Here is a 69915-nt window from a genome sequence, read left to right as displayed (position 1 = left end):
GAATCCTCATTCCATATAGGCAAGTACCCCTCCATTCTCAGCCTTTTCTTTCACTTCCCTAAGCCCCACCTGAGCCCTGAGAGTACCTCCATCCTCTCCTCCTCCACTTCCATGGGATGTTCCAAAGCCCCTGTGATCTGTGAACCCTTGGTCTTCCACCATGGGCCACTCTCCTTTTTCTCTCTGGTCGTCTTTACACCATCTTTTCTCTGATATCTTCAACTTACCCACTAATGACCATTGCATTTCCCAACTTGCTCAGGGATTTTAGCTCCTGGCACAGGGTCTTTCCTAACATCTTTTCAACATCCTGGAATTGTATTCTCCTTTTCTTCCTTGTTTTAGGTGGCTGCTGGGAGCCACTGAGGTTTCTGATCAGAGCAGCAGGTTATCAGTGTGACACTTACAATGATCCTGGCAATGCATGTTGGGTTGATTGGGTGTGAGGGGATGGAGTGAATGGAGAGGCATTCCCATGAAAGGATATCCATGTGGTCTGAAGAACAAGAAAAGCTCCATTCTTGACTCATGTCTCTGATGTTCCAACCCATATGGATCATTCGATATAAGGATCCTCTCCCCAAGGAAAGCCAGAGCAGAGCCCTGAGCAGACCAGGAGATAGCCCACAGTGCAGGACAGTGTGACCAGGGTGAGGAAGAGCCTCCCCTGCCCACCGAACCGCAAAGAAAGCACAGGGCTCGACGTCACACAGCATCGGTGACAGACCTGGTCATAGAACCCAGGGCTTTAGGTCCATCTCCAGATCTCTTCTCATCTGATGATGCTGTCATGGGCAGGGATGAGGGGAGAGCACCCCCAGATTAACTTTAGGATTGAAAATAAAATTCCAAGGTCACTTTCCAGGGCCCTCAATGTCAGCCAGTGGCCATCCCTCCTCTGAAGCCGGAGCTCATCAGTTCTACCTGCCTGACAGTCCCATGACTGACATGCACGAGCCCACCTGCCTATTTTGTCCTAGGAGGGCAATGATGCCGTGAGAGGCTCTAGGGACCCTGAGGTCCTCAGTGGCCACAGGCACGGATAGCACAGTCAGGGGGAGGCTCCTCTTGTGTTCCAGATGTCTTCTTCAGCTTTCCTCCAACCAGTGCCTGTCAGAGGGGTCAGTCTTTATACCTGAGCTGCCCATCCTCCATGCTCCCACATCATGAACATGGTGTGTGCACTCTTGGTACTCTTGGCTACTGCACTTTCCTAGGGGGGGCCCGGTCTGGGCACCTGGACAGAGGGTGTCACCATGTTCTTTAGGCCCAGTTTGCCCCATTAGATGTGCTACTGGCCTGTGCTGGCTTCTTAATGATTTCTTTGATTCTTCCCTTGATGACATGTTTTCATGTTTTCCTACCTTTCAAGACATGTTATCCCACCACCACCTTCCTCCCACCTACAACAAGACCTTCTTCCTTGCAGCATCCAAACCTCCATTATCATTGAAAATACCACAGCCTCCAGTGTTCTTTCTTCCTTAGCTGGATTATAGGCTATATGGGGACAGGGACAGAGCATCAGTGAGTTGGCTATTCTCGTGAATCTCTACAGCACCCATCACTCAGGAGGGGGACCATGTATAGCTCAGGAATGTGAGTGGGTGGGAGTCACTGTGCCTTTTGTGGACACCACTGACCAAAAAAAGCCAACCAAGTCTAACCAGCAGACTTTGAGTATTCAAACTGAGCTGATGGATGCTGGCAGAGGGTGCTACCCTGGGAAGGCCAAAACGAACAATGTGTTGTGACATTATTACAGTAAGAGAACCAACTCGCCTAGCAAAGCAAACCATGACTCCTGTCCCCACCTTCTCCCCTGTGAGCCAAGAAGCCCTCTGGATGGAACAGGCTGGACAAGGGCTGAGTCCCTCAAGGAGTTTTATCTCCTTGAGAATCTTCCCCTCTTTACCTTATGTGACTGCGCTGCTCTCCAGGATAGCATGCAACACAGCCTTGAACGGCAGGCTCTTGGAGGGCAAGCCCTGCTTCCTTTTCTCTCTCTAGCCTCTGCTTTAGTGTTAAATTTAATAGAACAAGGTTTAGGATGTCGCTCTCTAAGCAGACGGATTGTTGCAAGGAGCTTGCAGTGCTGGGATGCCAAACTTTGTGATAGCGTCAATAAATAGCGTGGCACTATTCGAGGAAAGATTGTGGGTTCGAGGAAAGATATGCAGAGTGGGTACACAATGTGACCTCATTTGATCCCTGAAACCACCCTGAGAGGCGGAGTCTGTTACTGGAAACTGAAGAAATAGAAGTTATACAATGGACTCAAGGACACATAGCCCCAGGCAGATAGCCCAGATATGAATCCACCTGCTGAGCCCTAAAGTCCCAGCTCTTAGAGGCCTTCATCATCTTGTGGTCCCTGAGTCAGGGCAGTCCTGAAGGACCCGGTGTATGGCTTCCATTTCTGACGCCCACTGAGATAAATTATATATACATATAAAATGTTATAATATTATATATAATATATAATCTATATTTGTATATATTTAATATATTTATATATATAATTTATATTTATGTATATTTAATGAAGATAAGCCAAAGTGGTCACCAAAACTGAGATATAATTTAACAAAGGAACACTTTTAATACCTACGTCCCATGCTGAAGTGCACAAAATGATCTCGGGTTTACGAATACTATTCATTCTTAGTGCCGGCAGGCGGTGTGAGCTGTAATGAGAGAGGGCAGTTGAAGCTTGAGGTCCTTCAGGCCAGTGACGAGACCAAGGGGCGCTGTGCGAGGGTCTGAAAGCAGGAAGCACCCCCCACCCCGCCCCGCGGAGGGAAATCAGGAGGCTGCTTGTTTTCCGGACCACGTCCAAGGCCCACGGCAGCTCGGAGCCTGGGTTCGGTGGTCCGGAGTTCGGAGCAGACCAGAAGACACCTCGTGAAAGGAGGTCCCGGAGGCAGTGGGAGAGGGTGTCGAACCCCACAGGATCCTCACTCAAATGTCCCCCATTTCTGTGACCAGGACGGTGGTGTGCAGCGACCCCGACATGACCCTGCCCCCCGCGTCGCTCCCTCCCGACACCTCCAGACTGCGCCTGGAGCGGACGGCCATTCGCAGAGTGCCTGGGGAGGTCTTCAAGCCGCTGGGCCGCCTTGAGCAGCTGTGGCTGCCCTACAACGCCCTCAGCGAGCTCAACGCCCTGATGCTGCGGGGCCTGCGCCGCCTGCGGGAGCTGCGCCTGCCCGGGAACCGCCTGGCCGCCTTCCCCTGGGCGGCGCTCAAGGACGCCCCCCAGCTGCGGCTGCTGGACCTGCAAGCCAACCGGCTCGCCGCCGTGCCGCCCGAGGCCGCGCGCTTCCTGGGGAACCTCACCTTCCTCGACCTCTCCAACAACCAGCTGTTGAGGCTCCCGCAGGAGCTGCTGGCCACCTGGGCTCACCCGCAGACCGGGCCGGTCCTTCCCGGGCACCGCACCAGGCTGGTGCTAGGTAAGAGGCGGCATTCTTCTCTTGGAGCCACCTTGTGCGTGGGGCTTGGGTGGGGGGCGGGTGGGAGGGAGGTGGTGTCTTAGCCAAATTATTAAGCCTCTTTGAGTCTCTGTTCCTTACCTGAAAAACAGAAATCACGCCTGCCTTGTGGGTTCGAGGAAAGATTGGGTAAGAGGCACACACTGGCCTTTCCACTGGCCGCTTTGGAGCTCAAGCTGCTATCAGTGGAAAGCCCAGCGTTGCCTCTTCCTAGCTGTGTGTCCCTGGGGAAATTGCTTAGCTTCTCTGTGCCCTGGTTCCCCTCTGTAAAGAGAGAATGATAATAATATCTCTCTCAAAAGGTTGTGTTGCAAGTAAAAAGACAGTCCTTAGCATATGGTAGGTACATGTGGCAGGCACAGTAATGTCCCACCCAGCTCTCTGTCAAAGTAGGACTGGCTGCCCCCACTTTTCCAGGGGCTGTCAACAGCAGCCTTCAGCTGTCAGCGCTGTCCGGGACAGCCTTCACAGCAGAATAGCCTTGACGAAGGCCATGCACCCTTTCTGGACACAGCCTCCATCCCAAGACCTGTCAGGTGGGAGTCTTAGGGCCCAGCCACTTGGCATAACTAAGATGGGCTATTTGAGCTCCGGAACCCCCAGGGGTTCGCCAGACCCCCATTCATCTCAGCTCCATGTCTCCCTCCTGCTCTCTTCCTTCCTCTCCTCCTTAATGACCATGCTGTGTGCTAATCTTCATCTCGGGGTCTGCTTCCCGGAAACCCAACCTCTGACGATCTTCAAGGCTCATGACCACCTCCATCCCCTTGAGAGTCTCCTTGGAGCACTGAGTATGCATAGATGGCAGGAAGGTGGTGCTGGCTCTTTGCTAACTGGTCAGTCCTTACAGGCCATCTAGCATTAGTGTGGCCCTGAAGCTTTCCTAATTTCTTGCCCTCTCATAGAACTTGACCCTTGCCGCATCCCAGGGTAGATAGCACAAGTACAAGGCCCTTTGTTTTATAGAACAAACACAACCTAGGGATTAGTAGTAAGCAGTGGTTTGGGCCTAAGGCTCTTGTCAGATAGACTGGTTCTCTTTCCTCTGTCCTGTGAGGGGATGGGAACCTTGATGGCATTGTGGCAGAGGGTGGGTGGTAGGGAGTGGATGAGTAGTAGGAGAGACACCTTTTAGCAGGATGTGCCTGGGGCAGGCCTTGGCTCTATAGGGTTCAGCATCAGGGGCTAGGGAAAGCTTAGAATGGCTTGGGGCAGCTTCTGCCCTAAGGCCCAGGAGAGTCTCAGGAGGAGGGAATATTTAGAAGCCCTACTGACTAAAAGCAGGGTAGGGAACAGCAAACCCCATTCCAGCTCCACCCACCGGGCAGACTCTCTTACCTGATAAAGAATAGTATAGGAGAGTACTTACATGGAAAAAATTGTTTATTTGAAAATAAAATTTAACTAAGTGCCCTTTAAATGATATATTCATATATATTGTATATGTTTTACAGAAAAAGCTAAAGACTCTTTTGTTCCTTCTTCGAATTCTAATTCCTACTTCCCCTTCTAACATGTAGCCACTGTTATATTTGCATGCTCCCTATCTTTTAGAATGCATTTACATGCATATATATATATATATATATATACATGCACATAGAAATTCTTTGTGTGTTTTACGTAAAATTTCATACTGTACAGACCATATTGTATATATCAACCAGCACTAACTTTTTCACTCAACAGTATGTCTTGGAGATCTAGTTACTACAAATGGATCCATTTCGTTTTTTGTAAACTGCATAATTTTCCATAGTAGACTTACACACAGTTAATTTAGCCATTCTCCCTTTAATGGACCTTTAGATTCTTTCCATTATTTTACTAAAACCTATGATGACACAGAGAACATTCTTGACAATGCCTCCTTGTGCATGCAAATGTTTCTCTAGGATAGGCACTGAAAAGGGGAATCCTAGGTCATGGAGTGCGCACATTAGACATTTTGAGATCAGTCTGATAGTCTCCAAGTGGCTGGGCCATTTCTCCCCCACGCCCACCAGTAATGCGTGAGACCACCCATGCAGATGTTCCCACTCTGAAAGTTTATTGCCCATCAATGTGGGGTCTTGATTCTAGGTGCTGGGATGCAGCAGAAAAGAAGATAGATGAAAATCTCTTCCCTCATGAGGCTAATAATGAAAATGGTTGGAACATTTAACTTTTGCCAGTCTGAGGGGTAAACATTTCCCTGTCATTTAACTTTCCTGTTTGGATTAATTCTTTGGGGACTCTCTTACAACAGGTGAAAGCCAGCTAGCTCACCACCACAGTGGGGCAGGGACAATTCTCGGGGTGCATTTAACCAGTGACACAGGGTAGCAGCTACCAAATGGATGGGGTGAGGAGGGGTGGGGGAAGAAACTGGTATCCTCCCAGCAAGTGTTCAGAAGGACCTCAGAGTCGTGGATGTACAAGCAGATGCAGTCAAATGCTCTGCCCCTGAGCTATACCCCCTGTACAAGCAGATGAATGTAATCCCCCCACCCCCTGATGTTTCTGCTTCCAACCGTATCACATATATGTATGTAAAAAAATCATATGCCATTGATTCTCAGACATACTATCAAATTTTGTAACAATCTTTGGAAAATAAAAAGATACCACATTAAATGCATTCATTTCATATTTTAAAAATGCAAACATATAAAAAGAAACTGTGACTTAAAAGTGAGGACACATAATACCCCTCTATCTGTAGAAGGTTCTTGGGCAGGCTGGGTACAGAGATGTACTTTCATCTTTATAAAGAAGTTCAATTTTAAATTAAAGAATTCTGCGGATATGACATAGGATTTGATTTCCTGGACTCCTCACTCCTCCACTTTTTTTTTTTTTAAAGATTTTATTTATTTATTTGACAGAGAGAGAGATCACAAGTAGACGGAGAGGCAGGCAGAGAGAGAGAGAGAGAGGGAAGCAGGCTTCTTGCTGTCACTCCTCCACTTTTGAGCTGTGCCAAAGGGGTCATGGCTCAGGACAGTCACCTTCATTGCTAGCGTGATGCTGAAAGTGCCATGTAAGCCGGGAGGACAGAGGTCAAGGGTCAGGGGTCATGAAAAAACTTGGGGAAATTTTGAATTTGAGAATTTTGAGAAATGGATTTGGGCACTTGGCAGGTGTTGCTGAAATACTCAGTGCCTGACCAGTAGCCTGAAAGGCTCAGTCCAAGGATGGCAGAAGGAATTGCCAATTTTTTCAGCATGATACATGACTTACCCAAAAGCTTACTATGATTTACCTTTGTTTATGCTTGTAGCAGCTCTGAAAGGGAAGTACTGCTGCCATTAAGATTAAGAACCAGCCTTGGGGCGCCTGGGTGGCTCAGTGGGTTAAAGCCTCTGCCTTCAGCTCAGGTCATGATCTCAGGGTTCTGGGATCGAGCCCCGCATCGGGCTCTCTGCTCAGCGGGGAGCCTGCTTCCCTTCCTCTCTCTCTCTCTGCCTGCCTCTCTGCCTACTTGTGATCTCTGTCAAATAAATAAATAAAATCTTTAAAAAAAAAAAAAGATTAAGAATCAGCCTTAAGGTTCCACAGCTAGAGAGGCAAGGAGCTGGACCTGGAGGCCAGTTCTGCTGACTCTGAGCTCAGGACATGCCTTGTCCTCCCTGAGGGGGAAGAGAAGCTGGGTGTGGGGATCTGAATATCGCAGCCTCACCACTTGCCTCCCTTCTCACCCCTGCAGGGCTGCAGGACAACCCCTGGGCCTGCGACTGCCGCCTCTATGACCTGGCCCTTTTCCTGGAAGGCTGGGCCCCACATCTGGCTTTCATAGAGGCCAGGCTGAAGTGCGCCAGCCCACGCAGCCTGGCTGGAGTGGCCTTCAGCCAGCTGGAACTGAGGAAGTGCCAGAGTCCGGGGCTCCGTCCAGGGGCGGCCAGCGTCAGGTCCCCGCTGGGCAGTGCGGTATTGCTACGTTGTGGGGCCACCGGCGTCCCTGGGCCAGAGATGAGCTGGAGGAGAGCCAACGGGCGCCCACTCAAAGGCACAGGTGTGTGGGCTACAGAGACTGTGCAGGCTCAGTTGGGGGAGGTCAGGGGACAGTGGCTCTCAACCTGTCCTACGTGTTCCAGGAGACATTTGATCCAGGGCCATAGAATCTGGGCCCACCTGGGAGGAACAAGACTCTGCCTAAATGGTGGAAGATACTCTCAGTATATTTAATATTTAGAGTAAGTGTCCAGCTGTAATTGTTAAGCCAGTATCATGAGAAGTAATTAACCACATGAGTTACCATCTCTTGAGCACCTCACGTGTTAAGTCTGCTATGCACACATGTCACTGAATTTTAAAGAACAACCTGATTATCCTTCTTGTTTTGTACGTATGCAGACCCTGAGAGGCTGAGCACTTGGCTTACAGAGCACAGCCTGTGTTCTTTCTGCTGTGTAGACAGAGATGGTTCATCTCTGGCCTGGGGTGGTGGGGTTTGCAGGAGTCATGGCCCACCTATGGGCAGAAAGGCGGTCAAGGAGCAATCATTTTTTAGCGCCTGACCAGAAAACCTTATGTCTCTTTCACTTTCTTCGGCGTCTCCTTCAGTTAGGTTGGCAAGTGTTTCTCTAAGACTGTGAGTTTGAAATCAGTTTACAAGCAAAACTGGATCGAGATCTCCATTATGTAAAACAGAGCTGGAAATGCTGGTGTTGGGGTGGCAAGTGGGTCTGGACAGGGTCGCCAAGCACTTTCAGCTGGGCCTCTGTCTCATGTTCACCTGACCTACCTTACCCCCCGAAGGGCTGCCTCCTGCCCCAAGGAGTCCATTCTATAGGACTCCAGAGCCCTGGAGAATATTGCTTGAATACTGCAGATTTGGGAAGGCAAATCATCTTTAGACTTGGCCTGAGCCAGGTCTCCCCACTCTGAACCCCAGTGATCTTGATCCCCTTGGCTAGTCTAAGGAAAGTTGAACGACTTCCAGTGTCTTCTCGGAATGACAAGGTCTGCTGTGTATACAAGAGTATGCACAGTCCGGGGACTATGAACTTGGCCCTGGCGAGAAGCTGGGGGCTGATGAGCCCATTCATTTCCCCCCTCTTATGCTTCTTTCCCCACAGTGCACCAGGAAGTCTCCAGCGATGGCACAAGCTGGACACTGCTGGGCCTGCCTGCTGTGTCCCTCCTCGACTCTGGAGACTACATCTGCCAGGCCAAGAACTTTCTGGGAGTCTCTGAGACTGTCATCTCCCTATCCATCACGGAGCCTCAGGCTTCCACAGAACGGAGTGGGAGCCTAGGGGCACTGTGGACAAGGACAGGTGAGGGGGCGGGAGCTGCTGCATACAACAAGATGGTGGCCAGGCATGTCCCTGACATCCCTGGACCTGCTGTTCTGGCCACTGGGTCCCCTGTGCCCAACACAAAGGAGGAGCTGACCCTCCAGCACTTCCAGGTGGGGACTCCAGGAGAGCGCTCGAATGAGCAGGCAGGACGCCAGGAGGCCCGAATGGTGAGGTCTCTCAAGGTGGTGGGAGACACTTACCAGAGCGTGACCTTGGTGTGGAAGGCCCCCCAGGCTGGGAACACAACCACCTTCAGTGTCCTGTATGCAGTCTTCGGGCAGCACAACATGTGGCGGGTGGTGGTGCCACCTGGGAAGACCAGCGTCACCATCCGTGGGCTGACGCCCAAGACGAAGTACATAGCGTGTGTCTGTGTGCGGGACCTGATGCCCCAGAAGGAGCAGTGTGTCATCTTCTCCACGGATGGGGTGGTGGATGCCGAGGCCACTCAGCGGCTCATCAACGTGGTGGTGATCAGTGTGGCCGTTGTCATCGCCCTGCCCCTCACCCTGCTCGTGTGCTGCGGAGCTGTGCAGCGGCGCTGCCGCAAGTGCCACACGGGGGGCTCTGCTGAGGCCACGGGGGCCTATGTCAACCTGGAGAGGCTGGGCTACAGCGAGGACGGCTCCGAGCTGTCCCAGCACAGCCTCAGTGAGGCCGACAGGCTCCTCTCCGCCCGGTCCAGCCTGGACTCTCAGGTCCTGGGCTCCAGGGGGGGCAGGCGGATCAATGAGTACTTTTGCTGAAGGGGGGGCACTCCCCTCCAGATGCCCACACACCTGCTCCAGCCCATTCTCCCTCGGCCCCTCCCACCTGCTTACCTGACAACTGGGTCCACACTCATCCACTCTTTCCCTGCTCGGGTACCCACTTCCTCAGACCTTTACCCACAGCGACAACCGGTAACACTTATTAAGCACTTCTGGTATGCCAGGAAATGTTCTAAGTGCTTTATATACATTAACTTAATCCATTCTCATCACAGCCCTTTGCAGCAGGCGCTATCTGTTCCCCCCATTTTCCTGGAGAAGAAACTAGGGGATTAACCAACTTGCCTGTATCAGTCAGGTTTTTTTTTTTTCTGTGTAACAAATAAAAGCAAAACCTCGGTGGTACATGGCAATAAGCGCTTATTTTCACGCAATGACAGGTCTGCGGGTTGACCCAGGTGGTTCTGCCCCATGAGTTCTCTTTGTGGCCCCAGATGGAAAGAAAGTCAGTGGCTGCCTGGGGCAGGCGGCTTTCCTGGAGGGGTGGGATGATATCAGAAACATGAGCAGAAATAGGTGACGTCTCCTGAGTTCTCAACTTTAGAACTGGCATGCTGCCCTTTCCGCCCATATCCTACCTGCCAAAGCAAGTCCCAGGGCCAAAGCCAACTTTCAAAGAGCAGCCAAGGACCGTTCTTGCAGCGATGTGATGGTGGGGCAGGAAATGGCTTGCTGAGCAGTGACCTGATCTGCTGCATTGCACACAAGGCTCACAGCGAGCCAATGACAGCTCCGGAATCTGGACCAGGAATTGGTTCCAGAGCGGACAGTCCTTACCACTCCCCTCACTGGCATCTTGATTACATTTATGCTAACTCACATACTGGGGTCCAGCCTCGGCAGGTCCAGGTGTCCCCGAAGGAGGAGTGGTGCTGGCAAGATGAAAGGGAGAGACACACAGTGAGTTCTGGTCAGTAGTCAGGCATCTCCATCTTTTTTTTTTTTTTTTTTAAGATTTTATTTATTTATTTGACAGAGAGAGATCACAAGCAGATAGAAAGGCAGGCAGAGAGAGAGAGAGGGAAGCAGGCTCCCTGCTGAGCAGAGAGCCCGATGTGGGACTCGATCCCAGGACCCTGAGATCATGACCTGAGCCGAAGGCAGCAGCTTAACCCACTGAGCCACCCAGGCGCCCGGCATTTATTCTGATTATTGAGCTTCTTATATACACAGTTTAATTGGGGTAGGGGGTTACAAGCACTTATCAGATAATTTCCTCTTTGTTCACCTCATGTTATTTTAGTTAAGCCATAATGGTACAGACTGGCACCAGGGATGGGGGACAGGGTCTTGCTTCTTGAGTAATCATGTCCCTCAGAAAGCCGTGGGAGGTAGCACAAATATGTGCTTTTTGGTAACTTATTCTTGGGCCTGCAGGAAAGCAAGATGTAGGTTAATGAAAAACAAGAAGCTATAGGGATGAACTAGATAATAAAGAACTGTAGGAAAACAAGAGATAGGTTCATGGAAAATGAGAAGTTTTCTGTAGAAACTAAGGATATAGGAGGGAAGTAGGAACAAGAAGGTGTTACCTTTGCAGGAGGTAGGGTGTATTTTAATGGCTCAGTTTGTGAAAGCTTTGGACAAACATCAACTTAGGTAGGAAACCGTCTATTGCGGTCCACATTTAAAGTTCTCCATTGTCCTAGGTACAGAATAATTTATCTCCTTGGAGTTGCTCCGGCCCATAAGCCTGAGAGATGTTTCCGGCAGATTAGCAAGGGGTCTTTATTTGAGAGAGATACGGGTATCAGAGGAAAAGGCAAGAGACTAACAGACCTTGCTTAACTGCAGGGCTATCCTGCCCTCTGCAGTCACCTGCGGGGGCGATCCCGCCCCAGCAGGGCTAGGCCAGCATTAGTTCAAACCTTAACCTAGTGGGGCAATGCCCTCGACCAGGCCTCGTGGCCCCCAACACTCACGGACACGCACACACACAGTCTCTTTATGCATTAGCCACAATCATTCAGTACCACCCATGCAGGGATGCATGCTGTGTCCTCACTGTCTACACTTAGGGATTCTAACACTTTTGTCTCTGGGTGCCATTCTTCCTAGATCATCATTTGATTTTCAGTAATTTCTAAAGGTTTAGATGATGCCGAAGAGACTCCTGCTCATTTACTCTCCGGCTGGAGGAATGTGAGTCTGAGGGAGCATTCACGGTGGGTGGCATGGAGCATTCAACATACAGCTCACCTCGGTCCCCATGCAGCAACCTTTGTTATTGGACTAAACTTCCCTGGGTGCCTGAGGGTGTCTCAGGGCCTTCCCAGTTATTCAGGAAGCCATTTCAAAGTGGAATTCCTGTTCAATTTGTTTAAAACTGGGGAACCGCTGAGAGGTTGTCTCTGCACACAAGTGAGGGTGAATGTTCCCAGCAAAAGGGTCGATATTGTGTCTTGTCTGCAGGACTGAGATCTAACACCAGGGTGTTTGGTGCCAAGGCCTTTAGCTAACAACTGAGGAAATTTGGGGATAGCAAGAGGTTCAAGGAAACTATTTTGCTGGTATCAACTAAGAGACTCCGTATTGTGTTGAACCATTCCCAAATATGAAACACTGTGATGTAGTGATTTCTTTCCTTTCTTGAAGATTTTATTTATTTATGAAAAATAGAGAAGAGTGAGGAGGAGAATGAGAGTGAGTGGGGGGGGAGGGAGCGGTGGGGAACAGAGGGAGAGGGACAAGCAGACTCCATGCTGAGTGCAGGGCTTAATCCCAGGACCTTGGGATCATGACCTGAGCTGAAACCAAGAATCAGACACTCAACCAACTGAGCCACCCAGGTGTCCCAGTGCAGTGATTTCTAAAGTTTCTGTACTCCCTCTCATATTTACAAAAGACCTTGCAACATATGACCTTACAACATATTTTCCTATTCTCTTTCATTTGATCTTTACATCAACCCATTATGGAGGCAAAGCTACTTGATTTTACGGATGAAACAACAAGTCCAATTAGTTGAATAATTCATAGAGGGTAGCAATCAGTTTTTCTTGGAGGGTCTAAGCCTTTGATAACTTTCTGCCAGGTTAAGGGTCTTTATTCAGTGGTGATCTCTGCAATGCAATCTACAGCAAGTTCAGTATGGAAATGTTTTTTTTTTTTTCAAGTCACTGAAAACCTTAAGAACCGTAAGACCACCAGTATACATGCACATGGTATTTCCATATATGGATATTTTCTGGCCATCATCTGGAGGATACATCTGAACATAATTTAAGGGCCATAGCCATTGGTGAGAGAAATTATTTACTTGGAAGATGACAAGACCGCTGTCTACATCATGGGTCAATAAACTTATTCTGTAAAGAAAATCAGATAGTAAATAGTGTAGGCTCTGTCACTCCTACTCAGCTCCTCTGATGGAATGTGAAAGCAGCCATAGACAATATGTAAGTTAATGGGCATGGATGTATTCCAATAAAATGTTATTCACAAAAACAGGTGGCAGGCTGGATTTGGCTCCCAGGCTGTAGTTTTCCAAACCCTGATTGAAATTTATCAAGGTATTTCTGCTGTCGAGACCCAAGACTCAATTCTGATTGTTAGATACATGAGATTGAGAGGCTTTCCTCAAATTAGCACAAATGCAACAGATGAAAGCAGCCACCTATTGAAATAGGAAATTTCCTCTAAATGATTGATAGAGCCAATCAAGATTGAGAAATTATTGGCCTAAAGACAAGTAACATCCAATTCGTTTTATTAAATTTTGTTTGATGAATATTCAGGAATTGAAAGCAAGAATTTGTTAGTGTTTATCCAATATTATGTGGATGTGTGTGTGTGTAAGAGAGAGACAGAGACAGAAAATTCAAACTTTTCCATGATTCATTAGACCTACTTGGGTGGGTCTGGGTGGAATGACCCCCAAGATGCTTTCAATTCCCCTTGTTGTTATATCTCTTGAGTTTAGGGACAACACTTAGTTATTTGAGGTAAATGACATAATCCAGCTTTAATTGTCCCAATCTCTTGCCTTAGTTGACAACACAGCTACACATCTGTGCCCACATGCCAAATAAGAAAATCAGAAGATGAGGGAGGTCAAGAGAGAAGGAGCAGTGCAGAAGTGGCCTGCGTAATTCCAGAGATGACATACCAGTGGTTGTTACTCTCAGGCTTTCAGCAAACCAATGGAATGTTAGGTTCAGCTGGATTCACTGGAAGAGGGTAGCCTGGGATGAACATAGAAGAAATTGTGGGGGATGGAGATATCTTTAGTTCCTTATATTTGGAGGTGAGAAAATAATTCACTAGTGGGTTGTGATGCAGTGAATTAAATCAAATTTTCACAAAAAGAAAGCTTGATAAAATCTTGACCAATCTGGTGCAAACCTCTGGAGTGAGATCAGAGAGCCCCCTCACCATTAGACCAAACTCTCTGGGCCCTCGGGACCTCTTCACCCTCAGTTGCTGCATATGGGTTGCTTTGGGAAGGGCATGATCTCATGCAAGCAATCTTTGCAGCTGAGCATGAACCCATTCCTTGAAGGGGGTCTAGGCCACACATCTCTATGTCTAGCACAAGCTTTGCACCCACTGCACTTTCTTTGTTTTGATTTTTACCTTAAGAGGACTTCAGAGATCTAGCCATATTGTAGAGCTAGACAAGAAACTTGAACAAATATATCTGGCTTGGATGGAAAGCCTGGAATGTAATCAGCTTAGTTGGTGACCCATTTTCCTCATCACTGGTTAACTACTAAGAGGATTTTCTTCCTTGAGGCCTTTTGTACAGTATAATGTATATCCTGAGTCTTAGGGGAGCTCATGGAATGTCAATATTTACCAGGAAGTACCTTGTAGTCTCTTGTAGACAGCATATGGGTGGGTCATCCTTTTTTAAAATATTTTTTTATTCATTTAAGAGAGAGAACAAGGAGGGGGAGCAGCAGTTAGAGGAAGAGGGAGAATCAGTCTCACTGCTGAGAAGAGAGCTTGATGTAGGGCTTGATCCTAGGACCATGGAATCAGCTGCTCTTCAAAAGTCTGTTGGTGTAGGAAGGGAATTAACATAATTACTGTATGTTAGATACTTTATTTTACATAACCTCAAAGTTTCCTAGAAACACAGTAAAGCATTTATTAATTTCCTCACTTTGCAGAGGAGAAACTGAGACTCCTGGAGGTTAAGTGACCTTCCAAAGATCTCAAGACAAGGAAGCATCAACTAGAGAGAAGACTCCATGGCGTAGGGTCTAAAAAGCTTTGCCCACCAGTGGATTCCTTGCACCTAGAAAGTGTGTGGAGAGGGCCAATAAATAGTTGTTGAATAATTAAGAAGTGGAAGAGCAAGTGCCCCAAATCACATATATCTCACCTTAAAACATAAGTCTCATGTTTATCATGTGAAATACACAGCATTCAGGGAAAGTTGTGAGATCCAGGATAACACACACATTTCCTTAATCAGAAAATGCAGTCTTGTGGTTTAACCTCTGCACTGTGATGCTTCTCTGACTCTGCTCATCCATGTGGCAGAGACAGCTGTCTTAATGCAGTATACGAATGAATCCATCACATGAGGTTTGGGGAGAAAACCAGGGACGACAGTGGTCCCATCCTTGTCACCCACCATCTGCATTCGCTTCTAGAGAGTGGTTGAAAATTTGAGCTTTCAGGAGCCAATTGTGATAAATGAAGTATTAGATGGATTCTGGCTTGATAACCAGAACCACAGTGCTCAGGAGAGTATTACCTGCTTGTTTCTGAGATCATTTTGTAAGAAACTGAGGGAAGGCAGTATCAGTGCTGAATAGGACAATTGGTTTAGAGTTTGCTTCGCAGACTGAAGAACCAGACAAAGGGTGAATTCTGTGATCTTAGTTAAGGGGCACAGCTTCCTCTTCATGGATTCTTATTGAGCTTGGGATCTGGGCCATAACAGACCTATGAGCATCCAGGGGCTTTGCCACTGCTGTGCTGACCTACATCACCATGGATTACCAATAATAGGATCTGCCACTCGGAAGCTTGGGCTATACTTATTCAAAACTTGCAAGGTGATTTCTTACAGAAGAATATGGCTTCAGTTTCCCATTATTTCCTGCTAGTTCTGGTCTTTCTGGATTCACATGCAGCTCAGCCACCCTGTCTGCCAGGATGTACCTGCTCAGAGGACAGTTTTGGCAGGTGGGCTATGCTGACAAGATGCCAGGAGGTTGTAGGGGGTGGGCTTTCTTTAGAGATGAAGTGGAGTGGGAACAGACCTAGATTTGGCAGGAAATCAGCCAAATCTCTAGTTGGTGCTGAACTTTGGAGAACTGTGCACTTTTACCAAAATGGGTCTCTTTTATTTCAAGTGAATAACACCTACTTTTTTCTTTAAATTCATATACCTAATGCTAGAATAAACCTGATATCACTTGCCTGATGTTCTTCTTTCTTAAAGATATATGTACTTATTTTAGAGAGAGACAGAGAGTGAGAGAATGTGCATGAGTTGGGGGAGGGGAAGAGGGGGAGAGAGAAAGAGAGGTAAAGTAGACTCCCCGCTGAGCTGGGAGCTCAATTCAGGGCTTGATCTCAGGACCCTGAGATCATGACCTGCATGTAACCAAGAGTCAGTCGCTTAACTGACTGAGCCACCCAGGAGACCCCCCCCCCAATATTCACCTTTTGTGGTTTCTTGTACAGGGCTCTGCAGTGCATATCTATCTCTTTAGGAAAGATCCCAAGGAGCCATCCTGAACAGTTAAAGTTGTTGAGAATTGAAAATTCACCCTTATTTGAACTGCCTCGAGGGTCCTTCATCAACATGAGCATATTGGAATACCTTTGGCTTAATTTTAACAACATCTCTGTGATACACCCAGGAGCCCTAGAGCACCTGTCAGAACTGAAAGAGCTGAGACTGGAGGGGAACAAACTCCGTTCAGTACCATGGACAGCATTTCAAGCCACACCTCTCCTGAGGGTCTTGAATCTCAAACACAACAGGATTGATGTGCTCCCTGAGCTAGCCCTTCAGTTCTTGATCAACCTGACCTACCTTGACCTATCCTCCAATAGGCTTACAGTTGTATCTAAGAGTGTCTTCTTGAACTGGCTAGTCTATCAGAAACACCCGCAGCCTGGCTGTGGAGCCAAGGTTCTCTCCAGCATGGTGCTAGCACTGCACAACAACCCCTGGGTATGTGACTGTCGCTTGAGGGGACTTGTCCAGTTTGTAAAGTCCATCAGCATCCCGGTCATCCTGGTGAATTCCTACCTGATGTGCCAAAGCCCTCTCTCCAAGGCAGGGCAACTTTTTCATGAAACTGAGCTCAGTGCTTGCATGAAGCCACAGGTCTCAACCCCCAGTGCCAGTGTCACCATCCAGATGGGACAGAATGTGACCCTGAGATGCCAGGCATGGGCCAGCCCTTCACCAACCATTGCGTGGACTTACCCCCTGAGCATGTGGAGGGAATTCAATGGTAAGCCACAGACACCCTCTCAATGTATCTGGGGGAATAGTGAGGTCTTACAGCAACCGAGGCCTCAGTAGGGATGTTCTATACTGGATCAATCGCAAAGTAAGGGTGCTGGTAAGATTGGGGTGGGCCTGAATTATACCCACCACAACAGAAAGTTTCCAAGACAGTGTTCCACTACTGGCATGATTTCAAATGGTTGCATGCAGATCTCTATGGGATATATATATATATATAGACTTGACATATTGTATAAATATTATAAAATTATATATGAACAAATATGTTCTTTGAGAGTCTTCTAGATGCAAAATACTATGCTGTGTATTTTTAAATCATAGAATTTCTGACTAGGACTGATTCTAGAGATTATCTATTAATTATTTCCTAAAATTTCTGGAGCAGAATCATCTGGGGTACTTGTTAGAAATAAGATTCCCAGGCCCTGCCCTGGAGATTCAGATTCCTTGTGTCTAGGGAAGGGTCTGAGGTTAATGTATATTGACTAGGGTTCCTCTTCCCCACTCCTCCTTTTCCAAGTAATTCTTACCATTGGGCAAGGTTGGGAATTCCTACATACTGGTTGAATTTTATACTTCCCACCACTGTGTTGTTCAGATCTTGTTGGTTTGAAGTTGTAATACTGGGACCCTGGGTAAGGAAATGACCCCCATGGGCCCCAACATAGGGATTCAAGCCTGCCTCTTGTGTCCTGAAACTCTATGCTCTCTTTTCATAACTCAGCTGCGATCACCTTATTGCTACCCTACAGGGTTGGGACACAGCACAAGGCCAAGGATGGCCTCTCTGATGACATCTTAATGCTGTCTAGACAACAACTAGAAATATATGAGTAAAACTTGAGAAATACAGTTAGTTACCCATATATTTGTTAAGCATAGTGACAAACTGCTGGAAGATTAAAAAATACCTAACAAAATGAACTGTTGACTTTTTCCTATCATTTTAATCACATCTTATTGGGTTAAGATTAAATACCAGTGGAGAAATGTAGGATTTATTTTGTAGCATCTTGAAGAACAGTGAGATGCACGCACATGTCTTTTTTAGTGTTCTGTAGTCAGTTTCTTTGGTACCATGTTATATGTATCCTCTCAGTAATAACACAGCTCACACTGAGCACTTACTATCAGACTTACTATCAAACTTACTATCATTTTACCAATGAGGAAATTGAGGCCAAAAGTATCTAAGCAACTGGTCCAAGACCATACACTTTTAAGGGATAGAATCTAGGCATTTGGATCCAGACTCTAAGCCTCTCCATATCTGGGAAGTAAAAAGGCAATTCTTTTAAATATTTTTTTAAGATTTATTTATTTATTTTGGAAATAGAGAGAGCACAAGTGGTGGGGAGAGATAGAGGGAGATGGAGAGAGAGGGAGAAAAGCAGACTCCCTGATGAGCATGGAGCCCAACACAGGACTCGATCTCATGACCCTGAGATCATGGCTTGAGTTGAAACTAAGAGTTGGATGCTTAATTGACAGAGCCACCCAGGTGCCCCCAAAAGACAATTTTTGAAGTGCACAATACCACATCGTTATAAGAGATCTCCCCAAAACCATGCTGTTAGCTCAGCAACACTTCTGGTGGTTTGCTGCTGGGAACAGCTAGTGAGGTTGGAAGTGTGGTCTTTATAGGCGGAAGAACGAGGTTCCTGATCAGTCACTGCCTCTGAACATCTCTCCCTGTGGGCAAGTTGCTTATTCACTCCTATCCTCAGCTTCTTATGTGTGAAACTGGGGTACTTACCTTACAAGGGGGCTGAGAGGCAAATACGCAGCACCAAACATTGCTTAATAAATGGTCACCTCCAGCTTAAAAAGAAATAACTGGCATTGCTGAACTGTCCAGCTTTTTGTCAGAGATGTGTCTATCGAGCTGCTTTGCTCTCTCTTTCCCAGTGTTGACTTCGTCTACTGCAGAAGACACTGCTCTGTCGGAACTGGTCATACCTGCTGCCCATCTGGTAGACAGAGGCAATTACACCTGTGTGGCCTCCAACTTCCTGGGTAGGAGCACTCTTGTCATCTCCCTCCACGTCCAGCCCACCCAGGCCCTGCCTCCTTATTTCCCTTCACAGGACAATGCCTATGTTGACCTGAGGGTCATCAAGCAGACAGTGCATGGGATTTTGCTGGAGTGGTTGGCAGTGGCAGATGCCCCCGAGGAGAAATGGTTCACCCTCTACCTTACATCAGATGAAACGCTCAGGAAGGAAGTGGTGCACCTTGGCCCCGGAATCAACACGTACGCTGTGGAGGACCTCCTTCCTGGCACGAAATATGAGGCATGCCTCAGCCTGGAGGGCCAGCCCGCACGCTGGGGCCGGTGTGTGGTCTTCGTGACGGGCAGAGACCACCACGAGCTGGAGGGCCGGGAGAGCCTGCTGCATGTCGCAGTGGTCCTGTGTGCTGTGCTGCTTGTGGTGCCCGTGGGTGCCTACGTCTGGGCAGCCCAGGCTCCCTGCAGCTGTGGGGAATGGAAGCTGCACTGCTGTCCTCAGCGCAGGAAGGCCCCCAGGTGCCCACGTGCGGCGCCACAGCAGTGGGACTCCTCCTGCAGAGAACCCATAGCAGTCTGTGAGGATGGCCTGGGCCCCAGAGATGCTGAAGGGCATGAGGAGAAAGACAGAGAGGAAGACTGGGGCTGAACAGCTCAGGCTGGGCATGGCAGTCATGGGGGGTGGGCATTGTGGCAGGGAACGTGGGGCATTAGTCCCCAAACCCAACCTCTGTGGCAACTCAGCTTGCCTTGACCCACTTATTCAACACTATTTATTCAGCACTTACTCTGTTCCAGGCACTGAACTTGACACAATGATCAGGAAGACACAATTCTTCATGGAAGGGATGCTGGTCCAATTAATTATCTTACTATGCATGATGGCTAGAAGTCAACACATATTACTCTTTCCATAGATAGAGCCCTGTAACAATTACATAGGACATGCCGCATGTGCTATCCTGTTGGAGAAAGGTAGAATTCCACCCCTTTCTAGAGGTGAACGAGCCGAAGCCCAGCAAGTTACGGTGGCTTGTGTAACATCACCCATCTAACCAGCTGGCTGGGGCACCGCTTGAGAGGGGCTCTCATTCCATTGTTTCCCCTAAATGTCTGCTCTGCCACATTCTTGTGTCTCCTTCAGAAAGTATTCTTCTTCCTCTTACCGCAAACTCCCAATGAGATCACATAAATTTGAGGCTCCAAAAAGCTCCCCTATGGGGCAATGAGAATCTGATGGGTGATGTGACTCTCTGTTTGTGGGTGTCTGTGTCCCCATGAGCAGTCCTTGGGGCTCTGGAGAGCCTGGAGCCATTAGGACGGAGGAACAGGAGACTGGTTGCAACCCAGGGCTCATGCTCCAGGGATTCTTAGAAAGTAGAGTTGAGGGGCACCTGGGTGGCTCAGTGGGTTAGGGCCTCTGCCTTTGGCTCGGGTCATGATCCCAGGGTCCTGGGATCGAGCCCCACATCAGGCTCTCTGCTTAGTGGGGAGCCTGCTTCCCCCTCTCTCTCTGTCTGCCTCTCTGATTACTTGTGATCTCTCTCTGTCAAATAAATAAACAAAATCTAAAAAAAAAAGAAGAAAGAAAGAAAAAGTAGAGTTGAAAGGGCCATACCCAGAAGGAACAGAATCTATATAGAATCAAATGACCCTATAATCATTACAAATGGGAAGGGGGGCTACAGAACCCTGATTGCCATCCAGTCTTATGCGATTCTGAGCTTCAGGCTTATTTTTCCAGCTCCATGTCCCTAGCGTCTCAGCTCTGAGGACAAGAGTTTATTACACGAATGAGGGTATAATCTCCATTCCCTTCCCCTATTAAATGTTTCAAGTTCTCCTATTAAACCCCTGAGAGGTAATTGTCTCCTCCTATCTGGGTGCACATGTAGTGTACCCGTGAACCCCAGAGAACCTCATTGTCCCTCCAGGCATCCCTGCTGGTTGGTGATCTTTCTCAGGATTTAAACCCACATCTGCCTTTCTGCAGCTTCTCATGGGCCACAGGAAAATCCCCTGAAAACTGTTGATTATAAGCTGGTCTCCCTGTGACATTCCAAGAAATATTTTCTCCCTCCTTCCTGCCCTCTTCACCCATTCCTAGTCATCCTTCCAGGCCCATTTCGTGTATCATGGTCTCCTAGGCTTAAAAAAAAAACATAGCTACAGAAACATGATCACACCTAAGAACATATATTTTAAAGTCATATGTAGATATGTATAGTTATATGTATATAAACAACACATACATGCATGGAATGTGGTAGAGAATTTGTTCATGAGTAATTTCCCATGATACTGTTTGAAGAAACATGGTCAGAGCAAAGCAAGAGCTTGCACTTCTAGTGGCCTCTGTGTCTTTCCCTCCATAGAATCAGAGTCTGTCTACGGGTCATGCAGGGTACAGCAATTCTGAAGTGACCTGGGACTACCGGGAAGGCAAGAGTGGATGTTCTGGCTCCACTTCCAGCAAAGAAAGCTTCATGGTGGGTGTGGGGCAGAAGGGACAGGATAGGGGGAAGGGCCATGGAGGACACGTGTAACATAGCAGGGGCAGCATCCAGGTGCTTCTACAGACATGGAAATTCAGGGAGAGGATTCAAGGTCTGGAGAAGATTCCTACTTATTTCAAGACCCTTGGATTGCCCTTAAAAAAAAATGCCCTTAAAAAAAAAAAAATCTAGGGTAGAGACGCACATTCTCCGGCTCGATTAGGCAATGTGATGACAGCAGGGTTAAGAACATAGGCTCTGGGTTCCTGGGTGGCTCAGTGGGCTAAGCCTCTGCCTTTGGCTCAGGTCATGATCTCAGGGTTCTGGGATTGAGCCCCACATTGGGCTCTCTGCTCAGCAGGGATCCTGCTTCCCCCCTCTCTCTCTGCCTCCCTCTCTGCCTACTGGTGATCTCTCTCTCTGTCAAATAAATAAACAAAATCTCTTAAAAAAAAAAGAAAGAAAGAAAGAAAGAAAGAAAGAAAGAAAGAAAAAGAAAGAAAGAAATGAAGGAAGAAAGAAAAGAAGGAAGAAAGAAAGGAAGGAAGGAAAGAAAAAGAACATAGGCTCTGGGACCCAGGAACCCAGGAACTCCATTTCCTGGGCTTAAGTTCTAGCTTTGCTTCCTACTGACTTTGTGACTCTGGGCAAATTACTCTGTTGTTCTGTGCCTCAACTTCCTCATTCAAAAAAATGAGGATAATAATACTACCTGCTCGTAGGGTTTTCCTGACGATTAATGAGTTTTCACATGTAAAACTCTCAGAACAATGCCTGGCACATAGTAAGCCCTCAATAAATGTCATCACAATAAACGTTATCACCATTAAGAGTATCTCAATCTGTTGAATGGATAAAGAAGATGTGGTATATATATACAATGGAATACTATGCACCCATCAAAAGAAATGACATCTTGCCATTTGCAACGACGTGGATGGAACTAGAGGGTATTATGCTTAGTAAAATAAGTCAATTGGAGAAGGACAACTGTCATATGATCTCCCTGATACAAGGAAGTGGAGATGCAATGTGGGGGGTTTGGGGGGTAGGAAAAGAATTAAATGAAACAAGATGGGATCGGGAGGGAGACAAACCATAAGAAACTCTTAATGTCACAAAACAAACTGAGGGTTGCTGGGGGGAGGGGGGAAGGGAGAGGGTGGTGGGGTTATGGACATTGGGGAGGGTATGTGCTATGGTGAGTGCTGTGAAGTGTGTAAACCTGGTGATTCACAGACCTGTACCCCTGGGGCTAATAATACATTATAAGTTTATAAAAAAATAAAAAAAATTAAAAAAAAAAGAGTATCTCAATCTGTGTTTTCCTTGACTGTGAGTCAATATATAGATTAGGCCATTTGGAACATCAGATCTTACTAAGACTACGTGTTTGTGTATGTATAGATATATGTGTGATAATGTGGTAACTATGCCAATACCCTTACATTCTGTTTAATTAATGTTTAAAAGCTGCTGTAATTTCAGGGGTGCCTGGGTGGCTCAGTCACTTGATTTTGGCTCAGGTCGTGATCTCAGAGTCATGAGACCCAAACCCGCATCGGGCTCTGTGTTCAACAGGAAATCTGCTTGTCTCCTTCTCCCTCTGCTCTGCCCTTTCCCCTACCCCACATAAATAAATAAATCTTATTTTTAAGAAAAGATGCTATAGTTTCAGATTCAGTTGTCATGCTCTTGGGAATCTTATCTCTTAAGACCTTAGACCAAATGATTTTAAGGTGAGCTCCTTTGGTTCAGGAGACATTTGTAAGCAGTGCTACTTGCTTTTGGAATGAAGCCTTTGCTGGCCCCATGCATCTGCTACTGTCAACCTGAGGGAATGATTTTGTCCTTTTTCTTTTTTCTTCCTTTCTTCTGGCTTGTTGGAGCCTGTAGACTTAACACCTGGAAGAGGGTCTGGCACAGTACGCTCAGAACATGTGTTATTAAAAAAATGACTGAGTATGTTATTTATTAATAAATAAATGACTGAACCTCATTCAGTTAAAAACATGCATTTGCACAATTTCCTAATGTCACATCCCAACATCACCAGTCTGCTGCAAAATAAAGTCGCTTACTTTATGGATCAATTTATGGTGGGTTTACACCACCACCACTTCATCCTGCAAACTACACCAAACCTCACGACACCACCCCCTACCCCACCCACATTATTTCTGTGACTCTTCTAAGGGACCCTCCCTGTGTCCACATGGACTGTGGCAGCCTCAGTCCTCACATGGCATCCTCCCCATTCTCCCTGTCCTTCCCCCTGTGGCCAGGGCCCTCGAGGACCGTCAGAGGGCATCACTGCCTGCCAACAGATGACCACACCCATGCTAGATGGGCTGAGCCTGGCTTCTCTCGAAGCCACCAGTCCTCAGAGTAGCAGTGTTGCAGAAGACCTCAGAGAAGCAGGAGGCTCCAGCTCTGCCCAGGTTTTGCCACGTTTTGCTTGTTGGCCTCTGAGGGCAGCTGCTCCATACCGAGTCCCACAGGTTTTCTTAGGGAAAGTCTCCTCAGTTCTTAACTCCTGCAGGATGCAGGCTTCAGGGCTGCACAGGGCCAGAGCTGTGGCCTCTGCCCTGCTCTCCTCCACCTCCCTCCGAGGCCCCTCTCCTCTCCTCATACAGAGGAGAGGCTCCCAGGCCTCTCAGTGGGTGGCAACATCCTGGAGGTCAGCACAAGCAGAAGTCCTCGCCTCCAGGATATGGCGCTCCAGCCTGCAGACATCCTCAAATGTCCTCTCATCCACCTAAGAATAGCAACTGTCTCCTGAGCTTATATCAGCAGATACAGAGCTGCTGCTAGGATCTTTACATAGAATAGCTCTCATCACCTTCATGGCAATGATTTTTTTTTTTTTTTTTTTTTAACACCACGTATTAATGTGGGAAGTGAGGCCCAGGGAGACTTAGTCTCTTGCACAAAGTCACATGAAAGCAGCAGAACCAGGATTCAGACCCAGGGCTGTCAGACTGGAAAGTACCATGTTATTTCATACAATCAGAAAGTCTGACCTCAACCTTTGGGAGAAACACACAATGCCCAGCAGGTTTCTTGGAGACACATCTGGAAACACATCAGTTAATTATCCATCCATTTTTTAGACCCCAGAAATGGAAGAGCACCCCTAAGTTGAAACCCTGTCTCCCAGCTCTTTAGCTAGAGGCTTAAAATTATGCCAGCTTAGAGGCCAGGCCCATCCCAGCATGGTTGGGCAGGCAGCCCCTGGACCCTCACCATTCCTTCATGCAGTAGAACTTGGCCCAGCCTCACTCCCACTGGATGGGAGTCACTTGCAGTATCTCCACATTTGCTGGAACCCTAGGTTTTGCTGTACCTCTTATTCTTTCTCAGTAGGCTCTTGCCAGCAAGTGGATACTTTCCCCATATTTCTCAGTGCAGGAGGTTGCCCCACAGGCCCAGTTTCTCAGATCACCTCTACCCTGGTTCAAGTTCTGGATTTGTCTCAGAGCTCACACCCCTCCCAGGGCCTGGATGCTGGCCTGAGCCTCTATCCCAGAGGCTCTCATGACCACTGTCCCAGAGACTGCACGGCTGCCCAGGCTGTTGTGTCCATGTCAGGTCTCCCAATCCCTGCCTTCAATGGGCTGGGATGGGGGTTAATTAGCTCTAGCTCCAGAGTCTGTTCCCTCCCAAACAACCCTGTTGGGGCTTGTCCTGCTCAGGAGAAAAGCCCAGTCCAGGCCCCTGAGGGGCACGACTGGATAGACAAGCCCTGCAAATATTACCACTAGAGGCATATGCGTGGCCCTTTGGACAAAGGTTTGCAGCCTCCTCTGGAGTCAGATCTGGGGGCTGGGGGATGGATCCACCTGCCGAAGGAGCCAGGAGGCAGGCCGAGCCTGGCTGTCCAGGAGACTGATCCTGTGAGTCAGCTAACACACACGCAAGGAGGGAGCAGGAGGTCATCTTGGCCCTTGCTTAACAGATTTTATTGACCATTTACAAAAGAGGTTGATTGCATGCAAATTGGAAGGATGTCGCATTTCCCGTGCGGGACAAACTTGGTCCAGCGCAGTCCCCTCCTGAAATACACGCTGCAAAATGCCTCTTTGTTCAGTCTGGGATCCCAGCTTGTTAGATTTCACTTCTTAATACACTCTGGGGTGGGAACTGCAGAAACCCCAGCCAGGACCTTACACATCGGCATATCTGAGTAACACCTTGAAACACACACTTAGAGATCGAGAAAAGTGCATGTGCATATAATCGGTTTAAATAAAATCACCGACGATACTCCAGAGCAGTTATTAGTGAGGGGGGTAAGATGCAAAGAACCATTCTACTTCCCTCTCCCTGCACATGGCCAGACTCCTCATAAAGCAGGGTTCCTTGAAGTTGGGCAGAACTTCCTCGCACTAAGCATAGAGGCCTGTGTGTCTTCTCTCCTGCGGTAGGTTGTCACAAACTGACGAGGTGTGCTCAGTCAGGGGAAAACATCGAGAACCCAGGACCCTCCAACCAGGTCTCTGCTACCAACCTGCTGTGTGGCCTCTAGCAATCACTCCTCCCTTGGAAACCCATTTGTCTTCTTGGCAAAACGGAGGCTTGGGCTTCATGTGCTGCTTGGATTTGGTCCTTTCTGACGGTGGCTGGCCAGGGCAGGGCAGCATGGGGGATGTGGTGGGGGAGAATGGAACTGGGGGAGCCTCAGTCAAGGCCAGTGACATCATCCAGCTCTGGCCACCATGGATCAGGGGCTGCACTCAAACCCAGCACAGGCCTTCCTGGCGGTGCTTGGCAGAACAGCTTGAAAGGCTCCTAATACTTTCTGGAAGAGTTTACCCCAGAGAATTCGCCTGCAGAAAAATACTCTGCATTTGTGGTGCTTTGCACTTGGCTAAAGCCCTTGTTATCACATTTTCTTCAATCTTCACCTTGGCCCTGCTCGTGAGGTAGTGAGGACTGATTTACTTCATTTTACAGATGAGGAAGTGAATGTTCAGGGAATTTAAACGGCACTCCCAAGATTACACGATGTGAGAAGGATAAAAACAGATCTCTCTAAAATTCAGCCCTGCCCTGTCTCTTTCAGGACTCGTGATGGAGCAGCGCCTTAGGGAGGGGCTCGAGGCTCTTCTGGGTGTCTCTAGGACCACTGCAGGGCTCCAGCTTGGACATTTCTGGGCCCATCTGGAACAGCCCTGGCTGGGGTCATCTCACACCTCTGTCCTCTGGTCCTGTGTCGGTACAGCAGGGGCCCACAGACTCTGCCCAGACACCAACCCCCATCTTTCCAATAGCTCTGAGGATAAGCCCCATAGTCGGTGTGAGTTTTCAGTGCATCGTGGCCCTGCCCTGATGCACTCACTCTCCTACAGCCTGCAGGGGTCACTGACCACAACCTTAGCCAGGGCTGACTCCTTTTCCTGCTCCTGCTCTTAGCTGGAGGCTTCAGGATCCAGGTCCCCCTTGGCCTTGCTACATGTAGCCAGGGCCCTGGTCCTCAACTGAAGATGCTGAGGGTCCAGGAGGACTTGAGGGACTCTGTGAGGTCAGAGGTTGGTGAGCAGAAGACACCCAGAGCTGGCTCTTTGTGGATTCCCAGCCTCTGTGGAATGGGGAGCATCAGAGCTGTGCCAACAATCTGGGTGATGAGGAAGTATTTGCCAGTTGCATCCCATAAACAGAGAAATCCCTCATCCAAGGCATATCCAGAGCCATGGATATGGGGCTTACATCATGGTCCAAAACAGAGGTGACCCTAAGGTGCGGATGGCAGGGAGCATGGTCCAAGTGTAGCACAACTGGGCTGGGGAAATGAAGGTCCACAGGACACATGCTAGAAGTAAGCCTTATTACCTACATTCTTCTTCTCAAACTTCTGCCTGAGCTCGGAGACCAGAGCTGATTGGACAGGGCTTCCCACCTTGGGTTTTGGTGACCATTGGGGTTGCTGAGGGGTGAGTGAGCCAGAGACTGTAGGCACAGTCCAGGGGGCCACACCCATCTTGGACGCCATTGTGGGTGGTGGAGGGGGAGCTGGGGCTTTGGGGGGCAGTGTGCTTCCTAGGCTGTTGTTGTTGCAGTTCTCATTGGAAGGATCCTCTTTGAGCACAAACTTGGCAGCAGCCTTGGTCCTTTTGAACTTGAGCCATTCGATGCGCATAGCCCGGGGCGCAGGGCTGGGCCGCTTACGGAGCACGCGCCGCACAGGAAGGACCTTGTTGGACTTCTTATTGCGCCAGAAGGTGGCAGTGGAGATGAGGACGGTTACGGCCACGATGATGGCCATGATGCCAGCCAGGACACCCACAGCCTTCATGGGGTTGTCTTTGGTCTGCATCAGGAAGGCGGCCATGGGGCTTCGGGACAGCATCTGGAAGAGAGAGCCATCCCGTTGCCTTCTGTGACTCCTGCCCGGTCCCTGGAGGACAGAGCAGGACTCATGAGCTCCCTGAAGCCTGATGGTTTAAAAAAACATCTTTCTGGGGTCAGGCATCCCTGGAGAATCTGATGAGCACCATGGGCTTTGGTCCAGAAAAAATGCACACAGAGAAAATGTGATGCGTACAGCCCCCCAGAAAAACACACAGCAAGAGAGCATAATGCAAACAACCTTTTTCAGATTAAGAACTCCCACATTAGCTGGACTCTCTTCTTGAGAGATTAGGGGATTGCTTACCTTTGGTTTTGGAGGGCCTCTTCTGTCCAAGTGAATCAGGACCCCTCTTAAGTGATGATTTTCTGCCAGATACTGAGCTGAGAACTATGTACCATGATTTTACTTCTGCCTTTTAACACCCATGCAAAAGAGCCATCACTATTCCCAGTTTATAGGAAAGGAAGAAGAGGCCGGGCAAAGCCCCAAATCACACTGTTAAAAGGTGTTGAAACTAGGATTTCTACTTGATTCCAAAGCCTGTGTATCTGATGGCAGAAGCGGCCTTTGCTAGCATTGAATGTCTTTTGGAGGAAGGCTGGAGATGGTCTTTGTTCCTCTGATGACACCACAGCAAGGCCTGAGCCGGCCCTCTGACCCTCTCCCCGGCGCAGACTTGGTACCCACCTCGGTGTCTGTGATGTCAATCTTGAGTAAGGCTGTGGTGCTGAAGGATGGGGAGCCACGGTCCTTGGCCTGCACCTCTAGGGACCATGTGAAGTCCCCGCCAGGTGTAATGTTGTGCAGGGCATCGAGGGAGCGGATGGAGCTCTTGAGCCGGATCTCCCCCGTGTGCACATCGATGTCGAACACATTGGCTGGCTCGACGTGTGTGATGGAATAGTCCACCAGATTGTTGGGCTCTTCTGCGTCCTGGTCCGTGGCCTGTGTGTGAGTGGGGGGGTAGGGTCGGACAGAGCTGGGCTTCGAGGACAACACTTATGTACCCTGGCTAAACCAATAAATCATATGTGGCTTGCTGGGTTGAAGGGAAATCATCCTAGCCCTACCTGGAGTAGACTGGAGTTGGGAGAAGTACTGAATGAGCCAGGGTCTGTGCCAGGCCCCCTACGTGTATTACCCCATTCCATCCTCAGAACAAGTCTGGGTGGTAGGTATTGTTAAAAAAAAATAAATTTGGATGATAAGTGACTGTCTAAGGATGGATATAGAGAAGGAGGGGAGATGGGATTCAAAGTCAAGTCCCTTGGGGCGCCTGGGTGGCTCAGTGGGTTAGAGCCTCTGCCTTCGGCTCAGGTCATGATCCCGGGATCCTGGGATCGAGCCCCGCATCGGGCTCTCTGCTTGGCAGGGAGTCTGCTTCCTCCTCTCTCTCTGCCTGCCTCTCTGCCTACTTGTGATCTCTGTCTATCAAATAAATAAATAAAATCTTAAAAAAAAAAAGTCAAATCCCTTGAGTTTCAGAGTTCATGCTTCTTCCACGTTAGCAAGACAGTGTTGCTCAGCACTGCTCTGAAAACAGGCAGACCAACTGCGTGAACAAAAGCAACCCAAACACCTAAGCTACCCAAGCCTCAATTGCTTCTTTTGTAAAGTGGCAATAATAGTTTCTCTCTTAGAGGTTATTTCCGGGTTGAGTTGGGGGTGGGATGTATAATGAACCTTAAAATCCTCTGCTCATATTGGGAAGCCACTAGTTTTATTTTAAAATAAATTCTTCTGCTATGGTGCCTCTTGGAGCAGCTAGAACAGGCTTTTAGGGAAGCTTCGTTGCCTTCAAAGCTCACCTCAATTTTCACCGGGGTCCCCAGCACCATTGTCTTCTCCTGGACACTCTTTCCAAACTGCGGGTAGTGATCATTGACATCCAGGAGAGTGACAAAGACCTCGGCCAGGCTGTATTTGCCCTCCATGTCCTCTGCCTTCACATAGAAGTTGTACCTGGCTGTGGCCTCAGCATCCAGGCTGGCCCAGGGCTGGGTGTAGATGATCCCAGTGGACGGGTGGATCAGGAAGCTGCCAGGCATAGGGAGCTCAGGCTTGGGTGTGCACAAGCACAGGTGCATGCATACAGGCACAAGTGTGCGTGCACACACACACACACATACGCACACCTGCAGGAGTGACCTACCTCTAATGCGTTATGCAGCTTCTCCAAAGTAGCTCACCTGGTCCTTTCCCCAACCCTGCAGGCTGATGGAGGCAGGCCCACCCATTTACTCACCCACCTCTTAACCTTGAACTTACCCAGACTCAGACTCACAGCCCTTCCCTTTCCACCCAGAGCCTACCCCTCCCTAGCTCCAGGCCACGACAGTGACCCTTCTTCTCTTAGATCCCTGAACCTCTGCTTCAGGGTCTCTACTGCTTTCCTTTCCCCCACTGGGCTTGTATTCATTTCTCCAACCCGGTCTAGGTCCCTCCTGCTTTCCACCCAGATCCCCTCTGCCCCCTGCCTCCCAAATCCCTTGCCCAAGGCTCTTTCCAGAATTCTGGATCTACTTACGGGTCTGCCCCGGACCCATAGATGGAGTATTTGACTTCGCCCCACGGACCTGTGTCTGGATCTACAGCCTGGAAGAGAGAAAGCTCTTAGTGGTCCGTGTCCTTTGTTGGGGCATGTTGGCAGTTCATGTGTCTGAGGGCTGCTTTCCCTGGCAACACAAGGGGATTTGGGGTTGACCCAACTGGGCAGAAACTGATCTGAAGGCCTGCTCCAGAGCCCTAGCTTTCTACCCAGGAAGGCTCAACTGTTGGAAGAACCAAAAGGTTTAGATCTAGAAGGCATATATCCCTCCTTTGTAAAAGAGAAAGGAAAAGGAGATGGGTCCTATGCCCTGGCTTCGGGGGTTTTGCCTATGTCCTCTTTAGAGTCCTGAGAGGTATTGTTATCCCCATTGTACAGAAGAAGAAACTGAGCCTCGGAGAGGTCAGGTAGCTTGTCCAAGGACACAGTTAATGCGTTTGGGCTTTGTGGTTCAAACTGGAGCCCAGGTCTCTCTGATTTCATCAAGCCTCCTTCAGTAGGGGCTCCTAACCACAGCTCCAGTCCCTGGGCTAGTCCTCAACCCACTGTGACAGCCACCACGTTGGAGCCTCCTGGAGAATTCTCAGGGATTCTGGCAATGTAGTAGTGGGAGGTGAACTTGGGGACATTGTCATTGGTGTCCAGGAGCTGGATCACAACATCTGCTGTGGAGCTGAACTTCTCTGGAGTGTTCACTTCAATGGCCAGTAGCTGAGGAAGGAAAGAAAATAAGGACTTATCTGGGCAGTGGCCACCGGGCAGAAAGCCTTCCCACGTCTTGTCCCAGCAGGGTCAGGCGCACACTTGCCCTGTACCGCTGCAGTCTCCACCACCAGCCTGTGACGCCTGCCGCCACCTGCAGGAGGCACCTCTAAGGCCCACTGTCTTGAAAGGCCTGCATATAGTTGTACTTGGGCCAATTTCTTTTGTCCCATTGATTTGCTTACTCCTTTTCAGTTTCAATTTCAAAAATTATTTTGTTATATAATATAATTTAATATTTGTTAGGGAAGTTCTTCCCTCATATTCTTTCTTTCTGTTTTCCTGACTATTCTTATAAGTTTATTTCTCCAGATAAAAATCAGTGTAATGTCAATCCCCCTGCCCGTCCCCAAAGGAAATTCCACATAAGACTTAATTGAAATGATATTGGATTCTTTATTCACTTGATGAGACTTTGCATTTTTTTTTTTAAAGATTTTATTTATTTATCCGACAGAGAGATCACAAGCAGGCAGAGAGGCAGGCAGAGAGAGGGAGGAAGCAGGCTCCCCGCCGAGCAGAGAGCCCGATGCGGGGCTCGATCCCAGGACCCTGAGATCATGACCTGAGCCAAAGGCAGCGGCTTAAACCACTGAGCCACCCAGGTGCCCCAGAGACTTTGCATTTTTTTTAAAACAAAGTACGCCTTTATACTTCTTGCTTTCTTTATATCCCTTTGTTAAATTCCTGTGCTTTTGTGTTATTTAGATGCTGTATATTTCTTATTATCCTAATAACTAGGAATTTTATCTTTTAGTTGTTATTATAAAAGAGGATCTTTTATTCCATTATTCTCTTTGCTATTTTTCTTATGTAGGAATACTCAAATTTTGTGTATTAAGTTTGTAATCAATCATGTTAGCAACTTTGCTGTGTTTGTTTTCCCAGCATTTCTTAGATTTGTCTAAGCAAACAAAAACACCACCTACAAACAATGATAATTTTGTCCTTTCCTTTCTGACATTCATACTTCTTATTTCCTTTCTTTACTCAGGAATAACATTACTCCAGGAATAGTGTTAAATAACAGTGGTGAGAGCAGGCCCCCACAATTTGTTTCTGACTTCATAGGAAGCTTTTAGATTCCCACTTCTAAGCATGACACTTGCTATAGTGGCATATGTAGGTATAATTATAAATAATTGTAACAGTTTAAATAATATTAGTGAAGTATGTTTTTACTTTTTATTACTATATAGTATTTATGTTTATATCTAATATTCATTATTTACATATGTTCATAATTTTAAAAAATCAGATACAAAGAGTATTTTTTTAAACTTCTACTTAGGTTTTTTTTTTTTTAACAGAATCAATGATAGATGTCAAACACCTATGAGAAATACGTTTATCTTGATAATCAAATAGTTTTTCGGTCTCAATCTATTAACATGGCACCTTGAATGCCAGTGCTTTCCTGGGACGATGATAATTTAGGAACAGGGGCTTAGTGAGGCTGTGTGAGCAGTGGGAGCAGGCTCTTTTTACCCTCCCCTTCCTCCCACTCCGCCCCCATTCCTGCTCCCCCAGTCAGCAGGAGGGGCAGAGGAACTGAGAGGAAAAAAGGAGGGCCAGAAGGGGCAGGAGGTGACATGGCCCCCTCAGGAATGAATCCAGGACCTGCTATGAGCTCCTAGGACCCCCCCCCCCCCCATTCAGAGCAGTGCAAAGCATCACCTACCTTAAAGGTTAGCACTTTGAACTTTTCAAAGTCAATGGCGGCTGAGTTCTCCACAATGATGGTGACTTGGGCTTCATTCAGGACTGTCAGTGGGACCACTCGGAAGATGCCCCCAGGTCCCACCAGCCGCAGGTTGAATTTGGCATTGGCTCCCTGGACCACAGAGATTGGAGGGAGGCAACGGGGAAGATGAGTGAGAATAGAAACTCATTAGATGGTCATGCTAAGCGAGGAGCCTTCCTTATGCCCTTAACCCTGGCAGGTGAGTATTATTACTTCTTTCTGTCAGCCAGGCCACGGAGAATCAGAAAGACTTAGCAGGCTATGGAGACTAAGTCAGGTAACAAACGCTCACAGCCCAGCCCTCTGCCGGGCAGAGGAGGTGATGGGAAGTGGTCACAAAAACTCCCCGGAGATCTAATACAGAGGGACTTCTGTTTGGCTGGCTATACTTTTTAACTGATTGTGAATGTCCTTAGGCTAAGCAGAGAGTCTGTGGTTAGCTACTCTCCCCCATCTCTCTCTTGGTTATACCTTCTTGTTTCATTCATTTTGTGACCTGCCAGGCCCTTGGGACATAAGCAGTGAAGGCTGGTGAGCTCTCAGCTCGAGTCCCTTGGAAGACAAAGCGGAGGGCAGGACCACACACCTGGTCTGAGTCGTTGACAGTGATCTTGAGGCCCCGCAGGATCTCCCCCTGAGGGGGGTGCTCGTACATGGACAGCTCAAATTTGTTCTGGGGTCCACTCTCACCATAGAACGTAGGCGGATGGTTGTTGAGGTCCACGATCCTGATGGTGACTGGGACCATGGCCTGGGCGGCTGGGATCCCGGCAGAGCTGACCTCAGTCACCTGGGGTGGGGGCAGGTGGCTATTGCTGTGTAGCAGGAGACTCCAAGATGGCCCCATGGGTCCCCGCCTCCACATGTTCATCCTCTTGTATAATCCCCTCTCTTTAAGTGTGGCCTGCCCTAGCAACTGACTTCGGATAGCACATGGCAATGGTGATGGCATATACTTAGTGATTAGACCATGAATATTGTAACTTCTGTTTTCTAGCAGACAGTCTCTCTTGCTGGCTCTGATGAGACGAGGAGCTATGCTGGAGAGGCACATGTCTCAAGGAGCTAATGGTGATCTCTAGCCCACAGGACACTAGGAACTAAATTCTGCCCATAATCATGTGAGCCTGGAAGCTGATCCTTCCACAGTCAAGAGAACCCAGTCCTGGCTGACAATCTGATGGAAGCTACATGAGAGAGCTCGCATCTGTGGACCCGGCTAACCTGGAATCCTGGCCCACAGAAACTGCGAGATACAAATGTGAGCTGTTTTAAGACCCTAAGTTTGCGGAAACGTTACAACAGCCACAGGCAACGATACGGTGCTAGTACTGATCCCATTTCTCAGATGAGGCACAGAGGGGTGAAGTAGTCACCTGGGGTCACACAGCTAGTGAATGGCAGAGCTAGAACAGGAAGAACTCAGGTGTGTCTGATTCCTTAACCAGCGCTCTCTCCATCTCCTCACACTGGCCCTTCTTTGCATCCAGAGACATATGGGATCAAATCCCAGCTCTGCCACATTCTGTCCTGGTGTCCATTTGGCCAAAGGGAGGCTGTAGGGAGGGGAGGTGCGGCGACACAGCAACAGATAACTAACATGGCGGCAAGCCAGGGCTGAGAATCCACAGGCTCCATGTGAACCACTCCCTGTGACAGATACTATCAAGGACCTCCCTGCCCTTGTTCTTTAAGCATGCTCTGTCTTACCTATCCTGAAACTCTGCTCCTGGGAACCACTCTGTCACACCCTAGCTGCTATCCTGGATCCCTTCTCAGAAGCCTACACCTCCATTTCCTAATTCCTCCTCCACTCTCAGCCCATCCCCAACAGAGATCCTTCACACCAATTTCCATGCTGCATGCAGCACTGTCACCTCCTTTGCCTTCCTGAGTGTCCTCTGCCAATGTGACTCTGCTCTCGGCAGGCTCCTCTCTACCTCTCCGATCGCTCCTGAGTTTCCCTCACCTGCCTCCCCACCCCCCACAATCCTCACTCAGCCTCCAGTGCCCCCACAGCTGCATTCTCAGCCAGTGCTCCTCTGTCCCCACGGCCACTCTCTGGGCAATCCCATTCCCCAAAACCATCCTTCCATAGCTGCCTGTATGCTGACACTGTCTCCCCAGATTCCGAACCTGTATATCCAAGTTGTGTGTCCAACCTGAATGTTCCTGAGACAGAGAAGCTTTCCATGCCTATCCTCCCTAACCGGCCTCCTCTCCTGTGCTCCTGATGGCATGGCACCACTCCAGACGCCCCATCCCTGACCCTTCCCTTACCCCTCATAGCCACATTCTGTGGAGTCGGCCTCCTTCGTATTTTGCAATTTATCTATTTCTGCTATTCCACCTCCCTCCATCCCCAAGGGCCTTCTTAACTAATGGCTTTGCCTCCCTGCCTCTCATCCAGTTTCCTCCAAACTCAAGGTGGGACCATTGTTCTCAAATCTTAGGCTGGAACTGGTGCCAGAGTCACTTGAGAGATTAGAACATGGAGAGTCCTGGGTTTCTTCCAGACACACAAACTTCCTGTTGCCAGGACTAGGTCCTGGAAATCCTTGTTTGCCAAACTCTGAATCTGAACCCCGCCATCCCCCAGCCCCTCCACCCCTGGTCTAAAGCAGACAGATGAGCTTTTTAACAAGACTCTAATCATGCTCAAAACCCTTCAATATCTTTTTACTCCTCTTGGGGAGAACCAGCTACATAATTTGCAGACCCAGTGAAAAATGAAAATATTTTCTAACAAAAATTTTCTTAAAAATTGTTTTAAAATCTTGTTAAAAAATTATTAAGGATTTCAAGACAGCAAGAGCAGATCATTACGCCCAGCATGGGACCCTTCTGACGGTGATCCCTGTGTAATTACATAGACCACACGCCCACAATGCTGGCCCTGTTCCAGGATAAAAACTGTATCTCATATTCAGGGCTTTCACTCCTCTGGCCCCAGCCTGGATCCAACTGTTTCTCTGTCTACATGTTGCCCATGAACTCTAGTTCTAGTCATGGCTCTAGCTCACGACTCCTTACTGCTTCCCTAGTCCGTCATGTGCTCTCACCTCCAGCCTTGCCTCATGTGGCTCTCCTAGCCCACGGTGCCTCCAGCCCACCCTCACCCCCACCAGTGATGTCCCTCACCGATCTCCACCTGCTGCGTCCTCCCCATGTTCAAGACCTTGCTGCTTCAATCCTACCTCCTTGTGAATTCACGTCTCCCCTTGCCAGGGGCTTTGTGTGTCTGCTGCAACATTCACCCAGGCTATGTGATGTAGGCGCTTTTTGGAGCAGCAGCTAGCTCCTTCCCTGGGTGGAAGGTGGGGTGCTGGAGGTGGACTGGGTCTCATCAACTTTGGAATCTCCCAGGGCCGAAGGGTAGGAGGAAGGGCCAAGCAAGAGGGACGGTACCTGTACGTGCAGCTCATACACCTCTCTCCTGAGCTGGGCAGGGCTCTGCATGACTGAGATGACTCCAGACGTCTCATTAATTTCAAAGGCTCCATCACTCCCTGTCAAGGGGGAAAGACGTGCCCTGCAGTTCCACACATGGCCATGGGAGGCGCAGGGGAGCCAGGCCAGGCAGGCTGCCGCGTGCTCCTCAGGTGTTTGTTCCCTCATTGAGGTCTGTATAAAATGTAATTCTATCAGCTGGATCTTGCCAATGAGGAAACTGAGTTTCAGAAGGGCTAAGTCATTTGTCTAAGATTTCACAGCACGTGTAGAGCTGGGACTTAAACTCACTTCTGAGTCTGGCTTTCAGGTTTCATAGAACTGGCTTCTCTTACTGCCGCGTGTATGCATATGTGTGTGCCGCACATGCGTGTGTGTGACGGCAACAGAAAAGGAGAAACAGACACAGAGATAAGGAGACAAGGAGGGAGAGAGAGAGGAGAGAAAGGAAAGGAGGGAAGAAAGAGGCCAGAGGCTGCAAGAGAAGAACAGAGGACGGAGAGGAGAGGAGAGATGGGGATGGTAGGTGCTGGGTAATTGTGGGAAGGCTGCAGAGGTGGAGGGCAGGGACGGGGAGCAATGGGGTGGGGGTGGGGTCTGGGAGGGGGGTGTCTGTGTGCCTGAGGAAAGGAGCCCGAAAGTGATGGGGGCACATTCACGCATACGTGAGCTGTTGGAGGGAGAGTGTGCACCAGGCATATCCCAGGGATAGGGTCAGGGAGGGGAAGGGTCTGAGTGAGAGCACAGAGACATGTGCACATCTGTGATCAGACACCAAGCGTGACTCTCCCACTGAGGGGCCTGGGCCTGTGGGGACTGGCTACTGAGGGCCACAAAACCCACCCACCCGGGGCACCATGACCTGCTCAGTTGCTGCTCAGTTATGCAAAGAAGAGTCTTGGAGACAGAAGACTTAGGTTCAAATCAAATGGGAATGTGGGATGCCCCTTTAGCTTCTCTGAGCCTCAGTTTTCTTGTCCATATATAAGGCTAACGGTAGGAAATGTCCTATCATTGTTGCATTTAATTCTCTTAATTCAACTATATGCTCTAGGCCAGAAATGTAAAAAAATGAGAGGGGTAACTGGGTTGCTTGGTCAGTTAAGCATCTGCCTCTTGGTTTTGGCTCAGGTTGTGATCTCAGGGTCATAGGATCAAGGCCCATGTCAGGCTCTGTGCTGGGAGTAGAGCCTGCTTAGGATTCTCTCTCCCTCTGCCCCTTTCCCTTCTAAAAAAAAAAAAGAAAAAAAAAAAGAATGAGGGGAAAAAAAAAACAGTAATTTTAAAAAGTGTAAGAAATGTGGTCACTCCCTCTTGTTAATCAGCATGTGCCCAGGGTGAAGGGACATGAGTTGGAGCCACCCACATTGTTTTCGATGCCCTCCCCCTATGCTTCTCTCCCTGTTGCTGGACATGGTGACAAACAGGAGCACATGCCCAAGAGACTTGTCACCTCCTGGAGGGATCCAGACCCCCCACCCAATACATCTTGTACTTCTGACTTTACAAATGAGGAAACTGGGACCCAGAGAGATCTGGGCAGGTCACTCTGGTCACCCAGGAAGTAGGAGCTGTAGTCCAGAGACGGGCCTGTCCTCAAAGTTGCCCAGACTTACCATTCAAGAGGTTGTAGACAATTTGGTTGGGTTTGCCTCGATCTCCATCCATGGCAACCACCATCAGTACCTCTGAGCCCTTTAGGGGAACAGAAGCAGCTGCCTGAGGCCAACCGGTATGGCTGGGGCTCTCCTCTCCCCCCATATACTTGCCCCTGTCAGAGGGGAGGTCCTCCTGCCACCCAAGAAAAGGGCCAGGCCTCTGTGGGGCCCCACACCAGTTCTACAGGGAGATCGGAGCACCCACTGGCTCCCAGGGCTGGAAGGACAGCCTGAGCCCTGCTTCTCCTCACCACATAGGTTAGCACATGGCCACCCAGCGACACTCAGGCCCCCCAAGTAGGCCTCTTCCAAACAACCCTCCTTTCCTACACATTCAGCTCTGGCCTCTACTATCCAGCTCTCAGGCCTCACCCTTGCTGCCTCATCCACCTTTTGCCTTTGGAGGTAGATAGAGGGAGAGTCAGAGACAGGTGAGAGAGGGGCTGGCCACAGTAGGGTCCGATGAAAAGTCCACGTACTAGGATGTTTTGCTGGGGCCCCGGTTGGGGTGCTATTCAAAGGGTTTGGTCAGGGATGGCACAACTAACAAGCCTGCTCCACCTCAGCCTGCTGCCCCCTTCTAAGCCCTCTGCTCAGGCCCTTCTCCTCTGCCTGTCCACACTCATGGCTGCCTCTTGACTGTCCCCATGCTGCCTGCTCTCCCTCAGCAATGCTTTCCACCCTTAGCTCCTGGCAGGACAGCTGGCCTCCCTCGGCCCTGCCTTTGGGCCCCACCAGAGGAGCCCTCCATTTCTCCCTCACTCTGTGCTCATCTTTACCACTCAGCTGCCAGCTTCTGGACAAGTGGTACCTTAGCTTGGGCCCAGCATGTGAGTGGTCCTCAGAAAGTGCTTTCATTATCTCCTCAAGTCTACAATCATCAGACCAGCAAAAGGAAAAGTGACAACGCGGTTCGGTTCTAGAGTCTTTGGGAAGTTTGGTTCCAGCCTGGTCTCTGCCTCCAGGGAGCTCTCAGTCTGTCTGTGGTGGGGACATGTAAATACATGGATGTAACCCAAGGTGGGATGGGAAGAGTGTGGGAGCAGAGAAGAGAGCTCCCATCTCAGCCGAAGATGTCAAGGAAAACAGTGCCTGGGGTGACCTGAGAAGGGCAAGGAGCCTCAGGCCCGGGGTCACATTTTAGGCAGAGGCTAAAGGCAGAGCAGGGAGATTGGCTGGGTGCTTGGAGGCTGAGGACTCAGGGGTAGAGGGGAGGCCAGCCCTTAGATGCCAGGGTTGGGGGCAGGACATTCCCTGAGAGGCCTGAAGACAAGCATAGTCACCAAAACATCAGGGGCAAAGACTGCACTGAGGGGTCAGAAGCTGAGGCTGGCCTTGAAACTGGGCCTTTAGGACAACCACTGGTCTGAGCGACCCCAGGCTATAGGGCTTGGAGCTAGGGAGGCATAAAGGAATCTCACCCCCCTTGCCAGCACATGGTGTAGAAAAGGCCCCACCCAAACCAAGGCAATGGTCCACCAGCCAGCCCCTCTTCTCAGCCCTTTTGAGGGGTAGAACATCGGCAGCTGGATTAGAGTAAGTTTGAATGAGGGAAGAAATGCCTGTCACAGTCTTGGCACCCATCAGACGCTCCACACACCAGCACCTGCTTCCTCTCCCTTCCACTCCCACTGGCAAAAGGACATGCACCTGGGCTGAGCCTGGGCCCGTCCAGAGCCAGCCATGTGAGCCAAGCCACAGGGGATCCCGGGGCAGTGCTGTCTGGAGGGGACACTGGGCTGAGAGGCCAGCCACCCACCGGAAGGGTGTCCTCATACACATAGCCGTAGTAGGGTGTGCCCACGAAGACAGGGGGCATGTCCTGCACGTCCTCCACATTGACTGTGACTGTAGTGGTGGTGGAGAATACCACGTTGGCCCCTCGCAGCTTCCCTCCGCCATCCTGCGAGAGAACCAGAGAGTGAAAAGAAGTTGGGCCCTGGATGGCCCCCGGTGGCATCTAGCTTCTGCCACTTCCTGGCCTCAAGACCAGCTTTCCTCTCTGATTCCTGTCTGCTCCTGCGTCACCCGCCTGGAGATCAGTTCCTCCTCGCAGAGGTTACTGAAATGAGCTGATGCATGGAGGTCTTTAGTCAGCGCCTGGTAGGCCCTAGGCACTCAAGTGTTCTTTGGGAAAAAGAGTGAGTTCATTCTCCTGGGAAATTATGTTGGACAAATGGCAGAGGAGGAGGGGTCAAGGCCAAACTCCCCTTCCTGCCAGGAGCCAAGCCTCCAACTCCTGAGAACCTACTAAGAGCATGACAGGGGCCCATATGATGTAGGTGTGTGCCCAGGAAACCCAGCCCTTGAGGAGCTTTGGGCAGCTGCTACGGGCTGCAGAGGGATGGCCTGCAGCCATACGTGACCAGCAAGAGCCTTCCTGTTCCTGGAAGAGACATTGTTGAGCCCAGAGGGACAGCTGGGCGTTCCCCCCCTCAGGGGACAGAGCGCCACCTTGGCAGAGTACCCGCTGACTTGCGGCTCCTGCTTCCTGCCCTTTAGAAATCTGAGGAACTGCTTAGCCTCAGGGGTGGGCAGATAAGAAACCCGAGGTGCAGAGAGGGTCACTGATCACCCAGAGAGGGTGAGGTGAGCAAGCCCAGGCAGAGAGAGGGAAGCGCCTAGAGACCAGGCTGTGGGGGGATGGGAGGGGGCCCGGGTCTCTAAGCCATGGCCACCTGGTCCTCAGGAGGGGAACCTGGCCTGTCACGGGATGTACACCATCTTCCAGAACAGAATATATCCTCTCCAGCCCCCACACTCCAGCCTCCCTGGAGACTATGTCCATGTCCAGGCAGGGTCCACATCAACAGAAGTTCTGAGCAGCCGCACCCCCCCACCCCTGCTGCCATCATAACTTCAGCCCTCCAAAACGCCCCCACTCCCTTGCAGAACCAAACTCTGTTCCAGTCCCCGGGGCCGCTTCCCTTGATAAAGGCTGAAGAAAGGCCAGAGGCTCCCAGTGCCTCCCTCTCTGTTACCTTGGCAACCACGGTGACAAAATGGGCCCGGGCCTTCTCGTAGTCCAGGGTGGCCCCAGCCCGGAGGCGCAGCACGCCGCTGTGGTGGTCCAGGGCGAATTTGGTGGCGTGCACATTCTGTAAGAATGAGGGGCACGCTAGTCCTCGGAGGGGGCCCCAGGCTGGCCCAGGAATGGCTGCTTTGCTTCTGACGGGGTCTTCACTGTCCTCTGTCACAGGAACGCTGGCCTTGCTGGCCCCGAAGGTCCCCCTCCCATCCCTCAACGTGCTCCCGGCAGGGCCCTAGCCTTCTCGCTGCCCAGCTTCCAGCTCAGCTCTGGCCTGGACTTTCCAGCAGGTAGACATGGCAGCAGAGTGCTCTAACCTAGAGAGTGTCAGGGCTCAGAAGCCACAGTGGTGGAGACAAGCTTCAGGATCATGAACCTCAACAAGGAAGGGCCTAGGGGCCAGTCACAGGCAGCCTGGGGGATGGTGGAGGATGGGTGGGGACAGGAGGTGATCCTCAAGCTGGAAAAAGGCTACTGTGTGTCACGAGCTGTTATCGGAGCTGCACGTGTATTTAATCCCCACAAAAACCTGTGAGGATGGGTTTGTGCCTTTTGGGTTCTGCACATGAGGAGGGAGAGCTGGGAGAGCTAGATGAGGGGGTGAAGGCCCCCCCAGGAAGGGGCGGCATCTTTCCGGTACAGGTGGAGCCCAGGAGATTTCTCCAGGAGCCTTGTTGTCAGCCACCAGGCTGTCCCGCCTTGACAGTTGTGAGAGCCAGGGACTAACCCTGGGGGGAGCTGAGGAGCGGCCCCAGGAACAGCAGCTGTGAGAGGTGTGGCTGGTTCCTGCGGAGCCCAGGGAGGAGGACAGGGAGGAGGACGAGGTGCGGGAAGGGGTCTCTGCCTTTGACAGGGTTGGGGGAATGGAAAGGGGTAGGGCGGGGGTGTCATCACTCTGTTCCTCCTGACAGATCCCCTTTTCGCCCTTTTTCCTCTCCTCAGTTCTAGGCCAGGCAGGTTTTTTTTTTTTTTTCCACCCTGTGTGGGTGTAATGTGCCCAGACCTCTCCTGGGGAGGGGGTTGGGGGTAGAGAGCTGAGGGTCCTGGAGATCCAGGGAGAGGGCGGCAGGGAATGCAGACGGAGCCAGGATGGGCCGGTCAGGGGAAGACGGCCTCCACCCACTCTCCTCTCATCTCCCCACCAGCCCAGCCCAGCCCCGGGAAGCTGATGTGATATCTCTGACAATCTTTGGGAAGAGTGGAGGTGCTGACTCAGAGCCTTAGCGATGGAGGTGGTGGCGGCCATCCAGGTGTCCCTTCTAGCCCAGGCCTCTGGTAATGACAGTGTGCCCCTCCTTACCTGCAAGAAGTAGGTGACACTCCCTCCAGAGCCTGTGTCCTTGTCCACCGCATGCACCTTCATGATACTGCTCCCAGTAGGTAAGTCCTGAGGGGTCACAGCCATGGAGGTAGGGGAGGGGTCAGTCCCAGGGCAGTGACAGAATGCTCAGGGGACTGGGGGGAAAGGGAGCCATAGAAAGATGGAGTCAGGGAGTGAAGCGCTGAATAGAGGTGAAGAGGGGAGGATTACCTAGGGAACCCCGCTGGGGAAGAGGCAGCTAAAGTCAGAGTAGGTCAGTGGGTGCAGGGATGAAGGAAGGGGAAAGAAAGGCCCGAACAGGCATCCTCTCAAAATAAGACTCCAGTTAGACAAAGCATTTAAACATGAAGTACGGAAATGGTTAATAGACACATTCCACATTACCAGGGATCGCGTACATACCATTTAGAGCCCAAATGAAGTATCTTCCTCCTACTGAATTAGCAAACATTGTTGGGGAGGGATGGGGAGACACACCTGAGGGGAGAGAGCCAGCGCGTGCCGCTCTGGTAACTCACGCTTTCAACCTCGGCACTTCACATCTTGGACCATTTCTTAAGGAAATGATTCTAATCAGCTATATGGAAGTTTTATGTTGATGTTTAATGTGCAGAATTTGATGTTTCTTATGACAGCAAAAATCTAAAGCATCTTAAACATCCAGATGTAAAGGACTCATCCAGTCAATGATGGACTATGCACTAAGTGGAAACGATTAAGACGACAGTTACCTAAACTTCACAATTACTGAGGAAATGCTTATGTTGTGAAATTAAGTGAAAAATAGCATACAGAAAGCATATGTTTAGTATTGTCACAGTTATGTAAATAAAACAAACAAAATAAATCCAGTAATCCCAAAATGACTAGAGAGAACAACACCAAAATTTGACAATATTGTCTCAGGCTGGAGAAGTTTGTTTTTTTCTACTTTTCTATATATTTCAAGTTTCCACAATAAACATATATTATAACAGAAAATGGGAAATGGACATTCCTGTGGATAAAAACGAATGTGTGAGGGGATGACAACAGAGGTGAGGGGAGGACATGAAGTGGGGTTCTCTGGAGGGTGGAGGGCAGTTAGGATGAAGAGGTATTCATCACTCTGGGGCTGATCCCCTGGGGGCAGGTCACAGGGCAGCCCAGAGGGAAGGCTGGGCTGAGTCTGGGGATGGAGCGCATCGGCTCTGCCTAGAGGCCTCTTGCTCACCTCAGGAACCTGGACAACGTAGGGCTCCTGGATGAAACTGGGGGCCTCATCATTGGCATCGGTCACCAGGATCGTGACTTTTTCTTTCACCTGAGAAGGGGCAAAGGAAACAGGAGTTGGGGCAGTGAGACTTTCTGGGTAATAAAGGGACAGTGGCCTCTAATAGCCCAGGTGTATGTCTCTGCCTGGTGTCTCTCCTTCTTCATCCCCTCCCTCCCTCTCTTCCTTCCTTCCTTCCTTTCTTCTTTTCTTCATTCATGCCACAAATACTACGAAGCAACCACTAGGTGTGAACACTGCCCTCCATCCCAGAGACAGAAGACACAGTCTGATGGTGCGTGTTTTGCAGAATGGGATGGCAGGGCAAGATCCCCGTATATAAGAAAGGTGGTGATCTCACGCAGAGTGCTAACAGGGGCATGCCAGGCACTGTGGGCAGCCCCCTGTGCTATCTGACTCTGGGGGCACAATGGCCCAGGTAAATGCTCCCCTTGGCTTTGTGGGCACATGGTTTAAGAGGCTGTCCCCAGAGGCCCCGAGAAGAGGCATCTAGTCCAGCCAGTGGTGGGGACAGCAGGGAGGCTTCACAGAGGAGTGAGATTTAAGCTCCTCAGCAGGTGAGAGGGAAAGAGGTGGAAAGGTATGCCTGGAAGAAGGAACAGCATATGCAAAGGCAAGAGGAGTGGCATGTATGATGACTTCAGAGAACATAAGCAGATTTGGGGCTAGATGTTCTGGAGGGTGAACGTGAGAGGGAAGGTGGGCGAGGTAGATCGTGCTGGATGGGGAGGCTCTGAGGGCCAGACTGGGGCTTGGACCACATCCTGAGGGCAGTGGGGACCTGCTGTGAGTGCTTCTGCAGCCAAGCTGTGGCCAGGCCTAAAGTTTTATGGTGATGGCTCTGGCTGAACTTCAGAGATGGACTGGGGTCAGGTAGCCTGGAAGCTGGGGAACCCCTGCGATCACCCCGGCACGCACTGATGAGGGCCGGATGGGAGTGCTGTCTGTGGGGGAGGAGGTGAAAGAGCAGCTACGTCTGGGGCCCCAGGCATTCATCTTGGGTGGCTGGGGGGGAGCTGGTTGGAGGAGGCAGATGGGAACACATCCCCACTGGCCTCCCCTGGTGCAGCTCTGTCCTGTGGGCATGTTGGAGGGCCTCAGCTCAGATTTACCAGAGAGCCCCTAGGAGGGAGGAGAAGCTGTGGGCAAGCCTAGGGAGCAGGTGCCGCCAGGAGGCTGGCTCAGGGGCACACTTACCAGATTCACGCCATCGGAAATGCTGATGATGGCTTCAATCTCATCCTCCCTCTGTAAAGTATAAGGCTCCAGTGAGTGTCTGGGAGTCTGATGTACCTGGGGACCCTGAGGCGGGGGAAGACTCTCCCTGCCCCCACTGAGCCCACCAGAGCAGACCTGAGCATGTCAAGGGAGCCCTGGTGCAAGGCAGGGTGACCAAAATCTGCCTCTGGCCATGTTTGAGTTTCGGGTCTTGGCACATCAGGGGTTCTCATAAACCCACAGTAGTACTGAGGCACCGAGAGAGAATGTTCCCCTGCTAGAATGAGGACAGACGCTAACCCAGCATGCTGGACATCCCAGTGAGCTGGACTTTTCCCTTTTTTCTTCTTTCCCCTCTCTTCCTCCCCATCCTCCCCATCTCTCCCACACCTCCTGTGTTCCATGGTCCAGGTCTGCAGTGTCTCAAGCACTCCCTAGCCCATGGTGGGACCCCAGCAAGGAAGGGTTTGAGGTCAGCAGGCCCCCAGGGGTGCTGGGGAGGGGTGCATGATGATACTTCCCTCTCATGGTCCCTACAGCAGCCTCTGAGACCCAACTTTCTTTTCTCGACCCTGGCCTGCAGCAGGGTAAGTCGGCTGTCAGACCAGAGCTGGCAGTAAGCCCACGGTGTAGGTCCAGTTATGGGGTCCACGAGGCCCAACATCCTGGTGTGGGGCTCAAAAAAGAAATGTAGCCCAGGCCCCAGCACCCGTAGGTTCAGAAAGGTGCAGAGGGATAGAGGGGGTGGAGGTTTACCAAACTCAGACCCGCTCTCTAAACCACTCTTTCCCAGGCTGCCTCAGTCAGTAGAACATGCAACTCTTGATCCTGGGGTTATGAGTTCGGGTCCCCTGTTGGGCATAGAGGTTACATATTTAAAAAAAAAAAAAAAAAGTATTCTTTCCAGTCCTGATCTGCTGTCAGTTTTCTGTGGCTTACAGGACCTCTCCAGGGACGACCTCCAGGGAAACTTCCAGCCCACAGAGGTTTGTCTGCACACCTGAGAGTTAGTACGTCTCACACCTCTCCATACCTCTCTGTCCAGCTCTTCAACCAAGGTGATGTTTCCAAAATTGGGATCAACAGAAAAGACACTTCTAGCACTGGGGTCAAAGCTGATGTGGTAGGAGACAGGGTCTCCCTCGGGATCTGTCCCATTTAGAGTATAAACATGAGAACCTGGAAGGAGACACAGAAGGGGAGACTAGAATCTGGGACCCAAATTTCCTAAAAGTGGCATCTATTCGGACGAAGGATTCGGCTGTTTCTAAGGCAGGTATTCAATCCAGTGCTAAAGGTCCTGAGCCGAAGCGAGCCCTGGCTACTGGCTCACCCTCACGGGCTGCTTCCTACCCCCCACCCTTATTCTTTACAACTGTCGGGGAGATGTTAGTGTCAGTCCCTGTATGGACTGTAAGCCATAATACAGATGACAGAGGAGCTTCAGGGCTGCTGTGCCTAACCCCAGGGCTTCTTCCAGTCCCAGGAGCCAAGACTGGGGTTCCCTGGTATGGGGGATGGGAGAAAAGGGAGGAGCCATTAAGATAGGAGGGGTGACCCAGGGTTCAGCGTTATGCCTCCACGTCTGAATTAGTTCTTTGGGGATTTCTAAGTAGGTGCATTTCTTTTTTTTTTTTTTTTTTTAAAGATTCCATTCATTTATTTGACAGACAGAGATCACAAGCAGGCAGAGAGACAGTCAGAGAGAGGAGGAAGCAGGCTCCCTGCTGAGCAGAGAGCCCGATGTGGGGCTCGATCCCAGGACCCTGGGATCATGACCTGAGCTGAAGGCAGAGGCTTTAACCCACTGAGCCACCCAGGTGCCCCAGTAGATGCATTTCTTACACTGCTATCCTTCTGCTCAGTGTTCCCAAACCAGACAGAGGGAGAGGGAAGAAGGGAGAACCTCTTCTTTCCCCCTTCCCCCTTTCTCATGCAGATCCCAGTAAGTTGGACTTTCTTAGGTCTGTTTAAAGCCTAAAGATTCTAAGCTCCGAAACTCCAGGAGGTAAGTATATTTGCTCAAGGTCACAACAGTGAGTAAGGGGCGGTGCTGTGGCCAAGCTTCGGGGTTCTCATCAAGCTGCCAACTTCTGTCTGCTGTCTAGGGTGGCCCTGTCTCGGCCCTGCAGCCGCATCTGGGTCTCCAGGACTGGCCTGGCTTAGGTCTCCATGACAGCCGTGACCTCCTTTCCTGCAACTGCCCTGGGGAACTCAGAGCACAAACAGGGCGCCCCAGAGGGCCCACAGCCTGGCACTGGGTGTCTCCATAGGCTCAGAGGAGTCACGGGTTCAGTCCTTGTGTCCAGGGGAATGAGGGCCACCCTCCGAGAAACCAATAGAGGGCGGGTGCCAGGGGTACTCACCTACAGGGGTGTCCTCCGGAAGGCTGAACAAGGCCATGTTTCCGTTGGTGCTGCCCACCCCGTTGTCGAAGAAGTGCGGGGCAAAATTGGCCTGGGCTAGGGAGAGAACAGGCAGGAGAACAGACACAGGGAGGGACAGCTTCACACCTGCGTGGTCCCAGTCTGGCCAGGTTGGGAGTCCCCTCCCCAACCCCCCCCCCCCCCCCCCCCCCCCGCACACAGTCAGACTGGGCTGGGAGCTGCGAAGGGGTCCTTCCACCACCACCTCCTGCAGGCTCAGACTCGGCTCAGGCTTGTCAGGGATGCGCACCATCTGGGGCACTTAGAACCCAGGCAATGGCCAATCTCAACCCACCAATGGACAGACCTGGAATCCCGCGCCCAGAGAGGGACAGTGCCCTGGCCAAGGTCACACTGGGAGCTGGGGCACCCTCCTCTGCCCCAGCAGCTTTCAAAGCAATCACCAAACCTCCCTTCTGAAGAAGACAAGGGCAGTAGATGATCCTGGCTCCAAACCCGGGTGTCTCCAGGGTAGCCACCGAGCCCGGCAGGTGGAAGGATCGCCCCACCCCGCCGCGTCCCGTCTCCCCGCCCGAGTCCCACGGTGGAAATGAGCGGCCAGGGCTCTCCCTCGGCGCCCCCTCGGGCAGTGCCCGCACCCGCGCTTAGCCCCGACTCCGCGCTTGGGGCCCCGCGGCCACTCACCCAGGCAGAGGCGCAGCAGCCCCAGGGCCAGGGCGGCCCCCGGGCTGCGCCTCATGTCTCCGCGGGCGGACAGAGTCGTTCGCCGCAGCCGGGCCGGGCGCAGGAGCGCGGAGCATGCCCCGGGCAGCGCGGAGTGCAGAGCCGAGAGTGGGGGCGGCGGCGGCGGGAGGGGCGCGGGGCGGGGGCGCTGGGTGGCGCGAGGGCGCTAAGCGGATGACACCGCTCGGATCTGCGCAGCTGGAGCGCTCCCGCCGGCTGTCAAAAGAGACCAATTGGTGAGCTCGGAGGTGAGGGGACCCGCTCCCAGCAGCGGGCGGGGCCGGGAGGGGTGGTGGCGAACTCCTCTCCCTACCACGCCCCCTTCGCCCAGGTCTGGAGCGCAGGCGCCGAGGGGTCCCCAGCTCCGCAGCGGGGAGGAGCGGGGAAGAAGGGGGGACGGGGGCGGTGTCTTCCCCTAGATGGCCCTGAGCAGGACACTGGAAAATCGGCGCTTCTTGGGGCTCCGCTGGAGGTTTCCCTTTTTATGAACTTCCACTGTGACTTTGAGGGAGTTTGGCACTCTGAGCCTGATCATTCCGGGCTGTAAAAGGGCGGTAGGCAGGAAACAGATCAGCCTGAGACTGGAGGGGTCCCTCCCGGGAGGAAGAATGCACAGAAGCGGGTGGATTGGCCGGGCGGGAGTGGCGGGTGCCTTCCAGGGCAAACAGGTTCCAGGGATAGTGCCTCTGGCTTGGAGTGGGGGGCTGAGATCAAAAGACAAAGAGGAGGGTTAGGAGAGGAGCAAATGGGGAGGGGTATCAGGCCCACCTCACTGGGATCCCTACTCTTTCCTGTCCTAACCTCCAGGCGCTGGATCGCTAATGTGGTCACTAGTGAGGGTCCACATATGTGGTGGGCAGCAGGGAGGGTGTTCAAGTCACCGCTAAAGTGGGAGGTGAAAGTTACCAGGTAGCACACTGGCCTCACTCCCTATCCCCAGGGTCCAGTGGGTGCCTATGGAGAAGTAGCAGACCCACTCAAGCCTCGTAAGGAAGGATGAATGGCTTGAAGGCAGAATCAAGCCCCTCCCTGGTACCCACTTGCCAACAGAGCCGGCCAGCACAGGTATGGACTGCCCCGAGAGCGGTGAGCTCGCCATCCCTGAGGGCATTTAGTCAAAGCAAGGTGCTGCTATGGGGGCCCCCGGACACTGAAAAGAAGGAGAAGCAGGTAAGCTCAGGAACCTTCCTGGTTGGTGGTAGCTTTTCCCTGGGCTGGGCACTCATTCTCTCACTCTGATATTGGAGTTTGGTTGAAGAAGCGGCCTGGTCTCTTCTACTCAGAGGAGGCACAGGGAGGTCACTTTAGGCCCAAACCTGGCCACTTCCCAGGATGGTCTTGGAAGGGTGTGTCCGCAGACAGAGGAAACACCTTTGGGTGCTTCCTGGAGAGGCCTCCACTGCTGGGGTCTTGGTATTCCTCCCCAGGGCCCTTCATCAGAGTAGAACATCACCCATCCCCCTGGGCCAACCCTCCTTGATCTACTGTTGGCAAGAGTTAGGGATTCAGAACAAGGAGATGAATCAGTAATCCCACAGTGTTGGGCAATTTTCAGGCCCAGTTAACCAGAACCCTTCTTGAATCTCCATGGGTTTGGCCCTTTGGCTGGAAAATGCATTTTTTTAAAATAATTTTTTAAAATGCACTGTATTTTATTTATTTGAGAGAGAGCATGCATGTATAAGTGAGCTGGGGGAGAGAAAGAGAGAGGGAGAGGAGCAAACTCCCCACTGAGCATGGAGCTACTACGTGAGATCATGACCAGAGCTTAAACCAAGAGTCAGATGCTTAACCAACAGAGCCACCCACATGACCCTGGAAAATGCACTTTAAATTGCACAGACATTTCTGCATCTTTTGGTCACAAAATACTGGGACAAGGCCAAGGCAAGCTTTCACAAGTCTGCATAGAGATGAGGAGATTGGGACTTTCTGTCAGTGACTCAGTGGGCTGGAGGCAGAGCAAGTGTGTCCTGGGGCCAACATCTTGCCCGTGTGCTGAGCAAAGCAGCTTTCCCTGTGGCCTGTCTGCCTCCTTCCTCATCACTTGTTTCTGGTGCCTTGACTTCTCTGGCCTCAGTTCACTCAGTCAGCAGACTTGCACTAGAGAGGGATAGCAAAGGCACATTCCCACATGCTGTGTGTGTGTGTGTGTGTGGTCACCCATATTATTTCCTGTAATCAGTATGACCTCTTCTTTTTTTTCTTTCCAATGGAATTTAAATTTTATTTTATTTTTTTTTAAGATTTTATTTATTTATTTGACAGAGAGAGATCACAAGTAGATGGAGAGGCAGGCAGAGAGAGAGAGAGAGAGAGGGAAGCAGGCTCCCTGCTGAGCAGAGAGCCCGATGCGGGACTCGATTCCAGGACCCTGAGATCATGACCTGAGCCGAAGGCAGCGGCTTAACCCACTGAGCCACCCAGGCGCCCCTAAATTTTATTTTTTTTTATAAACATATATTTTTATCCCCAGGGGTACAGGTCTGCGAATCGCCAGGTTTACACACAGTATGACCTCTTCTGATGTGATTGTCCCTGCTTTGGAAAGGAAGAAGTAAAGCACAGAGAGGGTAAGTCACTTGCCCAGTTTCACACCGCCGGTGAGGGACAGAGCCTAGAGTCACATCCAGTTTGGGCTGGCTCCAAAAGTAGTTGAAACTTTCCATGATAGAGGGAGATGACCATGAAGCTACTGAAGCTTCAGCTCTGGGGCCCCCGGTTCACACATCTCTTCCATAGTCTACCTCTACTTGTGGTTTACATCTATTTTTTTTCCTTAAAGAGGCCACCTCCCCTTTCAATTGTATAGGCTCAGATCTGGGAGAAGGACTAGCTGTCCTGGTTTGCCTGGGACTGAGGGGGTTTCCAGGGATGTGGGACATTCAGTGCTCAAACTAGGAAGGTCTGGGGTAAACCAGCACAAGCTGGTCTCTGCAGATCGATCCCTGTCCACAGAACATTTGAGAACCTGGGAGAACAGCAGTAATTCATGGAGGTTCTCATCATGGACCCTGGTCTTGACCTTTAGTGCGGAGGAGTGAGAGGCTCTGTGGAGGACTCAGTGTGTCATAGCTGGGAAGGGCTCGCCTGCTGTGAGACACACGGCTTGGCTCTCATCTGCCGATCCTGGGCAGCCTTGGACACGTTACCTTGTCCTCCATGTGTCTATTACCCCGGCAGGGTGCTGAGCTCCCTCTCTACAGGGCCTCCTAGCTAAGGCATCAAATCAATTTCACCTCTTGGTCCTGTCCTGACAGCATTTCCTCAGGCAGATTTACAATAGCTGGTCCAGCTGTCAGTAAGTGGGAATTCAAGTGTTAGCTGCCAGCCTGGGCATGCGAGTGTGTGCTTCCTCTAGCTGCCAACACACTAACCCAGGCTCTTACAGCTTCTTTGCCCCCATATGACCTACCTGAATGTGCTAACCCATGGAGCCTTGCTCCCTTGTGCCCACACTAGGACAGATGCCCAACTTGTCCCAGCCCAGGTGAGGTCCTGACAACTGTCCTCTGTGGTTGTGGATCAGGGTGTACCCACCTGGCAGGAAGATGGGAATCTTTTGCCATAGCAGTGGGCTCTGGGGTTAGTAGCTGAGAGCCCTGGGAGCCCGGGACACCATCTACTCAGAAATGTGGCCTTCCCTGTCCCCTTGCTCTGTCCAGGCCAGGTGTAGGGTGGTTGTCTCCGTTTTCTCTAGCATGTAGATGGGATTCTTCCCCTATCTGTCTAAGGCGCTGCCTGCCCCCCTAACTCAGGTACTAGGCAGGAGTCTAGGGCTGCCGCCTGTTCCCCAGTCCCCATCTCGTTGGTACTAGTACCCACTGGTTTGGACTCCTGGGTTGTAATGCTGGCTCTTGGTCACTGACACTCACACACATGGGCAGAAGCTCCATCCTGATGTCACCTGTCTTCACGACACATTACTCTCCTCTGCCATCCAGCCTGCCTCCTGGTTAAGTCTAGGTAGGGACACAGCAGAGAATGTCTTCTCCTCCAGAAGAGTTTTTCCCTCTGGCATCTTCTGCCCCCAAGAGGAATTGGTCCCTACTTGGGACATTGACAGGGTCTTTAAAAAAACTTTAGTGCTGTAATCTGTCTGCCTTGTTATCTCCCACGGAGTGCTGTGAACCATTTAGAGCAGAGACGGTGTCACACGTAGGTTTCTTCTGTATCTGCACAGGGTTTGTCACATAGTAGGTCCTCAGTGGGTAGTTGTTGACCAGCTGAAGGAGTGACTGAATAATGAATGCATGACAAGGTCCCCGATGACATCATAACTCTTGCTTCTTGATTCTAGTCAGTAGCTAATCGTCTGCATGCAATTGACATGCTCCTTCCCCCTCCATCCATCCTTAAGTGGGTAGACTGTGGTAGGCATGAGCATCCACTGAATGCCTGCTGAGCCAGGCAGGAGGCTAGGGTGTAAAGAGGCTGAGGGACAGGCAGCAGAGAGTGCTGGAGACTGCCACACAGGGATACGAGCTCACACCCACAGTGTCTCTGAATACTGCGTTGACGGGGCCCCTGGGTGACTCAGCTGCTTGAGTGTCTGCCCTCGGCTCAGGTCACGATCCCAGAGCCCTGTGTCTGGCTGCTTGCTCAACAGGGAACCTGCTTCTTCCTCTCCTTCTGTCACTCCCTCTGCTGCTCCCCCTGCTTTGTGCTCTCTTATTCTTGCTCTCTGTCAAATAAATTAACAAATAAATAAAATCTTTAAAAATAATAATAAACACTGAATTGAACAAGTGACATGGCTGCCTTTTGATGTTTAGAAGAACCTATTTTTCTGTTCTGCTTTCCCACCTTCTGGTTCACACTTTGCAACTCCTCAGGGGCAGTGCGGTTTGACAGATTAAACAACAGATGAGCCGAAGATCTTTTCCAGAGGCAGAGCTGTTGATAACAAGTCTGCCAGTTGCCTCTGGACCTGTCTACATGGTACAAAGCTGCTAGTCAACAGGCAAGGTCCAGCCACTGCTTGGGACAGCAGACTAGAAGCCTGGACACATTCCCACCCTAGAAGTTTTATGATGCTGTGGAGTCAGTCAGGGAAGTCACGTGGGGGGGTCCCTCGTGACCATTAGCCAGTCTGGGTGTGGCCTCTGCCGTGCTCCAGAAGGTGGTCTGCCTTGCACAGTTTGCCCCCAAATCAGCTCGGAGCCGAGTCAGCAGAGCGGGTGAGCATGGAGGGCTGTGAAGGGCATGCAGCGAGCCAGGGAAGAGATCGGTCCAGGAGGACCCTATCCTGAATGGCGGTGGGGACGGGGCCGAGAGCTGTATCTGTCTAGTTTGGTGGAAGCAGGTCTGCAACCACCATTCGGCTTTTCTATTTCAGAGCCAGGCACTTCTTATTTTAGTCTCCCCAGCAGCCCTGTGTGACAGGGGGTCAGCCTCATTTTACAGGTGGGGAATCTGGGGCTCCAAGAGGACACCTGACCTCCCTGATGTCACCCAGTCGGCACCTGACAGGACCCTCATTTGAACCCACATCTGTGAAGCCTGTGCTCTGTCACCTATGTCATGTGTCCTCCGCAGCCAGGGGGTTGCCATGGGGACTCTGCCATGGTGACACTAGTGCCAGCAGCCACTCTGTCTAGGTTCTTCAGGGAGTCAATTAAGGGCAAAATAAGAATTCGAGTTTTATAAATCTGAGTCATTTCTGGATGTTTGGAGTACTCATGGGATCCCCAGTAGTCTTTTTTTTTTTTTTTTTTTTAAGATTTTATTTATTTATCTGACAGGTAGATCACAAGTAGTTAGAGCAGCAGGCAGAGAGAGGGGGAAGCAGACTCTCCACCGAGCAGAGAACCCGATGCGGGGCTCGATCCCAGGACCCTGAGATCACAACCCGAGCTGAAGGCAGAGGCCCAACCCACTGAGCCACCCAGGCACCCCAGGATCCCCAGTAGTCTTAAATAACCTTATTCATCAGACATTCCCCGTAGACTCGATCTACCCTTCGAGGGTGACGTTCTTCATGGTGCAACTTCTGGAGGTGACATCCCACAGGGGAGAGAGTGGGAAGGAAAGGTTTTGGCCTCTGGCCAGCCTCCAGGTCTGCATGGGAATCTCTGCTTGGGAGAGGGTCTTACACTTTCCCTCACTTCCCAGAGGAAGAAGAGATGGGGAGTTGGAGGGCGGCAGGCAGGAGCAGGGCCCTCAGCTCCCTTTTGTGCCTCCCACTTTTGGCCTGGGCTGCTCTGAGGGGCTGGTGTCCCTGAAGGTCCTTGCCCATCCTACCTGGGGCTGGTCTCAGGTAGGATGGGCAAGGGGGCTCAGAGCTGCAGGTGCTGCATTCCTGCCCCACAGACACCCTCCTCCTTTCCCCAGTGGCTGGTTGTGTCCTCTTTTTATTTGTGTACACTAAGAAACTGGTCTTTTCCTGCCGACAAGGACGCCGAGGCTCCTGGGGCTTGTACTTTCTTGAGCATAAGGCTAGACTTCGCTCAGTGGTGGACACACAGCCTCTGAATTGTTCTTCCTGGCTGACTCTCAAGCACACATGTCTAGTTAGGTCTTATCTGTGTCTTGCACGGTGGGGGGTGGGGGTGGTGGTGATGGAGAAGAGAGGGACAAGGGGACAAGGACCGGGGACAAGGATGTGGAATAGTCAGCTGTCCCCCTGCTGGTAGCTGCGTGGTGCCCCTTGTCAAAGGAGTTCCTGGTGAGGGTCTGTCCCAGCACGGGAATGTGCACCATGGGCCTGTGTCCACAGCCCACCCAGCTACCAAGTCTGTAAGGCCACTCCGCTGGTACTCAGAACCCTTTAATTCCTCTCCTCTGTGCCTTGCCGATGGCCCTGCCTTGGTTCTAGCTCATTCCATCTCCTCCTAATGGCCCTTCCTCTCTGCATTCCCTCCTGCTTGCAAATACCTCAGGCTCTTCATCGTCCTTAGGATAAACTTCCAGCATCTAATGACAGTCTGGACACCCCAGATGGAATTCTCTGCTTTCCCTTTGTCCCCTGATCCTGCTGTCCAGTTGCTGGGAATTCTCCTCACTCAAGTCTTCTGCCTGACCTTGATTGCTCCCTTCTTCACCCTCCGCCCCACACAGGCACACGTACACACACACGCACACACACACACACACACACGCACACATCTACACATGCTTGTACTTAGGCACACACATCCCTTCTCCAGCTGGAACTCTCTTCTAACTCAACTCAAGCGTCAGGTCATCTTTTCCCATCCGTCTCTGGGCACGTCCCTCAGTTTCTGCCCCAGTGCTCACACCACAGTGCCTCTCAGCCCGCAAGGACCACATTGGTTCATGTCTGAGCCTCAGAACCTAGCGCTGTCTGACCATTGCCTACTACGGGGATGGGTGAGTGAGTGAATGAACCAGCCCATGGATGCAGCCTCCGAAATGGAAGTGAAAGATTTGGCCGACGGCAAGGTAAGGGTTCTGGCTGGCCCTGGGACTGCTGTCCCCAGAGCCCCGTGCCAGAGAACCTCTGCCCACCAGCCTTGCTCCTGGTGGGCCTGGCACTCACAGACTTGGCTATGGGGGAGGCGTGGGGAGGGGTTTCTCACCTTGCCAGGAGAATCAGATAAGAAGGAAGCTTTACAGAGAGATAAGCCTTTTAGACCTGGGCCATCTGTTCCATCTGAGTCACAGCTCCAGAGCCCGGGCTCACTGTGGGCAGAAGCTCAGCCCCGGGGGAGGGCAGGGAAGGCAGGGACTTCCTGAAGCTAGTCCGTCTGTGTGCCAGCCCCTTTGTGGGCCCTTTACATCCATTTGTATGTGGGAGCCTCCTGTCAGCCCTCCGAATGGGTCCTGGGCTCCGCAGTTTACAGAAAAAGGAACTGACTTGCCCGGGTCACACAGAAAATCCTGAACAGGACTGGGATTTGAGTCCTGTTGTGTCAGACCAAGACCTTTGCCATTGTTAGTAGTGCCACTACCCCTTCGCAGAGTTAGATTTTGCTGTGATGAAGGGGTGGCCTGCAGGAGAGGCTTCGGGGCACGGGTCTCCTCTAGCAGAAAGCTGTGGCCCAGGCCCCATTGTTGACTTTCTCAAACTGGGATGTGCCATGGGTTTTATGCATTTATTTATTATTTGTGAGCTTTCCAGCGGACTCACATCAGGAAGTTAGGAAGGGTTTCCTCCAGGGGCCATCGGGTGTGGGACGGATAGAGGCTATGTGTATCTCAGGACGATGGAGCCTCTGCAGACTTGGCCTCTGCTCTTGCGGGCCTGTTACCCTGCACCCTAGCAGGCTCTAAAGTGTCTGGATCTGCAGCTGCCCCACGTCACAGTGGAATCTTGACCATCCGCACTGGAGGGGCCAGGTGGGGACTCAGACCAGGTGGGCTGGACCTGAATAGCTCTTAAAGTTGGTGGCACAACTGGGACTGGCCTCTGGGAATTCCAGAACTTTCTCAGGGCCCTTCCTGCCCAAGGTGAATCCCTCCAACCTCCCAGCTCACTGCTATGAAGGTTGAAAAGGGTAGTGAAACCCACTGATGCCGGTGACTGAAGGTTCTTCCCTGGAGGGTTTTTTTTTCTCTCTGAACTTTACATCCCTGAAGCCAGCATGAACCCAGAGAAGCTAACTTACTTGTTCAAGGTCCCACAGCAAGACAGGCATTCCAGAGTTTTGACCTTAGTATTCATGTTGTGGTTTTCAGAAAATTCTGGTTCAGGTTTTTCTAAAAGGCATTATGAGTACAGTCCAACACAGCAGGCAAGAAATGTTGTGTCTTTAAGAGAAGAGGTTCGTGGTTCATGGGCAGAAACTTCCATGGGCCAAAGCTCTTGACATCGTTGCCATCAGCCCCAGCTTCAAAAGGAGCATCCTGGGAGAACCCGAGACTTCTGGATGTCTCGGGCACTGGGCATGAGGGTCTCAGCCGCATGCAGCCTTGTCTGGAGAGCATTACACTTGTGGAAGAGCCCCAGGTACCACCCAAAGCCGGGACTCTGGCTTGAAGTTACACAGTCTGCAGATCCTCACACGGCGCCCTGGGAAGGTGATGGTGCAGACAAGACAACAGCCAGAGAGGCAGGCAGAATTGGGGTGGAGAAAGGAGACAACACAAGTAAGGTTCATTTCTAGGCACAAAGAGTTTTTAAAAATCAAGGCAAGAAGCTTATCTCCTTCCCGGAGGCCCCGAAGGGATCTTTCATGGCCAATATGACTGGTTCAGTTTATTTTAGTAGCATCAGCAAGAAATCTGATTTACCGGCAGAAGATGGAGGGAAGGCGGCTTATGAGCTAAACTGGCTCCGTCAAGAGCACAGTCCACCGAAGCTGACGGGTCTGGGAGGCGTGGTTCTGATGGCTGCGGTAGGAGGGAGCACCTACATGTCCTCGCAGGCCCTCGGACCCCTCGGGCTCTCTCCTCCCAGAGAGCATGTTGCAGACAACGTGTTGTCTCAAAGCTGTGTTTGCGTCTTGACAGACCCGTTCCACTTATGGGAGGAGTAATGCACAAGAAAAAGCCCCGCGGGCATCAAACTGTTGTTTATAGTTTGGTTTTGAATACCAGAAAAAAATTTCTGAAAACAAGCTGAATATTGTGTAGTGGAGAAAAAGTATGTTCGTAGTGGTATCTTACAATGGCACATGGCTAGCGGTGATAAAACCCTGTGATTATGAAGACTAGGTAGCAACAGGAAGAAAAATGCTCATGATGTAATGTTCATTTTAACATGAAAAAAATGAGATACAATAAAAATGAAACATGGTTGCATTAAGATAAAAACAAAAGAAACGAATGAGCAGAGTTACTGTGATGGGATTATTCTTTTTTTTTTCTCCTTCCGTTTCCAGATTGTTACTATGTGCAAAGTGGTGTGAGAGTTGAAAACAGAATCTGGAACCAGAGGGTTTGGTTTCAAAGCCCTAGCTTTACCACCTACTTACTAGCTGGGTGACCGTCAACCAAGGACTCAACCTCTCTATGCTTTGGCCCCTCATCTGTAAAAGTGGGGACAGTAATAACATCTAACTCTTAAAATTATTGTGAGTTAGCAGATGTAAATGCTATACAATAATTGCTATATAGCTACTGACTATAAAAAATAAATTTAATTATCATAATTTATTCATGGCCTCATATCTTAACCATAAATCTGTGCTAGTATTGGTGTGGTTTTCTTTGTATTTTTTTTCCTTATTTGAAAGTGCTTTCATCTTCCAAATGTGATTGTCACAGTATTATACAGTGTGAAATTATCTTTTCTATTAATATCATGTTGCGAGGATTTTTCACCAGCATTTCTGATGGAGGACCATGATTCCTAAACCCTGTTTCCACCCCCTGTCCACCTCCTCCAGATCCCCAAGACTCTCTTCTCTGGTTCCTACAATAAATACAGTGGTTGACTTATTGCAAATATAGTTGCAATTCTCCACCCTGTTTTGACAATGTGATTTTGTATCTTCTCCACCAAGATATGGAATCTATTTCTCTGCTCCTTCAAGCTGGGCTGCCCTGGTGACTTGCTTTGACCAAATGAATGTAGCAGAGATAAAGCTGGGCCAGTTTTGAGGCTTCAAGAAGCCTGGGGTGCCCTCATTCACATAGGTGGAACCCTGCAGCTTCTGTGAACAAGTTGGAGCTAGCCTGTTGGAGGACAAGAGACCATGTGGAACAGGGTCCGGGTGCCCGACTGAGACCATCCCACATTTGCAGATCACCAACCCCCAAACATGTAAGAGGGCCCAGCCAACATCACCATAGCTGAAGAACTGCTCAGCTGACCTGTAGATTCGTGGAAAATACGAAATACATGTTGCTTTGGGCCACTGAAGTTGGGAATTTTTTTAAAAGATTTTATTTATTTAAGAGAGAGATAGGGAGAGAGAGCATAAGCAGGGGGTGGGGGCAGAGGGAGAGGGAGAAGCAGGCTCCTCACTGAGCAGGGAACCCGATGCAGTACTCGATCTCAAGACCCTGAGATCATGACCTAGCTTGCCCCGGGAGTGTTTTGTTATGTAGCTATGGCTCATAAGTATAATCCCAAGGAAGCAGGCTACTGCTATGAGAGCTTCTGATAGACTGACCCACTGGACAGGATAGACAGGGCACCCTCTTCACCTCCTCCCTTCCAGGGTCCATGGTACTGGCCCTGTGTCCACCCAGGTATCACCCAAAGTCACCAAAACCCTCAAGTCATCACACTCGTGGTCCTCAGTGGGTAATCTTTGTCTCTGCAGTTTGGGCCCCTTCCCAAAGATAAGGACAACCCCATAGTAGGGGAGAATTTCTCTGGGCCCATCCCACCCTGTCTCCTTACTGTGGGTCAAGTAATTTTGCTTGTCTTCAAAACAGGGAAGGTGGAATGGAACTCTTGGGTCCCAGGCAGTCTGTGGGAGGGGCAGGTACATGCTCATGCTCCAGGGGTCTTCCAGAAAGACTTCCTAGCCTTCCCCCCAGAGCTTTCTCATCAACAGCCTCAGGACACCTGGATGGAAAGTGACCTGATAGAGGCCCCAGGTGGGGCCTAAACAGCTGTCATTCTGCACCACCTCACCTTGATGTCCCTCAAACTCCAACAGAGTTCACAAACTGAACACTCCATTAAAAAAAAAAAAAAATGCTGCCATGATATGCTGCCATACAGATTTATACACAACTTTTCAAATAATTTGAAAGAGCTTTTTTTTCTTTTTTAGCAAACTGGTAAATGCAGTAAATTTAGCAAATTGGCCATTCATTCAGCCCATCGATTTTGGGTGTTGGTTTTGTGGAACTGACCCATAGTCCTGTGCCTGCCACTTTCAGTAATGCCCACAGGCCTAGCACTGCACTTGCATATGAAGCAAGGCCCTGGAAAGATGTTTGAAGAGTGGTGTGTATCGTAGCTGGTGGTGTCAGCTCAGGGACATCCTCTAGGCACACTCAGTTATTTTCTCCTCAGACAGACAGGTGTACAGACACTCATATGTCAGGGAACAGGAGTAGAGAGGCCAAATTCCCCGAGCTTGGCTCCCCCAGTCCCTCTGCTGTTGACTGGGCAGCATTGTGTAAGCCCCAGGGTCGGGCCTGGAAAATGGCGGGTGGAACCACCTTAGGCTTTGGTTTTCAGTGTGGAAATCGCTGGCCGCCTTCTTCAGGTGCCCTGGCAAGGCTCCGACTTCCTCCACAGCAACAGACACCTGCCTTTATAGTCACGACCTCACTGACTCCTTTCCCAAGTCTGGCATGGTAGATTCTAGTATCATACCCTTTCACAGGTGAGGAGACTGAGGCTTAGCAGAGCTGGGTGACATGCTCAAGAGCACGCAGCTAGCAGGTGGTGGAGCTGGGATTCCAGCCCAGAAGGTGCTCTGCTTTGGGGCAATCTGAGGTCTTGGGCATGGGCATGTCTTCTGGAGATCACTGCAGGAAAGCTGCTCTCTATGGAGGAGGCAATTTGTTGCAGTGGAAAGAGGTGGATAGACACGGGTTCCTGGCTCTGCCTCAGATTCTTTCTGAGTGTCAGTTTCCCAATCTGTAAAAGGGGGACAATGATTCCCTGGGGGTGGTTCTGAGGATTTAAATGAGATTATATAATAGGGACCTTTATGCTCTTTATGTTCGAAGTTGTTTGCAAGTTTCTGCAATTGAATTAAAAAATATATTTTTAATTAAAAATTAAATTAAAAATAAATAATTTTATATATGTGTGTGTGTGTGTGTGTATATATATATATATATATATATGTATGTATACATATATATATATATATATGTGTGTGTGTGTATATATATATATATATACAGAGAGAGAGAGAGAAATCCAGAGTCAACATGGAAGTTATGCACCTAGATTATTCTAAAGTGTTGAATCACTAACAAAACAGCTGCCCTTGTACTGTGCACAAGGAGTTAACCTGGCTTTTTCTCCTAGGAACTGTGTGTTTGTGTGTGTGCACGTTTGCATATCCGTGTGTGTGCGCGCGTGTGCGTGTGTGCACATCCTTAACTTCTTTTTACAGCCTGTGAGTACATCCTGGGGAGGGGTTTGGGGATGAGCTCACTCAGCAGGGAAGGACTCTACCTCTCTCTTCCCTAGGGTTTTGCCTTATTTATTTCGTGGAAACACTCCTCCTCCTCCTCTTCCTCCTCCTTCTCTTCCTCCACAACCACCACCGCCACCACCACCACCACCACCACCACCACCACCACCACCACCGGCTGGGGCCTCAGCAGGGAGCGGAGCCACAGTCTGTCAGTCAGTGACTTACTCTCACCTCTCCTGGGCGGGTGCTTCACACTTGGGTCCAGTGTGTGAGTACTGGTTATTTTTATCCCGCCCCAAATTCATGTGATCCCAGTTTGGAAGGAGGGGCTGTCAGCTTCTCCAGAGAATTGGCCTGATACTAAGCTATCCTGTCTCCCTCCCTTCTTCTCCTTCACACCCAAGCTCCCCTGGCACAGGACTCTCAGTAGTTGGCTGGGGGTGGGTTGGAGGCTCTGACTCCAGTCATGGGCTCCCTGGGCCATGGCCCCAGGAGAGCCAGCAGGAATGGGGCCTGCTCAGACCCCTGGGAGGGACTTTAGGCTACAGAGAGTAGGGGGCAGGAGCCCTGGATTAGTGTCAGGTCTGTGGCTCAAGGCTCTGCTGCTTTCCCCTGTGCACTCTGCCTGCCCCGGGCCATGGGGCCCTTCTACTGAAGGCCAGTGGAAGTCTAGTGGTGCTAACTGCACGCTGGGACCAGGCAACCACCATGCATGCACCAGCAGGCACCCAGCCTAGGCCAGTGCTGGAAACTGGGGGTCTGCAGGCCCCCTTGGGCTTGTCTCCTTCAGCATCCAGTGCCTCCCTGCCAGGCCTTGTGGGAGAGGGCAGTCTTGTTCCTCAAGACCTCACCCTGGCATGGAACCCAGCTCTGCACTTCCAGCCTGTACCCCGGGACTCTCTGAACCTGTGAATCCCATTCCCCTACTGATCACCTTTCTTCATGTGCCAACTCATGAGGTCAGCCTTGCCTTGGGTGGTAGCTTCTGTGGACACCCCCTGACTCACCAGCCTCTCTTCTGTCTTCCATGGCCCCTTCTTGCCTACCTCAGGCCCCCATGCCTGCTGCTTCCTCTGCCTGAACACTCCCCTCCACATTCCTCCTTCTGACTCCTTGCCTTTCTTCAGGTCTCAAATGTGGCCTCTTCTGATGTCATCCACCCAGGGTAGGGGTTGTTCCTGGTATCATTTCAAATTGCATTCTGTTCTTTCTCTTGACAGAAGGTATTTGGTTCAAAATGATTACTTCTTTGACTTTTATTGGTGGGGAGGGTATGGTTCTCTGCATTAGACAGGAAGTTCCATGAGGCCAGGGTCACATCTGCTGTGGCCACTCCATGTCAGGCACAGCTGGGGGCTGACCCACATGTACCACCTGTCCCATGGCCTCCCCAGAAGCTCTTCTTAACCATCTGGACAGGGCGCGGTGCTTACCTTTCCGGGTCGTCAGGGCAGGGTTAGGAACTCGGGAACAGCACAGTCTGCGTTTCCAGGGCCTGCTGAGATGACTAGAATTTTTTCTCCCTGAGGGTGGACACAGAGGGGCAGAGACCCTTCCTTAGGGGACACCATGGGATTGGGATCTGTGAAGGAATGACTTGAATATGCCTCCACTCCCAAGGTACAGGGGTCAGGAGTATTTATTCAAGGAAAATCAGGATGGGCCAGGGTATGGGAGGACCGAGGGGGGAAGGGTAGGTCTGGGGGTGATTATTTATTTATTTTTTTCCAGAAAGAACAAAATCCGTGTGGGCAGCTACCATCTTCCTCACGTTCCTGTCCAAAAAACAACACCATCGCTCAAAGTGTCTATGCCCATTAACTCAGTATTCTCCCTTTGGCCATCTAGCCTAAGAAAATAATCTTAAATACAAGACATGTTTGATATTATAGATATGCTTTTTACCGCATGCGTAAAACAGTGCAACGTTGTGAACCATCTAAATGTCAAAGCATGAAATTCATCATAACACATTCACTGGATGGCATGTTATACCTCCAAATATTACTTAAATAACACATGTTGGAGCCTATGCCAGCGATGCTCCTAAATGGACCAGAGACTTTATGGGGAAAGGTATTTATCTTCAACGAGCTGTCATTGAGGTAACAGTGGCAGCCTCTCACATGGCCCCAAATCCGAGGTCTGGTAGACTGCATTGCTTTGGACTGTGCTGACGAGCAATTCTAATCACTGTTTCCCATATTACATATGCAGCAACGTTCATGGCAAAAACTTTAGAAAACCAATACTTCTTATGATCCTAAAGCTCAGAGACGATGGCTGTTGATATTCTGGTGTAAATGCTTCCAGAATAATTTCAATCATAAGTATCTTTGGTGATTATAATAATACAGTGATAACAAAAGAGATACAGCATTGAACATATAGAGATATATCAATTTCAAGAAAGAAAATGCTTGCCTGCAATATTAAAAAGAAATAAAAGGTTGAACATGGTATTCTTGAGTCATGAAGGTATGGGTGTGTTTTGCCCCATCTCTATACATGTCTGTATCCCCAACTCCAATAAATGTTAAAATAACCATAATTGCTAATAATAATAATAATGATAATCATAGTAATAGGCACGATCTAGTGGAGGCAAGAGAGAGGCAAGAGAAAAAGCTCAAAATAGTTACTTGAAACAAGAAAGGCAGGAGACTAAAATATGCATTTCCACAGAGGTGCGAGGAATATCTCCCCTACATGCTAACACACAAAACATGTCCCCTCACCCCACCCCATGCATCCGGTCTGCTGAGTCTGCTGCACGTGGTTGCTGTGCATGAGATCTGGCGATGTTCGGACTCAGCCAGTCCACTCTTCCAACTTCCTGTCCTGAAAGCATGATATGTGTACAGCAGAGTGGCTCCAGCATTTCTAGCTAGGTAGGATTCAGGTGCAAGAATCAGTCTTGCCGGGAAGTTGTGTGCTTGCAGTAATCACATCACTTTCTATATAGCTTGTGTGTGTGTGTGTGTGTGTTAGGGGAGCTGGGGTTATGGGTGTAGATCGGGTGGTGCTGCCACTGTGGATAGAGGTGCCACAGATTTCGGAGGGTGAGCCTGTCTTTCCGGGCCCAGGCCTGCCTCCTGGGGGCCTTGCCCTCGGGTGTTACCTGATTCCAACCTCCCCAGGCCCTGCCTTCTGCTCAGGAGCCGGCGCCCCAGGAGAGGGCCCTACCTTCTGTGGAGAAGATGGAGAAGCAGAGGAGCAAGATGCAGAGCAGCCTGGAGACAACTAGAAGCCTCATGGCGGGGTGGCCAGAACCTCACGTCCCGGGGAGAGAGCTGTGCTGCAGAGGTCCTCCTGGGGCCGCCTCAGACTTTTATAGGGTGACACAGTAAGGTGTTTCCCAATGGGCAGGGCACCACAGGCAGCACTGGAATTCTCATAAAGGGTAGAGTCAGCCGCTCCCAAGAGGAAAAAAACCAGCTTTTCAAGAATGTGAGAGTATTTAGTGAACTGTAACACGCAGAGCTATAAATGCCCAGCCCTGGGAGCTCCCAACACCGGCCTCAGTGGTCAGAGTGGGAAACTCCCACCAGGGAAGGGCCACTTTCCAGTGTTGAACGTTAACTTTTACTGTCAGTAATTATCCCATCAAACACATATCTTCCTGATCATTCCTAAGATGAGGCTGGGAGGGCCATAAAACCCTTTGCGAAGCCTCAGGGAAGAGTGTCAAGATATCTGTGAAATGTAGGGAGCAGAGAGCCTGGAATCAGATGAACTGAGTTTGAGTTCTTTGCCATCTAACAGCACTGTGACCTTGCGCTTGCCATGAAATGCCTCTGAGTCTGCTTCCCATTGGTGAGATGGACACAAGCCTGAATGAGCACACGTGTGTGAGGGGCCATGTGTGACACGGTGAAGAGCCATGAAGGAGGTGGGGCTGCAGCTGGACCTTGATAGATATTTAGGATGAAATGAAAAGGCGATGGGACGCCTGGGTGGCTCAGCTGGTTAAGCGGCTGCCTTCGGCTCAGGTCATGATCCCAGCGTCCTGGGATCGAGTCCCACATCGGGCTCCTTGCTCAGCGGGGGGCCTGCTTCTCCCTCTGCCTCTGCCTACCACTCTGTCTGCCTGTGTTCATGCTCTCTCTCTCTCTAACAAATAAATAAATAAAATCTTTAAAAAAAAAAAAAAGAAAAAAGAAAAGGCGCTTCGGGTACAGGGTCAGCCTGAGCAAATGTACGGAGGAAGGAAACATCTTACAAGGGCAGGTATAAGGAAGAGTCCGCCATCAACACCTGCTAACTGGACATATTCTGTGGGCTAAGATGTGCACAGGGGATGCTGAAGGCTCTGCGCCTGGCCTCAGGGAGTCTCTGTTGGTGGAGACAGCCGTGCAGATACACAGAATTGTGTTTGCCCTTGTGGTAATGTCCTAATGTCCTTCTAACCAGCTCTCTGGTTTCCAGCTTCCAAGGGCACATGGGAAGAAGCCAGTATCCGGTTCCATTCCCAGGGATCTTGCTGGTTCCTGGCAACCAATGCACACATTCCCTGCTGTCAGAGACTGGCCAGTGGGGAGCTTCACTGGCCCTCCTCTCTGGCTAGAGATTAGAGATATGATTTAAACCCCATGCTCAGAGAGCTTGGTGAGCAAATTGGTAGCTGGGGATGTTTTTGAAAGTCAACTCTTACGCATTTGCAGAAACTGTAAAAGTAATCCACACAAAGCAACTGGCTGGGCCACTGGGCTTAAGGACCATATATCTTATCATGGGAGTCACCTGTCCAGCCCCTGCCTGATTCCCTGTCCAGGCTGTGTTCTGAGCAGGTAGTGGCCGTGGCAGAGGGTGTGGTCGGGAAGACGCCCCAGAGCCGACCAGGGACAACTCCGGAGCTGGAGCCTAGGAGAGACTTCCAAGCAGCCTGTGTTGGAAAGAGGCTGGAAAGGGTTGGAAAGTGGGATGGATCCTGAGGCTGCACTTGCCAGCCAGCACCCTGTTCTCACTTAGATTGAACATTACAGACCCATAAGCTCCACACAGTTTCCTAAAGACGTTGTTTCCTGACATTAGAATCTCATCCATGGTCCGCATCAAGGACGAGCACCACTATTTTATTTATTTTGATGTGAGGTCATTTGGGGGGGCCCCACTGAGTTCTCTGCACAACCACACACCTTTGGGCTGCCATTCCCCCATTATCTGTGGTTGTAACAGGTACTTTTTGCTTTTGGCAGACTATCATCAGAGGAGAAAAGAGCAACTTCCTGCCGAAGGGGGCAGGGATTAGGCCAGACCTTAAAACTAACTCCAGTTGCTGAGCAGTGGTGCAGAAACTAGACTCTCAGGCTAGTAAAGGGGGAGATGTGTCTGGACCCAGTGGACTTGGGTAATTTTCCCAGGCCCCTCAGCCCTGCAGTGTGGAGCCAGAAACAGATGTTAGGTTCTCAACACGGGTTTTTTCTCACCACAGATCACAGATCAGGGCCAGAACTGGCTATCTCCAGGGTTCTTCTGTTCCTTATCCACTCACACGTACAATTCACAGATTTGCAGGTGTTCCGGGAACCGATAGGCTTAAACAGAAGAATAGATTCAGATGTCAGAATTCCACCATGCTTCGTAAATACTTCTGAGAACTTACTGAAGCAAGCTAGGCCCGCACGAATTTAAATAACCACAGGGTATAGAGTTTCGGTTCCACCCAGGTCCCCCACAGGCCCCCCCACCCCCTTACCCAGAGACACTGTTCACAAATTCTCACCTGCTTTTTTTTAACATTTCAAAGATAGCTATCAACTTATTACTTTAAAAAAGGAAGAAACACCTTGGGCTCTTTAGAATATTTGAAATCTCATGTTGAGTTGAGGGAGGTGAAAATGAGAAGCGTTTTAACAGGAACACCTACCTGTTAGTTTTTAAGCTTATGCCGTTTGGGTACAAAAATAATATTTGAGTCTTTGAATTATTTCTAAAGATGATTTTGAACACTTGGAAGCCTTCCTGAGAAAACTCAGAAACACACCTAATGCGAAGGGGAATTTACAAGGAAGGAAGTATTTTCAAGTCAAACTTGTGATTTCTATAGTCAATTAGGAAAATGCCTGAAGCGTCCCCACCCTTTACAGGTAGAGCATTTTTGGCCGGAGTCCCCACACTTTACTCTTCACCTGTGTGACGCTTTCTTCCAAAGATGTTTTATGAACCTGCAGTTGATCAGAAATGACTCTCCTGCCTTTATTTGCTTAGCAAACTGCAGACCAGTTTTTATAGTAGGAGGGGCCAGACACTGGAGCGATCCTTCAACTGTCTTATTTAACAACCCCCGCACCCCCCACCAAGCTCAAGGATACAGATCTTGTATTTCCAGCTTGCAACAGGGGAAAATGAGGTTTTCTTTCATCTCACAAAAAGACTTGTGGTAACTTCTTATCTGGAACCAGGTCTGCCTGACTCCAAAGCTGAGTTTCTTTTCGAACATTGACTCTATGAGAGCTCACAAGTAGTTGAAAATGTTCATCTTACACGCCACCCCCAAACTGTACAATAAACCAATAGCTTCCTCCATGTTTTACAGTTGATCCGAACTTCCTCATAAGCCTCCAGCTCCCTGGGTCTTCCCTGCCTCCTGCTCCTGGAATAAGATGGTAAATCCAGGATCTGTCCCTTTTACTCCTGCCGTCACTGGTTTCCTGGGTTCTCACAGATGCCGTGCACCCTCCCTCTGTCCCCTCCCTTGTGCTGTGGACTGTTTACCTCTAGCCATGGCTGTGGGCTACCCTGCCTCACCGTGGTGCATGCCAGTAGGCCCGGGGCTCCTCCATGGATATCATGCTGGAAGGTCACCTTTTCCACACCACCAAGGCACCTGGGGACACTAGTAGGCACTGTCTTTTTTTTTTTTTTTTTTTTTTATCCTGCAGCCACTTATGTTGGTAGTGGAGTACTTCTGAAGCCACTGACAGGAATACTCCCTTGGCTGCTTTCCTGTCTCTGTCTCTTGTCTCTGCAGCTCCTGACCCTTTGTCCCCATCACCTCACCCTCACTCTGTGGTTTCAGCCTGCAATGGAGGGACCAAGGACCCCTGTCTGCAGTTTCTGTCTTCCTCCCTCCCCTACCCCCTAGAGTCACAGGGTCCAGGCTCTAACCAGAGCTTTGCCACATTTTAGCTTGTGTGACCCTGGCCAAATGGCTCAGCCTCTTTTTCAGTAAGAGAGTAGCTGAAGCTCGAGAGAAACATCTTTCTGAGAGGGTAACGCTGAAGTGTCGTGCTATATGAAAACAACTGTTAGACTAGCTGGTCCACTGCCAGGAGAGGGGGGCAGAGTTTCCTTCCCTTTGTCAACAGCATCCTATCTCTAAAACATACCTTCCACTTGTGTTCAAGGATGTACGATGCTTCTTTAATGCAGAACAATGGTTGTCTTTTGTTGCATTTCATAGCAGATTTTTTAAAAAGCACACTGAAATTCAGGTCTAAATGACTTAAGAGCAGGCCCATTTATAAACGTGAAGCTGGACGAAGAGGGTAAGGGCCAGGAGAGCAATTGCCAGAGACTTGGGCAGCGAGGGCGCGAGGAATGCCAAAGTCGGTCACTTTTGCCAGCACTTGCAGCTGGGAAGCTGCAGGTAGAGTTGGACGGGTCCTGTTTGCCAGCTTCTGCTCTGTGCTTCGCAGGTTTAGCAGCAGGCTTCCCAGAAGAGAGGTGTCTCCTTCCCAGATTCTCACCCCCACACCCAGCACCACCAGGTCAGCGTGGACGAGCAAGGTGCCGCTGGAGCGCTGCGTCCTGGGGGCAACTTCAGGCCCGTTGTCGCAGACACAGCATGGGCAGAGCTAAGGGGACCTTGAAGGCTCTGGGTCTGGTTCGTCTGAGCAGAGATGTGTCAAAGGCCACAGAGGAGAGAGATGTTCTGCATTCTGGGTCTTTCCACTAAGTTCCTAAAACCTGAAAAACTCCTTTAAAGTGTTCCAACGTTCTTTCCATTAAAAAAAAAAAAATTGCTGGGGCGCCTGGGTGGCTCAGCGGGTTAAGCCGCTGCCTTCGGCTCAGGTCATGATCTCAGGGTCCTGGGATCGAGCCCCGCATCGGGCTCTCTGCTCAGCGGAGAACCTGCTTCCTCCTCCCTCTCTGCCTGCTTGTGATCTCTCTCTGTCAAATAAATAAATAAAAAATCTTAAAAAAAAAATATATTGCTTAGGGGCAGCTGTAATATGTTGACGAAGATACAGAACACCCCAGTTTTCTACCAAATACCCATTTTTTTCTGCTGCTCAGAACTAACAGTGAAAATCTTGGCATAGTTTCCAACTTCTTTGTAGATGACTCCTCTACTGAAATGCAGTAGTGAGTGATCTCCCTCGTTTCTGAAGCACCCAGTACAGTCAGGGAGACCATCTGTGAGCACACACAGTCACAAACGCATTTGGTTTGCAAGCAGAGAAGGCTGAGGTCTCAGCAAAGCCACGGAGGATTCCTCCCGATGCTGCACACAGGGGCTCCCCAAGCATGCCCCCTTCTCACAGAGGTGAGGAGCCCCCTCCAGCCCTCAGCCCTGTGCTGGGGTGTGTGGACACCTACATTCCTGTGGGCACTCACACAACTGCCCCCTTTCTCCGAACTCGCGGAGCAATTAGCCTGGATGTGTTTTTGTAGTTTTTAGAAAATGACTTCACAATTACCTTGGGTCATTATTTGCTATTTCTCATATTTTAACTACATGGTACCTAATAGAGGGCTCAATAAGCATTTGTTGACGTGATTGCTTAGTAACAGTGACTTGTGTGCTGCCTGGGTGGCTCAGTGGGTTAAACCTCTGCCTTTGGCTCAGGTCATGATTTCGGGGTCCTGGGATGGAGCCCCGTGTTGGGCTCTCTCCTCAGCGGGGAGCCTGCTTCCCTCTCTCTCTGCCTGCTTGTGATCTCTGTCAAATGGAGAAATAAAATCTTAAAAAAAAAAAAAAGTGACTTGTATTTGGGCCCTAAGTTCCCCCACATGCAGTTAAGGGCTTCCGCCTGCAGCATCCACGG

The 69915-nt window shown here is 50.3% G+C and overlaps 3 protein-coding genes and 1 long non-coding RNA gene across 4 annotated transcripts in view; 2 read left to right on the top strand and 2 right to left on the bottom strand.

Annotated features, from left to right (window-relative positions):
- The window catches only part of LRIT1 (leucine rich repeat, Ig-like and transmembrane domains 1), a 13878-nt gene extending 3990 nt beyond the window's left edge, over positions 1-9888 (top strand). Inside the window, exons 2-4 of the mRNA XM_047702587.1 lie at positions 2989-3455; positions 7183-7488; positions 8555-9888. Of these exons, the coding sequence (XP_047558543.1) occupies positions 3014-3455; positions 7183-7488; positions 8555-9525 (1719 nt within the window). The 5' untranslated portion in view covers positions 2989-3013 and the 3' untranslated portion in view covers positions 9526-9888. The remainder of the gene's footprint in view (positions 1-2988; positions 3456-7182; positions 7489-8554) is intronic.
- A 5692-nt stretch (positions 9889-15580) lies between these two features.
- Positions 15581-19650, top strand: LRIT2 (leucine rich repeat, Ig-like and transmembrane domains 2). The gene is made up of 3 exons (XM_047701614.1): positions 15581-15690; positions 16195-16976; positions 18902-19650. Exons 1-3 carry the CDS (start codon positions 15581-15583, stop codon positions 19648-19650), a joined length of 1641 nt encoding a protein of 546 aa, XP_047557570.1.
- A 5795-nt stretch (positions 19651-25445) lies between these two features.
- Positions 25446-48225, bottom strand: CDHR1 (cadherin related family member 1). Its single transcript, XM_047703575.1, has 17 exons — positions 47922-48225; positions 47217-47312; positions 45884-46029; positions 44830-44880; positions 43573-43662; positions 42339-42425; positions 40992-41108; positions 39770-39913; positions 37969-38047; positions 36311-36411; positions 33489-33692; positions 32840-32992; positions 30943-31107; positions 30376-30443; positions 29657-29885; positions 28536-28793; positions 25446-27845 (listed from the first exon to the last, which is right to left on the bottom strand). The coding sequence occupies exons 1-17, from the start codon at positions 47974-47976 to the stop codon at positions 27309-27311; spliced, it is 2580 nt and encodes an 859-aa protein (XP_047559531.1). The 5' UTR covers positions 47977-48225; the 3' UTR covers positions 25446-27308.
- An 8354-nt stretch (positions 48226-56579) lies between these two features.
- LOC125084235 (uncharacterized) lies at positions 56580-64932 on the bottom strand. Its single transcript, XR_007122554.1, has 3 exons — positions 64109-64932; positions 62356-62445; positions 56580-56934 (listed from the first exon to the last, which is right to left on the bottom strand). It is a non-coding gene; the product is annotated as an uncharacterized LOC125084235 (long non-coding RNA).
- Between the last annotated feature and the right edge of the window lie 4983 nt (positions 64933-69915).

The sequence above is a fragment of the Lutra lutra genome, chromosome 14, assembly GCF_902655055.1.
Source record: "Lutra lutra chromosome 14, mLutLut1.2, whole genome shotgun sequence".
Taxonomy (NCBI): Eukaryota; Metazoa; Chordata; class Mammalia; order Carnivora; family Mustelidae; genus Lutra; species Lutra lutra.
The sequence above is the reverse complement of the archived record's forward strand: the minus strand, read 5'-3'. Positions and strand labels throughout refer to the sequence as shown.

Excerpts from the sequence above, each read along its gene's own strand:
- LRIT2 (XM_047701614.1), top strand. The coding sequence starts at position 15,581 with ATGGCTTCAGTTTCCCATTATTTCCTGCTAGTTCTGGTCTTTCTGGAT. Across the intron at positions 15,691-16,194 it reads TCAGAGGACAGTTTTGGCAG|GGCTCTGCAGTGCATATCTA; the intron begins GTGGGCTATGCT and ends TTTCTTGTACAG. Across the intron at positions 16,977-18,901 it reads CATGTGGAGGGAATTCAATG|TGTTGACTTCGTCTACTGCA; the intron begins GTAAGCCACAGA and ends TCTCTTTCCCAG.
- CDHR1 (XM_047703575.1), bottom strand. The coding sequence starts at position 47,976 with ATGAGGCGCAGCCCGGGGGCCGCCCTGGCCCTGGGGCTGCTGCGCCTC. Across the intron at positions 44,881-45,883 it reads TTGAAGAGCTGGACAGAGAG|AGGGAGGATGAGATTGAAGC; the intron begins GTATGGAGAGGT and ends TATACTTTACAG. Across the intron at positions 33,693-36,310 it reads TGTATGAGCTGCACGTACAG|GTGACTGAGGTCAGCTCTGC; the intron begins GTACCGTCCCTC and ends CCCCCACCCCAG.